At 29.5% G+C, this 72089-nt stretch overlaps 3 protein-coding genes and 2 long non-coding RNA genes across 15 annotated transcripts; 2 read left to right on the top strand and 3 right to left on the bottom strand.

Annotated features, from left to right (window-relative positions):
- The first annotated feature begins 15108 nt into the window (after positions 1 to 15108).
- On the top strand, positions 15109 to 15564 carry LOC140179468 (uncharacterized). The gene is made up of 3 exons (XR_011872940.1): positions 15109 to 15179; positions 15250 to 15343; positions 15429 to 15564. It is a non-coding gene; the product is annotated as an uncharacterized lncRNA (long non-coding RNA).
- A 15944-nt stretch (positions 15565 to 31508) lies between these two features.
- LOC112748902 (cytochrome P450 71D8) lies at positions 31509 to 38571 on the bottom strand. 2 transcript variants are annotated; one of them, XM_025797161.3, is made up of 3 exons: positions 38421 to 38571; positions 35278 to 36047; positions 31509 to 32357 (listed from the first exon to the last, which is right to left on the bottom strand). In XM_025797161.3, the coding sequence occupies exons 2-3, from the start codon at positions 35956 to 35958 to the stop codon at positions 31746 to 31748; spliced, it is 1293 nt and encodes a 430-aa protein (XP_025652946.1). In that variant the 5' UTR covers positions 35959 to 36047; positions 38421 to 38571; the 3' UTR covers positions 31509 to 31745. The 2 variants fall into 2 exon arrangements, with proteins under 2 accessions (XP_025652946.1, XP_025652945.1); XM_025797160.3 differs by lacking the exon at positions 38421 to 38571 and having other exon boundaries at positions 35278 to 36425.
- Positions 38572 to 47005: 8434 nt separating this feature from the next.
- Positions 47006 to 55251, bottom strand: LOC114925321 (cytochrome P450 71D8). The gene is made up of 2 exons (XM_072217622.1): positions 54364 to 55251; positions 47006 to 47690 (listed from the first exon to the last, which is right to left on the bottom strand). The coding sequence occupies exons 1-2, from the start codon at positions 55249 to 55251 to the stop codon at positions 47079 to 47081; spliced, it is 1500 nt and encodes a 499-aa protein (XP_072073723.1). The 3' UTR covers positions 47006 to 47078.
- LOC140179066 (uncharacterized) lies at positions 47194 to 55506 on the top strand. Of its 7 annotated transcripts, none has more exons than XR_011872793.1 (5): positions 47194 to 47341; positions 47429 to 47485; positions 48497 to 48558; positions 50931 to 51021; positions 54375 to 55460. It is a non-coding gene; the product is annotated as an uncharacterized lncRNA (long non-coding RNA). The 7 variants fall into 7 exon arrangements; XR_011872789.1 differs by having other exon boundaries at positions 47201 to 47341; positions 47434 to 47485; positions 54375 to 55506; XR_011872792.1 differs by lacking the exon at positions 48497 to 48558.
- A 947-nt stretch (positions 55507 to 56453) lies between these two features.
- LOC112748899 (uncharacterized) lies at positions 56454 to 60713 on the bottom strand. 4 transcript variants are annotated; one of them, XM_072217620.1, is made up of 11 exons: positions 60177 to 60713; positions 59978 to 60082; positions 59483 to 59635; positions 59114 to 59182; positions 58924 to 59020; positions 58697 to 58832; positions 57822 to 57961; positions 57361 to 57736; positions 57177 to 57241; positions 56996 to 57097; positions 56454 to 56705 (listed from the first exon to the last, which is right to left on the bottom strand). In XM_072217620.1, the coding sequence occupies exons 1-7, from the start codon at positions 60582 to 60584 to the stop codon at positions 57940 to 57942; spliced, it is 990 nt and encodes a 329-aa protein (XP_072073721.1). In that variant the 5' UTR covers positions 60585 to 60713; the 3' UTR covers positions 56454 to 56705; positions 56996 to 57097; positions 57177 to 57241; positions 57361 to 57736; positions 57822 to 57939. The 4 variants fall into 4 exon arrangements, with proteins under 4 accessions (XP_072073721.1, XP_072073720.1, XP_025652936.1 ...); XM_072217619.1 differs by having other exon boundaries at positions 57184 to 57241; XM_025797151.3 differs by lacking the exon at positions 59114 to 59182.
- Positions 60714 to 72089: the final 11376 nt, after the last annotated feature.

Below are 72089 nucleotides of genomic sequence, written 5' to 3'. Positions count from 1 at the left end.
CTACTATGATTGAGGAGTTTCAGAAGGCGGTGGCGATGGGATTTATATATTATGCTTTACTGTTTTTAGTTATGCCTTAGGATTGAATCTTGTGATGGATATGAAGTTTAGGATTGCCTTTGGCGTCCCGGGGTCTTATGTCCTACATCACTGGGCACTGTTACCATATTGAGACCTCCGGTTCTCATACCATATTTCTGTTATGTTTTTTAGATGCAGGTTGCAACCCACCTTGGTGAGTTGTTTGGATGGTGACAGAAGCGGAGGATCATAATACTTTTTGGAGTCTTTTTTATGCATTTTGTTATATATCTCTCACTTTTGTATTTTGTTTTGCCTAGAGGCTTGTATTGAGAGAGAAAAACTTGTATAAGCTGATTTTACTGTCTGGTTTCTTTATAGTCTGTATATAGCTAGCCGGCTTAAACTCCGCGAGTCGTGGCTAGATTATTATGATATTATGCTACTATCTTTTGTTATATTATATCTATATCTTGTGCTTTAAGTTAGAAGCTTCGTTAGTACGTTTTGCGCTTTTCAAATCCTGTTTTTGAGCTATATCCTTTATCGGGCTTCTAGATTATATTAATCCTTTCTATATATTATATGTATGAGCTTAGAACTGTCGTAACCTTTGCTTAACCTTTGCTTTACGACGCGAGGTAAAGCTTAGGCTAATTAGGGTGTTACAGTGGTTGCCCTTTGTGGCGAGGCTTGATGACATGGGCAGTTATAGCTGGGGGTCGGCAGCGTTGGCCTAGCTATATCGATGCATGTGTCGGGTGGCCAACAGAAACGTGACGAACCTAGCAGGCCCCCTGCAACTACTGCAGTCATGGATTTTCTGGAGGTTTCCTATCCTCAGGCCACGAGGCTTTGACACATACTCTTTCCTATTGGCATCTAGGTATACATATTTGTACAGTTATGCTTGAGACTATGACTTTTTTTGTTACGGTACTACATGTTAACTTTGTATAACGTCTTTTACGTTTAGGTGGGCCACCTACTTGCCTTTATCCGACCACAAGGAGGAGAGAGTCATCCAGTGTCGCCTAGCGTTGGACCGATTAGGCGATCGAGATGTAAGTTTATTCAAATTGATTCAATTTTTATGTAGTACTTAACTATATATTTGTTAGTTAATGGACTAATTAATATATTCTGTCAACATCTATAGATTGTTTGGGAGCCTTATGCTTCGCTCGACGTGATGGCTGTTGTTCATCCATATATTCTCACAGAGGAGAACAGTCGGTTATGGCGTGCATGTACTTGCTTGATATACTTCGTCGTCATTGAGTGGCACCAGGTGGATAGGGTGATGCCACAGCTGGGTGGCGTTCAGCACGAGCCTGAGCCGGCCTTGAATATTAATTGGCCCCATGCCAAGGATGGGAGGGGTGGGGACAGATGGTTCCCGAGCTACTACCAGGTATGGCATCCTAGTTGGCAGAACAGGTTCGATGCTGTCCTAAGTATCCCCCAGGTGCCTGATCCCGGGCCGTTCGTAGACTTTCTGCAATGGTGGTACAGCGTGGCTTTTAGGTTTCTGTCATCAGATTCCTTGATTGCCGATCCTAGGGCAGAGGAGATCTCACAGGATGTTATTCAGAGAGGGTCGTCACATGCTCCTTCTAGGGTACCCATGCCAGACGTGCTAGACAACAGGCGCGTCGAGCGGCGACGATGCGTGGGTACCAGGGCTACAGACCGGGAGTGGCGATGGCTGGATGACATGATTTAGGATGACAGATCCGGTGGCGATGGAGTCGGACATGCCGATCACCGTGTCCAGCTTGGCCGTCCTCAGTGTCGGGGTGGTTCAATAAGGGGCACATCTGCTTGTCCTGGTGATAGACTCGTTGAGCATGTAGGGGCGGAGACACAGGAGGTTCCTCTTACACATGTTTCGAGCTCCCAGATATACCATGACATCCATGGCCCGATGTATGATGACCTGGCGGTTCCGACTTTCACGATGGATATAGACCACATGGTTGGGAGTTCACAGTTCTATTCTGACTTTGCAGCAGGATCAGGTGCCTGAGACCCAGCCCCAGATGGATGTAGCGCAGGGGTACCGCCCAGATATAGATGATATGCAGCGGTACCAGCTGCAGATGTCTGACGCTCATGGATTCCAGCCCCAGCTATATGTAGACCTGAATGAGCCTGCTGGCAATCCGTATGATAGTTGGTTGGGCATGGGAGGGACGTCTACATCTGCATATGGCGTAGGCATGCTGGTCGATCCTCCAACACAGCAGCGCCAGAGGCCCGCCAGAGTGAGACGAGCCGCCCGATGTGGTACAAGGTCGCATCTACTGGCCACATTTGGACATGACTCTGACGACGAGGATGAAGACAGGCAGGAGCCGTAGCTTACTATTTTATGGTTTCATTGATGATACCTATGTATGTCAGATTTACCATGTACTTTTGTATTATATGTGTTTATACTTAGTTTATTTCCATTGAATTAGGTGTATGTAACGTATGTTTTTTTGTTAACCACACACTTTGTTTTATGTTTATATAAATTGTTTAGTAATGCATAAACCGCTACACCCCTCTCGCGATTTATGCACATTCTACGCCAACACGTAAACCGCGACACCTCTGTCGCGGTTTTTGTCGCGGTTTATGCTCATTTTTAGTTGCACGTAATCTGCGACACCCCTATAGCGGATTACGTGTATTTGTAAACCGCGGGACCCCTGTCGCGGTTTACATAGATTAGGAAAAAAATGCATTTTGGTATCCATTTTTCATTTTGTGCATTCTGGTAAAATTGGTTTCCATATTATTTAATATGGTAAATTGCCCTTAATCTATACAAGGTTGAATTTTCAAATTTGTTTGTTCCTTGTGAAGTAAGTTTGATGTTGTTGATCATGGGGATAGAAATAGATTTGCAATTCTGCATTCCAGTTCCAGCTCTAAATAAGAGGTGTCTAAGGCTGTGTTTGTTTTTTAGAATAGAACAAAATAAGACACTAAGAACAAGACACAAAGGATAGAGACACAAAATTTTGTATTCTTATATTCTTTTTTGTGATAAACTAGAACAAACTATAAAAAACTAATTTATTCTTTTTTTTTCATCCAAAAAATTTAAGGAAAAAAATATAATTATAAAAAATTAACAAGAATAATAAAAAAATGAAAATTAAATTATGTATTATTGTCTCTATGTCCGTCCTATTAGGATGGATACAAAATACAATAATTCAATATTTTTAGACATAATATCTTTATCTATGTCTCATCTGTCAAATACGGTTTTATATCTTTATATCTCTATCTCAGTATCTCATTTCTCTAAACAAATGCAGCCTAACATATTTTGATTAATATACAAATTATGAGAAGTTCTATGAAATTCAAGCCCTAAAAAGTAATTCACACTTCCAAGGTCCTTTAAAGCAAAAAGAGAGTTAAAATGAGTTATCAAATCACTAATAGCATAATCATTATCTCAGTTATTAAGATATCATCCACATAAGATAAAATATAAATAGTAAATTATGAATTAAATCTAGTAAAGAGAGATGGATCTGATTTGGTACTTATAAACCCGAATCTAGAGAGAGTAGAGGAAAGCTTATTATACCAAGTTTTGAGAACATGTTTGATTATATTTCATAAATGATTCTATTTAACTTACACACTAATGTAAAATCCGATGAAGAGAAACCAAAATATTGTTGCATAAAAAACGTTTCATCCAAGTCTCCATTTAGAAAAGTATGGTTGAAATCAAACTGCTTTAAAGTCAACCTTTCACCAATGCTATACATCTATAAAGCACAGATATTTCACTGAGTTGTTGTGTCTGTGTGTCAAATACATTTCGGACATAATACTCGTTCGACATGCGTGTCTATCGTGTTCAACTATGTCTTAATAAAAAAAAAATTTCGAACACATTTGAACACACCTAAATATCATCACGTGTCCAGCCTTATTCTTAACATGTATTTTTGAAATAAATTTATAAATATATTATTATTTATTAAAATAAAAAATATTTTAAATATTTTATATAATTAAAATAAAATATTAAAAATAATTAAAAAATTAATTTATATTTTAATATCAATAAAATATTAAAATATCATTACAGTTTATTTAAAAAAAATTTATAAATTATATATGTGTACCTATGTTTTATAAAATTCTAAAATTTACGTGTCAGCATATTTTCTATCGTATCGTATCGATATCCGTATCATCTGTCATATCGTATCCATATCCGCATCAGTAACCGTGCATCATAATTATAGACAAAGCAGTAGTTCTAATTATTGCTAGCTTAGTTAAAACAAGACTAAAGATTTATGCATAATCAACACCGACCCTCTTATTGATAACAACAGTTAACCACTTTATTTTTTATGATAACAACAGTTAACCTCTTATTTTTAATTTGGGATTTGTTCGGATTATATAATTTTGATTTTTAAATTTAATTTTAAACAAATTAATTTTTAAGACTTTTGAATTTTTATTTTATGTATTAAAAAGAGAATGTTCAAAATATTTTTCAATTTATGTAAAAAAAACAGAAAAAAAAATATTAATTTCAATAGATATCTAATTGAATTGAAAACTGAAAAGGCAATTAAAAATAAATATACTTTTATTATTATTAATTATTCATTAATGTAAATGAATTTATAAGAATTTTTTAAAATAATTTTATTTTTTGAACATTTATACTCTCAAATTATGCGCTAATATATATTAATTTCATACGAAGATATATATATATATTCACCTATCTTTTTTGTGTAAATATCAAAGTGCCGAAATGGTGCAACGCATGTTCATATATGTAAGAACTATATGTCAACGAGTAATTAATAATTTAACATACATCATTTTATGGAAGGATTTGAATTTTTAAAATTTTAAATTTTGTTTTAATTTTTAAAGTATAATCTTTTACTATTTATTTTATAGATAAAATAAAAAAAATTTATAAAAAACAAAATATTTAAAAATAAAAGATTATACTTTATTTTTTCAAATAAAAATCTAACATTTAGAGAATCCAAATTTTTTATCAAATGAGTTATACATTTGTCTTCATAGTTATGCTCATCAATTAGAACATCGTCGCTGACTCGCTGCGGTCTATTCCATTCTGATAAACAAATGAAAGAAAATATTGACTTTTGTGGCCGTTGATAAGTAAACACCGTCGGTCGAGTTCGAGAGTGGTTTCATATATTTTCGGAGAGTAGATTTTCAAATGAAATAGAGGAAAAATAAATACTTGATAATGAAATAGCATAATTTGTCCAACGAAAATGTCATACTTTTGTGACTTTTGTTAATACTTAAATTGAATTTGATTAATTTTAAGAATATTTTATTTATTTTTTTTATTAATTTATAACTATGATTCTGATAGTTTTTTGTTTTTTAACCTTGAAAAGAGAGTTGAATTATGATTGTTTTAGATTTTTACTTTTTTTTTATGGAAGTGCAATGAAAGTGATTTATGCAAAGATTTTTTCTTTTTGTCATAAGAGAGAGAAGAGAATTCACATAATCATATATCATGAGGTTTATTTTCGGTCTTCATCGTAATCTATAGTAAAATTTTTACTATAACTGAATTAATAATAGTTATCAATTCTAAGCATTAAATTCTAATTCATATAGAACTCAAAAGCTCAAATTAAGTTCAATATTTTTTTTTAACAAGAGATTTCAATATAATAAAGTGAAGTAATAGAAACTAAATAAAATTTATCATAAATTATTTTTAATATTGCCATCAATAATTAAAAAGATTCACATGACTTTATTCCTTGTAGTTAAGAAAGAATTTGCAGGCCAATGAGTAATAGCTCAAATGGCATAGTCTCCCCATACTCAATTAAGAGGTTGCCGGTTCGAGTCTTCTATTTTTTGTATAAAAAAAAAAAGAATTTGCAGATTATCACCTCCAAACATATTTTTTTGTTTTGAAATATTCTTCTATTTTTTTTTATCCAAATACGATAAATAATCACAAAAAAACACATCAACTATTTCTTATACTCTTCCTTCTTATTATTATGAACTCTTATCTAACTCTCAAAGTATTCTTTTAACGTGTCTGAAACGGACTATAACCTACCAAAATCAGATAACTATACATATCACACCTGTCAAATAAAATCGCAACTAAAAAATAAATGGTGAATATATTCAATCCTTCTTACATAATACGTAGATTTTCCTAATTTATAATTTCTATATTCTATTCCGTTTTTCTTTTATATTCATTCTACCTATCAATACAATAAACTAAACAAACAATTCCATATATTATTGGTGGAACTAAATTCTCCAAATAGTTTTAGTAAAACTGTAAATTGTAACGTCTTTGAAAAGTATTTTCGCTTGCAATACCTGCACAAATGAATTAGAAAAAATACACATTTTCTATCAAACTTTTACCGGACTGTATCTTCTTTGTCATATGCGAGTTTAATTGGCTTTAACGTATTATGCAACTAATTCACTAGTTTCAACTCCTATTGGTATAACTCTCGCATCCATTGATTGGAAATTTCAAATCACTCTAACCTATCCCAAAACCTACAATTTCTTATGATAGAGTTTCTTTGGCTCGAAACTGAAAAGAATATCAAAAACCGATTTTTAAAAGAACCATTTTATAGCCACACATCCTTCCAAAAATAAGTTATTCTTCTATCACCTATCTTTATAGACAACTAAATAATCATTTTGTTTTTCACATATTGCTTCTTAATCTATAATTGATAGATATTTTTTTATAAATCTCTTTCTAATATGAATTGTCTGATAATATCTCATTGAATTTTAAATTGTTACAAAAACAAATAATTTTTATTCATAGCAAATACTCTTCCTTTAAAAAATTTTACCACCACTTAAACAAAAATATTGTGTTATGAATTATCATATTTTTCACTCTTAAACCACCTAATTTTTTAGAATCTGCACTACTTCCTACCTAACTAAACTTAATAAACTTCTAATTATTTATTTAATTTAGGAAAGAGAAATTGCATAAACTATACATAAATTTATATCTTAGAATCATCACTAAATTTAAACAAAGTTTAGAATCTAAATATTAATCCAGCTTAAAAAAAACAACGTGAACTCAAGTTTATTCCTTCAAAAAATACCATTAAAAAAATAAAGCTATGATTTTTTTCTATAATCTATCTTTTTTACATTTTTTTATTCTTAATTTTTTTTATGATTTCTCATATAAGTATAATATATATCAGTTTATTACATTACAAATAGAGATAGAGTAAAATATATATATATATATATATATATATATATATATACTATGTGATCATAATAAAAAAAAGAAACTTGTATGTTGTATTTGCTCTTTTTTTTTTTGAAGTTTATCCTTAAAAATTATCAATTATATAATGATGGTCAATATTTAAAATTCAATTTCTTTCCTCTTTAATTTCAGATTCATTGCTGTCATAATCATTCATTCATTTGACCGTTTGTAACAATTGAAAAATCTTCCAAATTGATTTTGCTTAGCTTGGTCCTTTCATATATGACTATTAGGATGGCAAAAGACGCGGAGATTTTTTTGGGGACCGATTCGAATGGAAATTTGACTGTGAAAAAATTTTTTTTTTGGGTGGAGATAAGGATGGGAGATAAAAAAATTTTAAGATAGGAGTGAGGATTCGAGTGGAGATCTCCTTTCTGTTTCTGCTAATTTTTGAAATTCATAAATTTATTAAATTGTCTTTAATAATTTATTTTTTATATTTGTTTTTTAGTCATTTCACACACATACATTATATAACTTTTCTTCAATTCAAAGATCCTTAACGTTGTCTATGCCATCACTTTTACCGCGTCGTGCTCTTTATTTGCAGCGTTTCTTTTCGTAATTCTGCCGTTATGTCTATTCTCCTCTCTGTTGTCGCATTTTTCACCTCGTCCACTGCTCTATCCTCTGGTTCGCCGTTGTATCCCCATTGCGTTATTTCGAAAGAAGTCACCATCTTGTCGCTTATACTTTTTATATAAAATCTTTTTTTTATAGGATGGATACTTGCAGCTCTATTCATATGTAAATTAATAATTAATTAAAACTATCAAATAAATAGAGAATATAATGATAAAATTGTGAAAGAATAGGAAAAGAAAAGATGAAGAACTTTTATTAATTGTTGATTGATTGAATTGAATTGTAAATTTTGAAGGTAAAACTAAATATATATATATATATATAGAGAGAGCATTGGCTTAAGAAAGATAAAAGCAAATAAAGATAAGATAAGAACAACTAAAGATAAGATAAAGAAAAGATAAGATAAGTTAATAAAGACTAAAATTGTAATTGAATTTATGTATTTTGTTGGGCTGAATTTGTGGACCACGAGACTTCTTTATTATTGTCATGGGCTAAGGTGGAAGAGTAGTTTAATACGCCCCGCAAGCTGGTGGCTGGAAGATGTCAATAATCCACAGCTTGGATAAGTTCCGATGAAATTGTTGAGCGTCTGACGTGGTGACGTGAAGGAAGATGCGTGCGACAGAGCTTGAGTTGCCGGCGGCAAAAATATAAAAGGAGATGCTGTGCTTGAGTAGCGATCTTAAAAAAAATGAAAAAAATAAGCGCATAGAACGTAATAAGATTGATCTTTAGAGGGCGCGTATGGCGCAATAAGAGTGGTCTTTAGAGGGCGCATAGAGCGCAATAAAAGAGGGTGCATAGAGCACAATAAGAGTGCAGATGAAACTGCTAAAACAGATGTAGATTGAACTTGCTGAAATAGAATGCAGACATGACTGTTGAAACAGAATACAGACGAAACTCTCGGAAGAAGGTGTAGATGAAACTGCCAGAAGAAGGCGCAGACAGGCCATAGTGACTATTCCATGAATGATAGTTGTTTCCTGTTAGAATAGGTGTAACCAAGACTGATGTTGGATTTTTACTTGGATGGATGTAATAAAGATTGGTTGCTGAGCTAAATTAAAAGATTGATTATTCATCGTGGGAGGAGGTTGAAAAAGAAGTAGGGTGATTTCTCATCAGAAACATGATAGCTTATGTATCCTCTTCAAGGAGGATACCAAGGCTCTGATACCATGATAAAATTGTGAAATAATAAGAAAAGAAGAGAGAAAGAATATTATACTTTGTATTTTTTGATTGATTGAATTGAATTGTAAATTTTGAAGGTGAAACTAAATATATATAGAGCATTGGTTTAAGAAAGATAAAATCAAATAAAGATAATATAAGAACAACTAAAGATAAGATAAAGAAAAGATAAGCTAAGATAATAAAGACTAAAATTATAATTGAATTTATGTATTCTGTTGGGCTGAATTTGTGGGCCACGAGACTTCTTTATTGTTGTCATGGGCTAAGGTGGAAGAGTAGTTTAATACGCCCCCGCAAGCTGGTGGATGGAAGATGTCAATAATCCACAACTTGCATAAGTTCCAATGAAATTGTTGAGCGTCTGACGTGGTGACGCGGAGGAAGATGCGTGCGGCGGAGCTTGAGCTGCCGGCGGAAAAAATATAAAAGGAGATGCTGTGCTTGAGCAACGATCTTAAAAAAATGAAAAAAATAAGCGCGTAGATCGTAATAAGATTGATCTTTAGAGGGCGCGTAAGGCGCAATAAGAGTGATCTTTAGAGGGCGCATAGAACGCAATAAAAGAGGACGCGTAAAGCGCAATAAGAGTGCATATGGAACTGCTAAAACAGATGTAGATTGAACTTGCTGAAATAGAATGCAGACATGACTGCTGAAACAGAATGCAGACGAAATTCTCAGAAGAAGGTGCAGATGAAACTGCCGGAAGAAGTCGCAGACAAGCCATAGTGACTATTCCATGAATGATAGTTGTTTCCTGTTAGAACAGGTGTAACCAAGACTGATGTTGGATTTTTACTTGGATGGATGTAATAGAGATTGATTGCTGAGCTAAATTAAAAGATTGATTATTCATCGTGGGAGGAGTTTGAAAAAGAAGTAGGGTGATTTCTCATCGGAAAGATGATAGCTTATGTATCCTCTTCAAGGAGGATACTAAGGTTCTGATACCATGATAAAATTGTGAAATAATAAGAAAAAAAGAGAGAAAGAATATTATACTTTGTATTTCTTGATTGATTGAATTGAATTGTAAATTTTGAAGGTAAAACTAAATATATATAGAGCATTAGTTTAAGAAAGATAAAAGTAAATAAAGATAAGATAAGAACAACTAAAGATAAGATAAAGAAAAGATAAGATAAGATAATAAAGACTAAAATTGTAATTGAATTTATGTATTCTGTTGGGTTGAATTTGTGGGCCACGAGACTTCTTTATTGTTGTCATGGGCTAAGGTGGAAGAGTAGTTTAATACGTCCCTCCAAGCTGGTGGATGGAAGATGTAGCATATCACCTTTTTCGGCTTTTCCTCTTTCTTTAGCTTAGGGCAATCAGATTTGAAGTACCTAGTCTCCTTGCAGTTGTAGCATATCACCTTGCTGGAATCTTTCCTTGGTTTTCTTGAACCGCTTCCTTTGTTTCTTTCCTAGAGCTTCACCATTTTTCTGAATTTTTTCGCAAACAAAACAAATTTATTTTCAGAAGAATAATCACTGGATTCATCATCCAGGGGGTTAGCAACAGATGTGAGAGCTATTCCTTTTCTTTTAGTATCTTTTTTCAAATATGTATTTTCAAATGTAAGTAAGTTTCCTCTCAAATCATCATATGTCATGGAATCAAGACCACTACTCTCAGATATCACAATAGGTTTAGTTTTCCACTCTTTAGTGAGACTTCTCAAAATTCTCCTCACAAGCACAGATTCAGAATATGTGATTTTCATAGCATCCAAGCCAGTGATGATGACATTGAATCTTTCGAACAACTCATTTATAGATTCTCCTTCCTTTATTGAGAACATTTCATATTCTCTATTTAGTATGTCTATTCTGGTCTTCTTTACTAGGGTTGTGCCTTCATGAGTGACTTGTAATTTGTTCCATATTTTCTTTGCTGTTGTGCATCTTGATACCTGTCGGTATTCCTGATTGCACAATTAAGCAAGTTGACAGCTTTGGCATTGAGCTCCATCTTCTTTCTGTCTTCTTCGGTCCAACTAGCCTCACCCTTGAGAGAGACCACACCATCAGCTCTAGTGGTGGTTGGGAATTAAGGACCTTCTAGGATTATTTTCCAGAGTCTATAGTCAACTGATTGGACAAAAATCTTCATTCTTTCCTTCCAATAAGTGTAGTTCTTCCCATTAAAGAGAGGAGGTCTATTGCTTGACTGCCCTTTTGTCAGAGTGTAGGCCACCAGGTTTGAGCCACTGTTTTCTGCCATCAGGATCTTTTCTTTAAGCTGCAAAGCTTGATCTCTTTGAGACCAAGCTCTGATACCAAATGATGGTTTGTCAGGTGCTAAGAGAAGGGGGGTTGAATCTTAGCCCCCTTTTTGCTGAGTAAATCTTGCTGCCCTTTTAAAACGCTTCAGGAGATACTTCTACTTTTTGTCTCGTCACTAGTCAAGAGACATTTTCTTTTTGTCTCGTAACCAATTAGGAGATATTTTTCAATTTTGTCTCCTACGAACAGAATCAAAAATTGAGTAGATGAGAGAGAGAATCACACCCAGAAGTATCTTGGTTCACCTGCTAAGTGTAATGCAACCTACATCCAGTCTCCATCACAACAATGACGAAATTTTACTATAATCAAACAGATTACAGACACCAATTCTCCCTAGGAACTACCCTTCCTATCTGGGACAAGTCCATAATCTATCCCCAATCCTGAACTTGACTTGGTCACCTACCAAGCTTTCAACTGCTAAGTGCTAACCCAACTTGCAAGGAGATTCCCACAGAATTATGATACACAACACAGATGTACAAAGGACCTCTAGGACATCTATGGCTTTTTCTTTTAATTTTGTATACTCTTCCTTTTTTCGCTCTATGTCTTTTTCATACAAACCTCACTGTTTGCCTTTTTCTATAATACTCAAGACAGACAAAACTAAACAGAAAAATACAACATAAAACACATTGAAGGAGAAGAACTTCTGTTAACTTGGGTAACTATGAGAACTCTGTGCTTTCCACTCTTTTCTCCTTGTCTCAAGCCTTGGCTGTTCACCCTTATTATAGAAGGGGAAGCCTCTAAGGTTGAAACGGTTGAACCAAGCTAAAGTTCTTCTTCTTCAACACAAAATCGGTTCGGCCAGAGAGAGAACCGAATGTAAAATCCAACATGCAATTACCTCTGCTTCATCCCTTCTCACCAAGTTTCATCAATCTGGGCCTTCCATCTTGACTTGCTCCCCAAGAAGGATTTCTGGTCCTTGATGAGTCCTTGATGCTTGACAGCTCCTCCTGCTCCACTTTTTCTTCCTCCTTCACGTAACTTTTCTAGCTACCTTCTATGATGGGTGACCGCAAAGTAGAGACGAGCCATGCTTCAGAGATCTTCTTCTCTGACCGAGTTGGATCTCTTCCATTTTCAGGTATGGAGAGCTTGAGACTTCCTCACCACTTCTTACCATTAGTGGCAAAGATCTCAGCCACTCCAAGCCTTGGATCTTCTTCTAGCTAAGGCCATCATCACCTTAGCCCTTTTCTTGCTTCTAGCTTCTCTGTAAATTTTACTGATAGTTTGCTTCATCCATCTTTTCCTGCTTGACATGACCGAAAGAGAGAGGAGAGAGAACAGAGAAAAGCTTGCAATGTAATTAAAGATGAAAATGAAAATGAGTTATGTTTACATTACCCATGCCTAGTAGGGTGTAAAGCATTGATAGCAATCAAATCAATTTGATCTTTCTCTCTCATGTTACCAAGGCATGCATTAAATTCAAGTTGATCAAAATTTGAATTCCATAACCCAAGTGAATGGGTAACCGAACCAAATCAAGCATTTCCCCTTTCTTTCTTGTTTTCAATTCAGACCAAGCTAGTTGGTCTTGCACCAAGATTTTATTTTTGGGCTTGTTTACTAAAATTTTGGCCCAATTAACAAAATAACTCAGCCACACAATTTTAAACAATTTTATACAAGGCTGAATCTATATATGGACTTTGATTTGCTTTTGAGTCCAATAACCAAAATCTGCATAATAACAAAATTATTAATTAACACATGTGAGTTAAATTTAACTTAATAATTTTGTAATTAAATATTTTAATAATATTTGATCATCATCAAATTAATTTGGAGTTTTCAAACTTATCAAATTCTATAATAGAAATAATTAAACAAAATAATAAAAAAATTATGAAGTAGTAAATTTTATTTTTATATATAATCATTGATTGGTATCTTATTTTTAGTGTATATATAATATGATTAATATAAAAATACAATTTTATAGCAACAACTACTTATTGAACAAACAAACAAAATAAGTATGCACTTCTTGAGAGGCATGCTGAGAGAAAACAAAATAGTTGTATTTCTACTTTTTTAAAGGTAGGTTGACACAAAATATCTAAGATCTACATTTTTGACTTTCTGTAATTGCAATTTAAAATTGTCTAATAATTTTAGTTGTAATTGTAGAAATAATATTTCTAAAAAGGTCAATAAATAGATTCTTATAAATGTGAGACAATCTTAATTTTTTAAGAACAAAAATATTATAATTGTTTTATTTATATGTTTTGTGTTGTTTTATAAATCACATAATAATATCTTTTCTTAGCTTTATCATAAAAATAATTTTTTTTGAGACAGGATCATAAAAGCAAATCTATAATACATAATTATAGATATACATCGTGTTAATTATACATAATTGAAATTCGGGCCTGCTACACATACAAGTATCCAAGCATCCAAGTTGGCCCAGCCCAAATCGAAGACACGCGCATAAGGAAGCATAACATGGCGCGTCAAAATCACGCGCTCAACACAAACGGTTACGTATGGCAGACTCTTCCACTTCCTCCACTTCTTCCACTTCTCAAAACGCTTCGAAACCAAGGAAACGCTCCCATTTTCGAGCAAAAATCAAAGTTCAAAATATACAAATCGTTGTTCGAAACCTCCATCAAAACAACATCAAACTCTCCGTGAAGAATCTGAAGAGAAAACGAAGCAAATACACTCAACGTAAGTTCATCAAGATTACTGTATATTTTAGTTTTCTTCTACGTCGTTCTTCTAGGGTTTACTGTGCTATTATTCTTGCTTCTTTGTCACACTGTTCTAAGTTCTACGTCATTCTTCTAAGTTCTACGTCGTTCTACATTCTTGTTCTAAGTTCTCTTGCTACTGTTGTTGATTTTTGGGGCTTTATTCCGTAGATTGGGGGTTGAATACTGTTTGAACTTGTAATGTGACTTGATATTGATGCATGTTTGAGTGATATCTCACTGATATATATGAATGTATCTGAATAATATCTATCTCACTGTTATCAATGGGTGTATCTGACTCTTACATATGGGTGTATCTTACTCTTATCAATGGGTGTATCTGACTCATATATGCGTGTATCTTACTGATATCTGAATTAATTTGATATTGAAGCATGTTTGAGTGATAACTGACTGATATATATGGATTTATATGAATAATATCAATGGGTGTATCTCCCTGTTAACAATGAGTGTATCGGATTCTTACATATGGGTGTATCTTACTGTTATTAGACCTTGTAATGTTGCTTGATATTGAAACATGTTTGACTGATATCTGACTGATATATATGAATGTATCTGAATAATTTCAATGGGTGTATCTCACTGTTATCAATGGGTGTATCTGATTCTTACATATGGGTGTATCTTACTGTTACTAATGGGAGTATATTTGTGTGTATTTTTTGTTTCAGACAAAATGGCAGCAAGAAACCAAACGAAAGACCTTAAGTGTGCCACACATCTCCTGAGTGATAAGTTCACAAAATGTCTTCTTTACTTTAATAGATAGGTCTATTTCGTTAGTTGTGATGGGTGTATATTGTCCATTCAGTTGGATGTATCTTGTCCATTCATTCGGGTGTATTACTGATTTGTTTTCGTATTTAAGGGATACGTATTTTCAAGATTGATAACATATGCCGGTGGGAAACCTCTTCAGAAAGGGGAGAGGGAGAAGGAAATTAAATCACCATATGTTAAAATATCAGGCCAAAAAACAAGGTATAAATTTGTGAGTCTGATCATTAAACGTTTGTAAATGAGATTTGTAATTTATTTTCTTCGTTTTCAGCTATGACTGCGCTGTGTACGTTATGAAGTGGATGGAGATAATTGAGCCGGAAAACATCAAAAAGGGGAAGTATCAATGGGATAATTGGCCACAGGTAACTGTCTTTAGAACCATATAACTCTGTATTACTTTACTGAATTAATATTGCTGTTTAAACAAAATATACTTTTTTATTGTAGGAGGAGGTGGACCACTATAGAGTGGAGTACGCATCCCGGATACTATTCAGTGAGATGAATACACAGAGAGATCAGGCAATTAGAGAGAGTAGTGCTATAAGGCTGTCGAAGCCATCCTCTATATTATTAAGTCCGTTTTGTCAGATTAATTCTGCTGATATAGAAACTGGGTAATCCAACTGCTTGGTAGTTTGTAAATTGAACAAATGATGTAAATATTTGCCATTTATCTACAACTTCTATTCCATGTATATTTTTTCCCATAGTTAAACTATCTGTGCTGGTAAACTGTCTGTGATGTATTCAAAAGCTGTATTACAGGTGGTAAAATATGAAGGAAAAAAAAACACAAATTATAAACTGCTACACCCAACGCAAGTCTAATAATACACCCAAGGTTGTATTAAATATACACCCAAACTGTCTGCGCTGTATTCAAAATGTATGAATTACATGTACTAAAATATGAAGAAAAATATCAAATCAAATATAAACCCATAACCTGAAAATTTTTACAGCTTTTGTTTTATATATATCTATATATGTGTCTATATCTAAATTGTGAATTAACGAAAATACACCCAAAATAACAGTGCTTTTACACCCATATTCTGTAAAATTATACACCCAACGAGTTATCCCCTGCTGCTGGTACCCTGAACTGATAACTCATAACGTGTCCTTGATATTCGCTGCAATTTGAATGCGCCGTTGATGCAGCATCAAACAGGTTTATCTGAAATATAACACACACACATTACCTAAACTATTAACGAGAAAAATAAACTCAATCGCCACAAATTTAAAGAACATTACTTTCACCTCGCTTAAAACTTTCGTCTTCTTCTTCTTTGTGGCATTTGCGATCTGTTTCTCCAGCTTTGAACCTAGCCTGTTTTTTGGACGTCCTCTTGTTCGAATCCTTGGCGGGCTTTGAAGCTCGTTAACGGATTCCAAGTTGGCGTCTTCGTGGGGTAAAGAAGATGTCCCCTTCCTTTTGGCTTTTAATGCTTCCATCTCGGCCATGACGTTATCGTACGCGCGGTGCAGAATTGCAGTCAGCTCCTCCGATTCGGAGGCAAATTCGCATATATTTTGCGAACGAAAAACCAATTGGTCGAACCTCTTGCTTCTTGGCTCCATTAGTGGCTCGTCGTGGCTGCTCTTGATGTGTGTGTGTCACCTCTTTACCTTCTTGCTCCATCGTTCCAGTATGTATCTCGGTGACACTTGGCTTACTTGTTCGAAGCTTAACACGCTTAGTGCGTGACGGCACAGTATCCCTCTCGACTCGAATAATAAGCAATGGCATTTTACCTCGGCTGCAACCGAGTCATAAGTAACCACGAACTTGTTGAATATTGAGCTGGAAACTTGTTCTCCGACTTCGTATACTGAATAGCCTAGAGCGGAATTCTATAGTCTGGTGATGCAATTCGCCTTTCCTCTGAATTGCGCTTGGACTTCCCTAAACTTTGCGTGAGTGTACGCATCTTGAAACTGAGCTTCAATGCAGGATTTGGTTGCACACGGTATGACCGTATGAAAATCTGCAGCATCTGATTCTCTCTCTGCTTGCTCCCTGCTTCCGAGGCAATTATCGTATTGTTTGACGAACTGAATAAGCGAGCTGTTCCGGGTGATATACTTGTTAAAAAATGAATGCATGCTCTCGCTCCTTTGTGTGCTTCTCATCCCTGCCCAGAAATGGTGATCCAGATAGATAGGAACCCATATGTGACGGTCTTCGTACAGATCTGCATAATACACCCAAAGACAGTCTATAAATACACCCGAAAAAACATGCAATTTACACCTCTGATGCAGAATTTAAAAAGACATTACCTGAAAGCCACTTGTTGTCCCCAAGACCAAAATTCAGCAGAAAATCGTTCCAATTCCTATCGAATGAGTCTTTGCTGTGAGAGTTCCAAACAACTTGGCTCATTTCTTGTTCGATATCGGCATGTCCCTTGTACCCGTTTAATTTGCTTGGAATCTTCTTCATGATGTGCCAAATGCACCAGCGGTGAACTGTTGTTGGCATACAGGCCTCTAAAGCCCTTTTCATGGATGCGCACTGATCGGTGAGAAACCCTTTCGGAGCGTTTCCTCCCATGCAACGAAGCCAGCTTTGAAATAACCATTTGAATGATTCAATTTCTTCGTTCTTCATCAAAGAGCATCCGAGAAGTGTTGATTGACCGTGGTGATTCACCCCGACAAAAGAACCACAGACCAAATTATACCTGAAACAAATTACCATGGTCCAGAATGCAAAATCATTAGCTACACCCTAACAAATGCTTCGCATACACCCAATGAAACAGCCAATATACACCTCTACTGCGGATTCGTAAAAATAAATTAATTTGGCATCATAAACAGGGACAGTTTGTTACCTGTTTGTGTTGTAGGTGGTGTCGAATGAAATGACGTCTCCGAAATACTCAAAGGCGGCTCTGCTTCTTGCATCGGCCCAAAAAGCCAGCTTAATCGATTGATCCTCTTCGAGTTGGAGCTCAAAAAAGAAATTCGGATTCTTCTCTTTCATTCTTAAGAAATATTTTCCGAATTCCTTTGCATCTTCTTGTTCGGAAACATTCCGCACTTCCCTGGTAATGTAATTCCTCACGTCCTTTTCGATAAAATTTAACTCGCGGTGACCCCCGGCAGCCGCAACAAATGATTGGTAGGTTTTGCTTGGTCTGATACCGGCCTCCTCGTTATTCTCTATCGTACGACGAATGGACATGCTTAGTTCCCTGTGCTGTTTGAACATCTCTGCTTTGCTTGGACAGCAGGGGTGTGAATGATCCAGCACAACCTTTGAAATGATCCAAGCACCGACATCCTTCAATGTGTGTATATAAATTCTTGCAGGACAGTTTAGACCGGCTGTCGGATTGGTCTTCTCGGTCGGAGATATTTTAGATTTCCATTTTCCCTCTCTGCTACATGTAATCAGTTAGTTCTTAATCTCGTTTCCCTTCCTATTTGTGCACCGAACTCTTGTAGAGAAACCTGCAGCCTTGGCGTAGTTCCTGTAAAATTTTCCAGCATCTTCAAGGGTGGTAAAGGTCATTCCGACCTTTGGAACAAGCTCGTCATCAACAACTGAGAGAGGCTGCAAAATACACCGTGTCAGAACTGTAAATACACCCATAGATATGATTCAAATACACCCAATCATGTCTAATACGATACACCCTAACCGCAACAACTCAACTACAGAATGACTTTTAAAGCCATAAACTGTAAATACACAGCATGCAGATATAATACAGTTCTAAAAACACACCTAATCATGTCTGTTATAATACAGCTGAACAACAACAAGTAAATTAAAATAACAAAAAACCAGTAAAGTGTAGATACACCCACACTTCTAGCTAAAATACACCCAAACAAGAATTGATCTACACCCGAGCGTCTGCTACAAATTCCAAGTAATTAATCACAACTAATACATTGAATCGATAGATTCAGGTAAACGTGTTACTTTCACAGCCAATGTTCAGCAATTTTTCAACTACACAATGCTATACAAATTACTGAAAGAAATTTCATACTAATCCTATGTAAATCAAACCTCAGGGACTTCGTTAGATTCTGACTCATAATCCACTTCGCCTGCATTCAGATGACAATCTGAGGTTGAATGATCCATTATCTTCAAAACGAGATCAAACTTTGATTTCGAAAAACAACAAATCAAAAATAGAAAACGAAGCTCGAGTTGCAGAGAGAGACAAAGGTAACCTAAACGAAGAAGATGCTAGTGAGAAAAGGAGAAGAAAAGAACAATGGGGAAGAAGGAGGGTAAACGCGGGAGAAGAAGAAGAACGAAATCTCAAAATAACGAAAACGAAAAGGGAAAGAAATATTTTAAATTTGGTAGTTAGATATACGCGCGATGTTATATAGCGCGTGTAATCAACGTACCTGAAGCAGCGCGTATTTTGATCTTATTGTTTAATGAACTTGTAAGGCATACAAGCCTGCAGAGCTTTTCCGATTGAAATTAGGAAGATACATAAATGTATACTAAATAGAATGTAGTTAAAAAAAATCAACATCACTAAATCACATTTTATTAAATTTGGTAATTAAATTTATCGATTTCTTTTAAAAATTGAAGATTAATAAATGAATAGTTTAATTGTACTTTAAATACTAAATTATATATTGAAATAAAGTAGTGTGATGAGATATCAAATAATTTTTAAATTTTATACAATAAATTAATTTGCATAGTGAAATATCTCAATTTGATAATTAAATTGGTAAAACTCTTCATTATGTATAAAAATTAATAATATAATTGTATCAAAAGTTTACATATTAAAGAGAGAAAATTAAAATGAGAGTGAAAATGAAGTTTATACATAAATTAAAGATTCTGTATTATCATACATTTACAAATAACAAACAAAACAGACCATTTCATATACAAAAATCTCTTTTTATTTTTTTACCAAAACAAATATTTTTTTTTTAATTTTTAAATCGTCCTTTCTACAAACCTAAGTTAGTGGATGATTTAAAACGTGAAAAGTGAAAAGACAAATCATTTTTAAAGTTTGTTTGAGTGAGCTTTTAAGAAATTTTTTTTTTATTTATTTTTTTATTAAATCTTATGTATTTAGATATCTCATACAAAAAAATTTTTTATTTATCAATTATGTTTGGATATAATAATATAAAAATATTTATTTATTTATTTATTACATAAAAAATATCTTTTATTTAAAAAAAGATCTTTTAAAAAAAATATAAATTACAGCGTCTCAAAAAAGATTTTTTTTTTATTTTTCTAATACTTTTACTTTTACTATTAGAAATTTGATAAACACACTAAAAAATAAAAAAGATATTTTTTTATCAAAATAATGACATCTAAATAAACACTTAATCTTTTCAATAAACGATGATAAAAGGAGATCTTTAAATTTGTAATAACTAAGTCTTTATAATTAATTAAATATTATAAAATTATTATTTATACATCAAATACCATTGATATTTGTGTAAAAATGTTTGTTATTAATTAATAGTGTATTTATATTATTTTTTAATTAATAAAATAAAAAAAAGACACGTTTAGTTGTTAAAAGAATATTAATATTAAAATATTATTTATAAATATATAGACGTAGCAGAATTAAATCATCATCATCATCATCATTGAAAGTGAGGAATAAGAAAATAAGACGTCTGGATTTAATGTGGATGAGTAACAGTTGGGACATGAAAGAACACGTTCAGATAGATGGTGGGATTCATATTAAAAGGTTGTTAGAGTCAGGTTGTGTCAAATGATCAAAGATTTAATGAATGATTTTTTTTTTTTGGACAGGAATGAAGGATGATTAGTGGCACATATACTTTAGTTTTGGGCCAATGGACTTGGAAGTGTTCTGGTTTTTCTTTTATATAGGGTGGATTTTTTGGGCCGGACAAAATATAAAGTTGCCCCAGCATTTTCTCATTTTTGTACTCATATGTCGGGCGACTGTAAAAGAAGATTGGATTGGTCAAATATCTATTATGCCTTTTATTTTTGGTCCACACACTTGTTCACTAATTATTATTATTTTTAAATAAAGAAAGTGCTACTCACATTTGTTTTCATAAGATATTTAATATTTTGAAATCTATTCTATTATATAAAAATTGGATGTCTGCATTTAATGATAAAGTTGACGTGGCATGTTTTGGAAAGTGTTTCCCAATTTAATTGTTTTAACTTATTTAATATAATTTATTGTACTGACTTAATTATATCAACTAATTAATTTGATTAGATATTTAAATATTTCTTTTCTTAATATAATTTATTATAATTTATATTACTTAATTAATTATACTACATTAATTATAATTTTTTATATTAGTGAATTAGTCTTTTCATTTATAAAGTCTAAAATAAAATAAATAAATTGTTATTTATTATAATTAAATTTGTTTATATACTATATATGAATTAACGTCTATTCTATTATATAAAAATCGGATTTTTACACTTAATGATAGAGTTGACGTGACATGCTTTTGAGGGTGTTTCTCGATTTATTTCTTTTAACTCATTAAATATAATTTATTATGAGATTAATTATATCATAGGTTTAATTACTCTGTTGGTCCCTATACTTTCACCAAATTTTTAATTAGGTCCCTATACTTTTTTTCCTTTCAATTGGGTCCCTACACTGCTTTAATTTTGTAATTAAGTCCTTCCTAGTGTAAAAAATATTAGAGTTAACTGAACATTTTTTCGCAAATTGAAGGTATTTATAATTAAAAACTTAATTAAATCTTTGACCGCATGTATTTTGGTAAAAATATTATGTTAATTTTAACATTTTTAACATGAAAAGGATGTAATTACAAAATTAAAAGTAGTGTAGGGACCTAATTGAAAGGAAAAAAAGTATAGGGACCTAATTAAAAATTTGGTGAAACTATAGGGACCGACAGAGTAATTAAACCTATATCATATAATTGATTTGATTAGATATTTAAATATTACATAATTATTATAATTTATATCAATTTGTTTTAATAGTATTTTCTAATTTATTTCTTTTAATATTCTGGTAGTATTTTTTAATTTATTAAATCAAATTAGGTATAAGTTATATATATTAATTAATTAATTTGATTAAATTATTAATAATTAAAATAATAAATCTATAAATAAAATAAGCAATTGAGATATTTTTAACTAATAATTAAATCAAATTAAATTATATGTATTGACTTCAAATTCAAATTATGTGAATTAAATACTAAACTAAAATATGATCATTTCTTGCTTATTCAAATTAAATGCAATAAATACAAATTAATTTTGTTAGATAATCATGATTTTCTGGTCTTCTATATATAGACGGCCAAACAAAATGATAAGAATCATCATTTTTATCGCTCTTGCTATTTCAACTCTTCTTTTTTTCTTTTTTTTTTATTTATGTGAGATTTCTTTTATAGATAAATGAGAAGGTATAGATGAATAATGTTTCGTTGATTGTTTGTTTATAACTCGAAAATGTCTCAATTTAAGCATTACCGTTGCTCAATGGAGCTGCCGACTACCGCTGAATTTATTGTATAGCTGGAGCAAATTATGATATAGCGAAAAAACGTCTATGCATGCTATTCTTCTTTATATATGTATCCCTCTATTTTTACAATTCACATCTTTATATATTAGATTCTTTTTTATATTATTTAAATTTGATATTTTTTTTCTATTTTTACGCTTCTAATCATTTTTTGTCTTAATATTTTGTTCTCATTAATTTCTATATTTTATTTTAGGTTAACTTTGTAGTTCAAATATAATCATTTATGCCATTATTAAATGTTATGAAATTGACCAGATATTAACAATAAATAATTCAAAAAAGGTATTTTTTGGAACAATTCACTTAAATTTAAATTGTTACGTTAAACAGATGATGATAAATATTTTTGTATTAAATCTCTTATAAAAGAAACTTATAGAAATGTTATGTTATATGATATAATTTGATTATATATCTTTTTTATCTCCAATCTAAATTATTTGAATTGGCATACTATTTATTTTTAAATTTAATTAAATATCTAAATATCTTATAATTTAATATAATTTAATTTATATAAATACATGACTTTTAATATTTGTGTAATAAATTTTAAAAATATTTTTGTAAGTTATAATTTTTTATCTGCATATTTAACTTTTAATAATATTTTTTATTTACTAATATATTATTTCTATTATTTGAGTATCAATAATGCGTTAAGAATTTTTCATTGTATAAGTTACTTCGAGAAAAAAAATGATAAAATTTGATTTATAAAAATTTAAAATTCAGCGTTTACTATGATTAAGCTCAAATTTTAATTTATTTTTTATATTATATAAATATTAAATTCTTTAATTAAACACTTATTTGTTTATGATAGGATATTATATATAACTTTTATATTGGCAATTAAATTTCAATTGTTACACAAAAATAATATATTTTAGGTAATTGTACATTTTTTGTTATTTTAAAAATCATGATATATTTTTAAAATTATTTAATTATGTTTATTCTTTTAAAAGGATTGCTATTATTAGAGAACAACTAATATTTATAAATAGTCTAAAATTGAAAAAATAAAAAATATAAAATATTAATATTCTGAATTTTTGAAGTATAAATCTTAAGATAAATATATATGATTGTGATTAATGGTTATAATTGGAGTTTTATTTTATTCTAATTTTTTTCAGAACATATTTGTCTTATTTAAGTTTTATTTTTTTTATTGATTTCTTTTTTTTTTGGTATACTTAACTATCATTAGTTTATATCAATTAAAATTTATACCTTGAATAAAATAATTATATGTCTAAAAAAAATGAACAAAAAAATATTTTTATTTTTAGTAAAAATTTATGTCGCTTTAGCTTTTTTTCTACATCACAACTTATATTTTTACTATATTTATAAGAGAGTTTTTATTCAAATTAAGAAAATTTTTTAGTTATTTTTCTTTCTTTTAGTTTTAAATATTATTTACTAATATAATAAAAAATAATAATAATAATAATTACTCACATATACATGATCCTATGTATACCAAGAATTATTATATATAATAAATAATTATTTATTTTTTATAATTACTATTTATAAAATTTATTACATAATTTTCTCCTCTTAATATCAATATTTAATGAATATAAGATACAAAATATTATTTATATTATTTAACATACAAAACAAATATCTTAAGTCATCATGTAGAACAAGAAGTATAATAGTGCAAATACTTACTTACTTATTTATTCTATTTATCTATTTTATTATATAAAAATTGTGTTTCTGCACTTAATGATGGAGCTGACGTAGCATGCTCCAGAGAGTGTTTTCCGATTTAATTATTTTAACTCATTCAATACAATTTATTACAATGACTTAATTATATCAACTAATTGATTTGATTGGATATTTAAATATTAATATAATTTATTATAATTTATATTACTTAATTAATTAGACTACGTTAATTGTAATTCATTGTATCAGTGAATTGGTTTTTTCATTTATGAAGTCTAAAATAAAATAAATAATTTATTATTTATTCTAATTAAATTCGTTAAATTGGATGACGCATAGCAACGCATGCAGCGGCGGAGCAGACACGACAACGGTAATGACTGGGCAGGTGGAATAACGGCGACGAGATGGAAGTTGCATGTTCTTCTCTATTGCATTTGAAAGCAAGTCAAGCAATATTCTATTCTTCTGGGTTTTTGGGAGTGAAATCACAGAATTGAGGGCAAAAAAAGTTAGGTGGCTATTTGGTTGTTCAAGGCTTTTTTTTTTCTAGATTTCTAAATACCTAAAAGAGCACCGTGTTAAAGATTGTATATCCTTCATTTCTTTTTTTCTTTTTTTAATGTAGATAAATATAAAATAGATTAGGAATTGTCTACAAAAAAGTTAAATTAAGTTAGACAAATATATTATTATTATTATTATTATTATTATTATTGAATAAATTAAAAAAATTAATTAAAAAACATCGTTATCCTTGAATTTAACTCTATCTATTATACAAAATCTCTATTTATATGATTTATTTCTATCTCATTATATCTAGATTACATCTCATTAATAATTATAGATAAAAATTTTTTATTAATTGCATTTTAAGTTTTCAATTATATGTGAGAACTAATTTTTTTTTATCTAAAGTTAATGTAAAAAATAAAAAGAAATTCACATCAAGTTATTTAGACTCTAGAGTTATTAATGAATTTTTTGACCAATAAGATGTCATTAATAATCTTCTCTAAAAGTTTAAGTTGCATAAATATAATTAGATAATTTTAATAAGAATAATATTACGCATTTAAATTTATCTATTATATTATATAAAAATCAGATTTTTGTACTTAATGATAAAACTGACGTAGCATGCTTTTGAGAATGTTTCTCGATTTATTTCTTTTAACTCATTAACTATAAGTTATTACGATAAATTAACTATATCAATTAATTAATTTGATTAAATATTTAAATATTATATAATTTATTGTAATTTATATCAATTTGATTTGGTAGTATTTTTTAGTTTATTTATTTGAATATTCTGTTAGTATTTTTAATTTTTTTTCTTTTAATTTCTTAATCCAAATTTATTATGTGTACTAATTAATTAATTTGATTAATTTATTAGTCATTAAAATAATAAATCTATGAATAAAATAGGCAACTGAAATATTTTCAACTAATAATTAAATCAAATCAAATCAAATCATATATATTGAGCTAAATTCAAATAATGTGAATTATGGACCAAATTAAAATAAAATAATTTCTTACTTATTAAATACACTTTTTGTATTTATAAATAAATTGTTGTCTACTTCAATATTAGAAATTTTTATGAATTTTTTATTGCGCAATTCACTTTAACACAAATAAATTAATTTATAAAAATTTAAACTTGAACGCTTGCTATGATTAAACTCAAACTTTGATTTATTTTGTCATATTATTATATAAATATTAAATTCTTTGATTGAACACTTATTTGATTACGAAATGATATTATATATTACTTTATATTGACAATTAAATTTCAGTTACTACACAAATAATATATTTTAGGTAATTGTATATTTTTTTGTTATGTTGAAAATTATTATATAATTTTAAGATCATTTAGTTATGTTTATTTTTATAAAAGTATTGTTATTATTGGAGAGTAACTAATGTTTGTGACAGTATAAAATTAAAAAATAAAAATACAAAATATTAATATACTGTATTTTCGAAGTATAAATCGTGAAGTAAATATATGTAATTATAATTAATGATCATAATTAAAAATCTTTATTTTATTTCAATTTGTTTATGACATGTTTATCTTAAATTTTATTTTTTTATTAATTAGTATTTTTTTGTACATTTAATTATCATTAATTTATATAAATCAAAATGTATAACTTAAAAAGATAGATATATGTCTAAAAAATAAAAAAATATTTTTTTGTTAGTAAAAAATTTATGTCGCTTTAGTTTTTTTTTTTTTTTTTTTTGGCATCATATCTTACATTTTTACCATAAGTTTTAGGTAAATTATTAAATATAAATTAGATTTACTACTTATTACCCTAATTCGAATTCATTAAATTTGATTTATATGAAAATATAAATGGAGACAACTAGGTAACGTTATTGGGTTTAGGGGATTCAGGTAATTTTAGGGTGACTTTGGTTTATCAACATAAATTAGCCTAATATGTGATATTAGTTATTGTTGGTAATGTTATTGGGTTTAGGGGATTTAGGTAATTTTAGGGTGATTTTGGTTTATCAACATAAATTAGCCTAATATGTGATATTAGTTATTGTTATATATAATAGAATAGATGACATATTTATGCATTGTTTAGATTAAAAGAATTTGTAGAGAACTAACATGCTGGAGAAGAAAATGGATGGAAAAATCAAATTTTCATTATTTAGTTCAACAAAGAAATTGAATGAAAAACATAAAAGTGTATATGGAGCTCACGTAAATTTTTTCTCTTCAAAGTTGCGAAGAAAACTGATTCAAAAGTGCAAACATGGATAAAAATACAGAGTTACCATTTGAATTATAATTTATATATAACATATAAAAACATTAATATAATTTTTCTCTATTATAATTTTTTCTCTTCTTACTTTTCCTTCCATTCAAGCAAAAAAAATTTTTTTCTCTATTTTCTTTTCATTCATTTTTTTCATCTAAACAGCACACAAAAAATATACTTTTCTTTCTATTTTCTTTCCTCTTATTTTTTATCTTATATCCAAATAATAGTTTAGTGTTTATCCATTTATCTTTTATTAATATTGTTATAATAAGGATACATGTAACTTTATAAAAATGATATAACCTAAACTTTGATTATCTGAGAATTTATTGAGTGGCTAGAATAGCTCTACATCACGAACCAATGAATGCTAGCAATAAGGATGATCACAAAAATAGCCAAAACAGGTATTTGCAGGGATTACTCGCATTTTGGAGCTAGATGGGGACTCCTGAAATTCTCACGACCTGCCACGCGAAAATAGATGGGGACTAGGAGTGACAAACGGGTCGAAACCTGTCGAGCCGGTCGCATAACCCGCCAAAAAATGCGGGTTGGGCTGAAAATTTATGACCACCAAATTTAAAAATCATGCCTACCCTACACTGCCTAATTGACGGGATTTGGCGGGCTTCGGCAGGGCGGGGCAGGCTTTCCCGCTGGGCCAACCTTTTATTTTGGTAGAGCCATTTTTTTACAAATTTCTATGATGTTATTGATCTACAAGAGGATGAAGATGATAATTGAAGAAGTTTTAAGTTATATTTTGGATTGTGTTTTATGTATAAACTTGAAGATGTTTAATTATATATTTTGGATAATATTTTCTTTGCTTTGGACAATGGTGGTTTTATTATTTTGTTTCAAAAAAATTGATTTATAATTATATTTATTACATATTTATAATTATAAAGACGTTAATGCGCGTGAATTTAAAAATTATAAATTTTTATATTTTTAGAAATTATAAATTTATTGAAATTGTTGTGAAATTATATATATTGTTTAATATTTAATGGTTTATAAAAAAAAGGAGATCCCGCCAGCCTACCATTAGGCGGGTGGGGAGAAAATTCAGGACCATCTTACTAGGCGGGGTGGGCTTTTGGCAAGACAGGGCGGACTTTCCTGTTTGCCACTCCTAATAGGGGCACGGACATAAGTACTCACCCTATGAAATTTATTAAATATATGCGAATATAAAATTATTAATTTATCCTAATTTATATATACGTAAATCCATTTCTTGAATTTAGTAACCCTAATTTCGGCCTCCAATTCGAATTTTTCCTTTTTCTTTCAGGCTCATTCTTAGCCTTGATCCTCTCTCTCTCTAACTTACTTTCTCTACCTCTCATCAAGTCCGTCACTATGTCACTCAATATCGTCCTAAAAAATTATGTTATGTTATTATGTTGGATTTTTTTTATGTTTTCTCCTTTTAAAATGTTATTTTTCATAACAAATATATTATAAATTGTGTTGAATTATATTAAATTGATTATTTTATGATTTATTATATTATGTCTTTTTGTGTTAATTTTTTAAAAAATTTTCAAAGAATATTCGTAGATACCCGAAGAGATCTACGTTCTCTGAGAGATAATTAAATAAGAACTTGCAATGACGGAGAAAGAACGCGGACATTTTTTTAAATAGGAATGAGGGATGGAAAGTGGGTTTCTCACGCTTCACTGAATCCTCATTATCATATCTAACTAGCAACAGAGATCCAATCTGAGCTGATTTAAGAGGGGACGCGTGGACTTCATCTGCATTGGGCCTTTAAGGTAATGAACCTAAGTCAGATTTGGGACTCTAACAATAGATTTTAGTTGAGGGTCTTACTAGGCCCAAATATATCTTAAATTAATATTTTGAATTATTGTTATAGCAAATACTATACTATTTAATATTATAACACTTAGTATATGTAAAAGTTAGATATATTTGCAAGACATTTTTTAATTCAAATTTAAAAAATTAATTATCTTTTTTTAGTTTTAAATATTATTTTCTAATGTAACGAAAAAGTGAAAATACTAATAATCACTCACATAATTAAAATAGAGAATCTTAATGTATACATGACACTATATATATCAAGAATTATTATATATGATATATAATTTTTTTTTTGTAATGACTATTTATATAATATATTGAATAATTTTAATTTTTCATCTTAACATACATTTAATAAATTTAACATACAAAATAAATAATTTAAGTTATCATCTAAGACAATAAGTATAATAGTGCAAATATTTATTTATTTATTAGTAGTGAAAAAATATGTAAATAGTATACATCGATATTTTTTAGTATAAAAGCAATAATAAAGATTATTAATTAAGTTAATTACATAATTAAAAAATTATAAAGAATTTTTTAAATAATAATAAAAAATAAGATTACTATTTTCACATATTACAAAGTTTATAAAAAAATTTGGATAATAAATCAATCCTCAATAAATTATACATTAATTCTGTCAAAAAAAATAAATAATTAATACATTGGATATTATTATTTACGTACTAATATATATATATATATATATATATATATTTTGTCGATTATTAAGTTTATAATTAATTTTTAATCCAATTTTTGGTAATTAAAATTTAAATGATTGAAATTATTAAATGATGAATATTTTGTATCTAACCAATTTATTTTTTATTGAAATTAAAAAAATGATGAGTTGTTAATCAATTCTAAATTTAAATTTAAATTTGAGTAAGAAAATAAGAAAAATATTTTAAATTTTAACTCACTAACCAAAATTAATTTTAAGATAAGAAATTACTTTGTACATCATATATGTTGTAAGATAGTATGGTCATTTGCTATTTTTTAATGGTAAATATTGTCAAATAAAATAGTGTAAAAAATTAGAAGAAAATATATTTACAAGTTTAGAAAATATTAATTTATTTTTCAATAGAATAAATTATATATTGAATAACAAAAGTTGTTATCAATTTCTTTTCACACTAACTAATACTTAACGATGGCGTTTCGATACACCATATTACCAAAATATATTAATCGATCTAATAACTTTTGTAATGACATAAGTTTATGAATTTGAAAATTTAAAAATTATTTCATAAAATGTAAAATTTTAACAAGTAACAATGTTGATCATATTATTTTTATTTCAAGAATGAATATGATAGTAATAAATAAAATTGGCCCAAGTAAATTTCAACCAAGACAAAAATTCATAAGTATTTTTATATTAATGAAAAATTAATCTATTTTAAAGATAAATACAATTTTTTTTTATGGATTTCCTAACTTGGCAAGTCGAGAATTAATCTACCACATATTGATGCTCTATTTATTAAGGGTCTGTCGCTAACTAATGGAATGTAATACACACAAGACGAGATTCGAACTCCAAATACCTGCTTAAGCGGACAAATGAGATGACAATTCAATAAATTTAAATTGATTAAAATAAATATTACTTATTTTTAATATTTTTAAGTAGTAAAATATTTATAATAATAATTACTATGTATATTTTTTATTTAAATTTTAATAAAAAATTTTATATAATTTTATGTATTATTCCGTGTAGGACACGGGAACATACACTAGTTATAAATAATAACATATCATTATCATCGTTAATTTCAAAATTGATGAGAAGATATCATCATCATTATTATTATTATTATTATTGTAATATTATCATGGTGAAGGAGAGGAGAAAATTATTATTATTATTATTATTATTATTATTATTATTATTATTATTATTTAAAAAGTTCTGTTGCTATCAATAATTTATTTAAAGTTTTTTATGATTGTTATAATTAGTGTGAAATATGTTAAACGTAATTATGAAATTTACTAGAATAAGATTTAATCTTTCTTATTAATGTTAGTATGTTTTGGATATTATTATTACTATTTTTTACAGAATATGATATATTTTTATTGTAGTTATTTTTTATTAAAGGAAACAATAATTTATTTAATTAGACAACCTCTCAAAGTTTCAAAGTTTTAATGTTTCTTGACAGCAATTTGTTTTCTTAGGTATACCACCTTGGACACTCATGACTCATATAACCATTAGGGATAGGGCAACTTCGTAATTTGGCCAGTCCAAAAAATTCAGCCTACATAAAAGAAATAACAGTACCTTCCCAAACTCGTTGGCCAAAATCATTAAAAAAAAAACTCATAATCTAACCATTGGATGTCATGAGTTTGAGGGGACTATTGAGAATAGTAAAGATATATAGTTTTCAAGAAAAGTCTCAAGAAAACAAAGTTCAATCCAATTAGTTAGTTAGATGTTGAGTCTTCTGTATGTTTCTGGTCTTGATTTCTTTTCTTGGCTGTTCTGGTTTTTTGGGTAACAAGTGTTGAGGCTTTTCTGTTATTAATAGATCCCCTCTCTGGTGTAAAGGAGAACACTTGAATGCAATAATATCACACATTTGAATTTATAAATTCTTGTTCAATCCTTCTTAGTGCAGTTTACATTTTCTCTGCATAATTTCTGTTGAAGAGTATTGTTCATACAAGACTCTTCACAGATACATATTAGCTGAGTTCTTATTATTATAATTACATATTTAACTAGAATACCATGGTATTAAATTATGAATGTGGGTAACTGGAACAAAAAACAAGATGAGAATATGACGATGAAGAAGTTATGGTTGATAAGGAGTGGCAATGACGCACAAGGGATGTTTTCTTGCAATTGCCAAGCCAGGGACTTCAGTCATGTCGAGATCCTCAGGCTTCATTCCATCGGGGAGTTGCCAATTGAAATGGTAAAGTAAGAGAGCCAAAGGAAGTGTAATGCTGGCCACACCGAAATTCATACCAGGACAGATTCTCCTTCCTCCCCCAAATGGTAAATACTCAAAGTTATTCCCTTTGTAATCCAACGAACTATCTTCAAACCTCTCAGGTATGAAACTCTCAGCATCATGCCAGTATTGGGGATCTCTTCCAATTGCCCACACGTTCACCATCACCCTCGTCTTCACTGGTATATCATACCCATGGATGTTGGTTGCTTCGGTGCATTCTCTAGGGATCAACAATGGAGTTGGACAGTGTAACCTTAGTGTCTCCTTCACCACTAGCTTCAAGTAACTTAGTTCTTCAATATCACTTTCTTGAATTGTTTTCTTTCCTTTAAGTGCTTCCCTTAATTCGGCTTGTAACTTTGCCATCACTCTTGGGTTCTTCATCATTTCTGACATGCCCCATTCTAATGTTGCTGCCGAGGTATCCATTCCAGCAGCGAATATGTCCTATAAACAGTTGATTTTCTTTTCTTTAGTTTTTTATTTTGGAAAATGAAAACACGATGAAATACTAAAAATCAATGAAAGAGAGAAGCAATTACTAAAACAAATATGTATTTGTACACTAAAATCAGTGATTAAAATCAACAATCAATGTATTTATATATAAATATATATGTGATTTAATTTATTTTCAATATATATTTATATTCTAATTTTTTAACATATATTTTATATTAATAATCGATTTTAGTGATTAATTTTAATATACACGTAGTATAATTAATAATAAAATACTACGAATGCAAAACGTTAATAATATATACCTTAAAATCAGTTATTAATACAAAATATATATTAAAATTAAATTAAATAATATATATTTATACACAAATATTTAATAATTAATTTTAATATATACTTAATGTTTTTGCAAAAGATTTATATACATCAAGGCCAGGGCGGTGTCTCATTCATGACAAGCCGATAAATACTAGGTGATAATTAAAATTTTTTTTTTAACAAATTTTTGTTTTATATTTAAATTAATATTAATTATTTTTTATTTTTATATTAAAAGGATTGACCTTCTTCTTCTAACATTTCTTATAAACTTCCCGTAGTTCAGTTTCTTTCTATAAATTACATATAAATTTCAGGTTAGCACTTTTTAAAATTTTTATTTAGTCTCTTTTAATTTTTACGAAATTAGTTTTTAGCCATTTTCTAATAGTGCTCTTATAGTTATATATCAAATCGGCGTTGTGTATGTCTTTTCATATATATATTTTTTATTTTTTAATATTAAAACCAATTCATAAAAAATGAATAGATAAAAGTTTTTATTTTATATTATAAAAATATAAAATACTACAAATATTGTTTTTCTAGTTAAATACATAACGATAATTAAAAAACATGCTGTCTTAACAATAGTTTTTTGATAATTGAATATATAGGGATATTAAAAGGAGACTCCAAAGTGGAACCCCTATTTTTTTTTGGGTGAAGACTGATGAATCTCTAATGTTATAGAAAATATTAGAGAACCGATCTTTTATATTTATTTTATATTTAAATTAATAATAATTAACTTTTTATTTTCTAACACTAAAAAAATTGACTCTTGAAAATTTTCATTGTTAGAACATAGTAACGTACACACACGAAACAAAACAAGTCAACAATAGAGACGGATTCTATCTAGCTAGGACTCAGCCAGGCAGGTGGGGGCATGCATTAGAGACGCTTGGCCCCAGCCCCCAACTTATCCAAAATTTATTATATGTGGGACTTTGAGTTCAAAGCTTCAGCTAGAATGAGTAGTGCAATCACATTTTCAATCATTTTCCGTTGAAAACTCCAAAATTATTATTATAGATTAGATGTATCTATCTTGTTGTGCTCTAAGATTACATGTTAAAATTATTAGTAAAAACTTTTTTTATTAAAATATAAAAAATTTAAATTTTAATATATTTATTAAAAAAATAAATTTTTTATTAATAATAAATTTATCATATGTCCTAATTAAAAACATATATTAATTAACCTCATATAAATTATAATAAGGTTTAACTACTTTGTGCTTTTTTTTTTGTGACTAACTACTTTGTGCTTTAAATACGCATACTAAAATTATAAATTAGAAAAGTTTTTTTAAAAAATATAAAAAAATTTAAATTTTTAATATATTTATTAAAAAAAATTAAAACCTTCATCTTCTAATAATAATCTTATCATATATTATTCTAAAAATACATATTATAGTTGAATCTATTATAATATTATTCTTTGGACTTTTTCTATTTCTATTTTTTTAAACTATTTTAGTTATCTTTAAACACACATATTAAATTTATTAATTAAAAAAATTATAATGAAAGATATAAAATTTAAGTTTTTAATATTTTTATACTAAATTTATCAAAATAATATTTTTAAAGTTCATATTAGCTAAATCATTTTAAATAGCTCTTGGTCTAAATTAATAGAGATTATATATGTATGTTATGGCTTACAATTTTTTATTCTATATCATTTGACAATAATATATTTATCTATTTTTTATTACTATATATATTTTCTCTTTTTTAATTATTTTACAATAATAAATTAATATGAATAAAAAATCATTGTTTCTCCATGTTGTTTATATATTAATATTAAATTTGTATTTTTCACACGATAACCTGTATGTTGTTTTGTGTCATGTCATATGATTCAAAAAATGACAAAAAAAAAAAAGATAAAAATGGTAATGAATATATATGTGTATACATGCGCCGCCAAACAAATAATCACTCAAAGAAAACTTTTAAGAGGAATGCTAGGGGTAATAATTTTTGTGATTTGTAGTCATCAAATAGTTATTAATGATGGTTTTAATAGTGTAAGATTAGTGTAAAATTTTATCCAATAATTAACTTTTCTTTACTAATTATATGCTAGCCAGATTTAACAAAGTTGCTGGCCCCTAAACTTTTCCAACTTTTAATAAACAAATTTTGAATAGTCTTTTTTTATGGATAAATTCTTACTAGAGATCATCATATTCATCATCAGTGATAGTATGTACGAAGGAAAAGTATAAGTAATTAACAATATTTTTAAACAATGTGAATTATTAAAAAAATAAATTAATTTTAAATTTAATTAATAACATTAAATTAAAATGTAATGTATTTTTATTTGATTGGTAGTTGTTCATATTGTTCAAAATGATCATTGTTTATCTAGCACTTCCCATATATTAATTGTGTGTGTATATTGGAAAAGTATGAGTTTTCCTTAAATTACTTTGGTTATGTGGGTGGCAACAATAAAAACCTGAGAAAGAGGAATTTTGATAGACAAAACAATGAAAATAAAAAGAGCAGATCACAGAAAAAAAGGTTAAGAGATGAGTGCATTAAAATGTACTAACCCCAATGACCGCTTTGACGTTTGTGATTGTTAGGTTGGTCTGGAGACTCCCACTTTGCTGAACTCTCAACAGAACATCAACAAGGTCTTCCTCTTCAACGTCGGTCCTACCTTCTGTTTGCTTCTTTTGATGCTCCTTTATGATGTCCTCCATGAACTTATCAAGTCTCTCGTGCAGATTCTCCACCTTTGACTTCAATCCACTCAAATAAAACAGAGGTTTGATTGAAGGAAACAAATCCCCCCAATGAAACCCTCCCAAGATTTGCATTGCTTCTTTGATGAGAAGGATAAACTCACTATGGTCCATGTTGGAGTTACCAAAGGCAGCCCTGTAGACAGTTACACTTATCAAGTGGAAAATCATGTCAGACAGATTGATCCGTGAACCCGCAGATTCACGGATCTTCTGGATGGTTCTTTCCATCTCGGCTTCTCTTATAAAAGCCAGAGACTGAACCTTTTTCTTACTCAAAAGTTCCAGAGTACATATCTTGCGCATGTCTCTCCAGTAATCGCTGGACGGAGAGAATACAATATCTGCAGGGCCATATACTAGAGTTGGAACAGCAGCAAGAAGAGGCCTCCTTTGAAAAGATCCATCGTAGGTTTTGAGTACCTCCTTGGCTAGCTTAGCGGAAGATATAACTACTGTGGAGTTTTCACCCAGTTTGAGGTGCATGAAGGGTCCATACTTTTTTGCTAGTTCTCTGAGAGAACGGTGTGGCAGTGGTCCTGCTTGTGCAACTTGATGGAAGTTACCAATGAGGGGTAATTTCCATGGACCAGGTGGTAGTTTATGAGTGGGCTTGGTTTTTGACTTGTAATATTTCACAAGAAAAGAGAACAGTATCAACAGAAAAAACGTAGGAACAAGCAAGGAGGAGGATTCAGCTTCCATGTTACCAAGAACAAATTATTGTTAGTTTAATCTCAAGAATTTTCTTGGATCTGAGGTTGTTTGTTATAATGATTGTATGGATATTTGATCTTATTTATAGAATCTTGAAACTCGGAGACATGTTAATTATACATATGTTGAGTTGATCAACTCCTCGTATGTAGCATAGGAAAAATTCTTAAATTATTGGGACTACTCTTTAGTCAACAATTTTTATTACAAAAACAATTAGAGTGAATACCCAATTCGGCATATATCGAAGACACAACGAGATCTTTAATAAAAGTCTTTGAACTTTATTTTTTTTATAAAATTGATTAGTCTTTATATCAAAAAAAAAATTAACATAAGAGTTAATCAGTCTTATAAAAGTAAAACTCAGTGATTGAATTAGATATTTTTTTTGTTAAAAATCTCGTTGTCTTTTGAAATAATTGTTAAAGGTCGTTTAGGATTTTTCTCAAATAATTATTACTGTAAAATACATATTAAAATATATTAAATTATTATATATACATCAAAATTAATTATCTGTATTTTTATAAAAATATATATATTTAAATTAAAATATTAATTAAAAGTTGAAAATTTAAAACACAAATAACATTTTTCTATTTTATATTAACATGTATTTTATATATTAGTGATTAATTTTATTGTATACTTATAATATTACTCTATATATTAAAAATAAATTAAACTAAAAAGATATTTATACACAAAAATATTATTATTGATTTATTATTTTATTTTTAGTATGTACATAGTATTTTTATTAAAAATATAATAAATTCATTTTTAATTAATATTAGGCAATTTTTTATTATAAAATTATTTTTTTAAAATTTAAGATTTAAGATAATAATTTTAATAAAAAATTAGGGTTCTCCAACGAACCACGCTATACGATTAATAATTTTTGTGAGAACCTATAGTTGACAAAAAAAAAAATTAAAATCAACTATCCAAGCATATCACATGTCGCTTTTTTTCTAAGGAGGAAGAATGAAAATGATATAATTTATTGATACTACAAAAAATTATTCACAAAAAGGTGTGCATGAAATCATTTACTTTATCAGGTTTAGAATTTAACATTTATATTTCTATTTTTTTATTAATATAACATAATTTTTATATTCTCCTGTATTTTTATTAAAAAATAAATTATTTTATTAAATAAATTAATTTTAAGTTGAATTATATATAATAAAATATGGAAATAACATAAAAAAATACAAAAGTTTTAGTTAAAAAACACATAAATTATTTTAATCTATATAGATTTTTTAGTTAATAATATAAATGAATAATATAAAAATTTTAATTTAATACCATAGAAACATAAGTTAAATAACACAGAAATTATTAGTGTTTATCGCCATACAATTTATATGTTTATTGTAAGAAAAATTTATGTAACTATTTCCTATGTTTCTCTTAAAACATTTGTGTATTTACTTTAAAAAACTTTCTATATTTATCGTAAAAATATTTCTATATTTTTTATGGTTTTTTTTTTTTTAAACTTATGTATTGTATCACAAAATTTATCTGTTTGCTTCTTATATTTTTTATTTCTTTTGTGTTTATCGTCAAAAAATTCATTTATTTATCGTAAAAAAGTTATGTGTTTATCATTTCAAGATTTTTGTGTTTGCTCTTTATATTTTTATTCAAAAAACTATGTGATAATAATTGCAGAAAATATCTATATCTGTTTCCTATGTTTCTCTTAAAAAACTTGTATATTATTTACCTTAAAAAAAATTTGTGTTTATTGTCGTTAAGTTTTTGTATTTATTGTCAAAAGATTTTTATGATTGCTTCCAATATTTCTCTTAAAAAACAAGTGTGTTATCTCAAAATATTTATATTTTTATTATAAAATTTATATATTTATCATTATTAAATTTTTATAATTATTTTTTCTTCAAAAATTGTATATTTATTTTAAAAGAAAATTGTACTTATCGTCACAAAATTTATGTAATTTAAGTAACATTAAAAGTTTTTGTTTTTTTTTACTTTTTATATATTTTTTGGTCATAAAATCACTTCTCTAAAAAATTTAAAATGAAAGGAGAAGTAATAAATAGTTATATCTATACATTTCTTTTTTATTAATCTTCTTATTTTTTCTTAAAAAATTAAATAAAAATAAAAAAAGAAAACACATAAGACAGAAGAGGAGAAGACAATCCAGTCCAAAAAAAAGAAAAGGCGCAGAAGAACCGTAGAATAAGAAATTGGACATGGAGAAGATGTACGATTTACTAGAAGTTGAACGCGTAAGAAAAGTAAAAAGGAAAACACGTTTAGAAATATATTTTGTTAGATTTGATTACAAAATTAATTTGGTCATTCAATATTTTTTTTATAAGTAATTACTTTTTGAGAAAAATTTTAAACGTTTCTGACAATTATTTTAAAAGACATGACAATTATTTCAAAAGACAACGAGATCTTTAAAAAAAATATTTAATCTAACTCTTGAATTTTATTTTTATAAGACTGATTAACTCGTGTGTTAATGTTTTTTTTTATAGAGAGACTAATCAATCTTATAAAAATAAAGATCAAAAATTGAATTGGGTATTCACTCTCATTTATCTTTATAAAATACTCCTAGATCAACCTCTCAGCGTATCAACTTGCATTGTTTGATATATTGACAGATAACCATAAATAAATATCTAACAATCTTTTAGTCAACATGTAATTAATTCAGAAATATCGTATTTCTCAAGCCAGGACAAATTAAACTGATTATCGCATAATTAAAACACAAATTATTGTATCTTATTTAATACAATCTAATTGACCCGGTGCATCTACCACTTGCCTGAACATTATCTGATCCTTTGTTTAATAAACATTCAAATTCAAATGGGGTAATAATTTGCTATTAATTGTTTCCATTCTCTACTATCAACGCAATAACGAATAAATAAATATAAAGTCAAGGCTATGGTGTAATGGTGGAAAACTTCAAGTTTTGAACATGCATTTATATATATATATACAACTTGATTTTGAGCTGTTGATTAAGTTACCCAAATGCACTTGCTAGTTCTGCATGCTCTAAGTTCCGAGATGGAATAATCTTATATTCTAGAGAGAGACTTGTATCCTGCAGGGGGAATATAATCATTAAAAAAACAAACAGAGCATTCACTCTAATTAAATTATATAGTCAAAAGTTGACATATGCTTATAAAATTGTTAATATGCGTGCTTCCATCAGCTGGGTTTGAACTTTGAACTTTGAATCGATCGGATAAACGCCGTAAGAAAAACCACGTACGTACACAGTTACGTAGAATTCTGGAAAACCCAACTTTTCGAAAACCGGCAGCCATGGAGCAGAAGAGAGGTAGGAAAGGAGATTGGCAGGTGAAGATTCCGGCACAGCGTTTGGAAATAAGCTGACCGTCCAATGCAATGCGTCATCCATTTGAACATTTTATTGTATTTTTCTGATATAAAACCTTTGATCTTTAATTTGTTGATGTATCAAAAAAAAAAAAAAAAGTATGAGATCAATTAAGAGAAAAATAAACTTATTTAAAATTATTAATATGTTAAGTATATATATTAAAGATATAATTATTTATGTTATTAATTTTAAATTTTTTAAAGAAGTAATACTATGATATCAAAATTTTATATCTGAATTAGAGTTTTGATTATTGGTGAATTTAAAAAAAAATATTATAAGATAAATAAAAAAATAAAAAAAATTATACAAAAAATTAAATAAATTTAAAAAATATTCTTACGTGAGAAAAATTATTAGAGATATAATTATTTATATTTTTTTATTAGTTTAAATTTTTGAAAAAAGTGATATTATGATCGTCTATATATACCACAATTAATTACCAAAATCAATTAATAACCGTAGAATATATATAAAATACATATTAAAAATAAGTTAAACTACAAATGTATTTATACACAAATATATAATAGTTAATTTTTTATGTACAAATAATAATTTTGTTCAAAATTCGCATAAATCCAGCTTGAAAAAAAAGTTGAGACATGTTAAAAATATAATTATTCATATATATATAATTTATACTTTTGAAATAAATTATGATATTTTTGTTTTAGGTGGATATTTTCATGATGTCATCTCTTCATATGAAGATGACATTATAAAAAGTTAGACTTTGATTAGTAAATAATTTATATGTTACTAATTTATCTGTTAAAATTTGATTAGTATTAAATTAATTTTGTAGTTAATTAATGTGTTAGACTTTTATCTGTAAAGTATTTAATTTATAAATAGTTTAAATTTTAGTGATTTATTTATTAAAATTTGATTAGTACTAGCTTAATTTTTTTATTAATTTAGGTATTAGTAATTTAGTTGTTAAAATTTGATTAGTATTAAATTAATCTTTTAGTTAATTAATGTGGGTTAGACTTTTATCTGTAAAGTATGTAATTTATAAATAATTTAAGTCTTAGTGATTTATCTGTTAAAATTTGATTAGTATCAGTTTAATATTTTTTGTTAATCTTATGTGTTAGTGTTTTATCTTTGAATTATTTATTTTATAAATAATTTATGTGTTAGTGATTTATCTGTTAAAATTTGATTATTACTGAATTAATTTTTTAGTTAATTGATATGTTAGACTTTTATCTGTGAAGTATTTAATTTATAACTAGTTTAGGTCTTAGTAATCTATCTGTTAAAATTTGATTAGCACGAATTTAATTTTTTCGTAATTCATGTGGTACTCTTTTATTTGTGAATTATTTAATTTACAAATAATTTACGTGTTAGTCTTTTTTCTATTAAAATTTGATAAGTGCCAAATTAATTTTTTTTGCATGATGCAGCCGACTAGGTGTATTTATAGTGTTAGGACTTATGATGTAATAGAATATGCCTCTACATGACCGGATCATACCTTATTTGGAAACTGCAAGTTTGTATCACTTGGCGAGACTGAATAGTCATTGATTCTGAGTGGATATGAGTTTGGTGAGGACATTCATTAAGAGGTGGTGTCCTAAGACGCACACGTTCCACATGCCATTCAGAGAGTGCAGTATCACACTGCAAGACATGGCTTATCAGTTGAGATTGCTCATTGATGGGGAGACTGTTAGTGGGTGCCTCACTAACTTTTGAACCGCACATTTCTGACGGGAAACCAACGTGGGAGTGGTTTCAAGAGTTATTCGACGAGTTACCACCACTGAATAGGGTCAAGAGATGACGATCCACTTCACATGGTTTTACAAGAGATTTGGATGCTCCATGCCGATACGAGTGAGGAGACAGTGCGTAGGTACGCTCGTGCTTACGTCATGATGTTACTATCGACTCAGCTATTCGATGACAAGAATGGAAAGCGGGTTCACCTTCATGGCTGCTGTTTATGGCGAGACTTGACGAGTTGGGCAAGTATAGCTGGGCCTCAGCTACACTGACCTGGTTGTATAGATGCATGTGTTGGGTCGCAAACAGAAATGTGGTTAACTAGGCCGGACCACTTCAGCTATTACAGTCCTAGATTTTCTGGCAGTTCCCGACACTGAAGCTGAGTGGTTTTGACACATTTAGATTTTCGCTAGCATCCAAGCATCATTTAATATTTTGTGCATTAGACATGCTTATTTTAATTTATTATCCTTTTTTATGCACTACTAACAACAAACATTGTAGGTGGGCAACATATCTACTAACCTCCAATGTCAGGGAGCAAAGAGTGGTTCAGATGCATCTTGCTTTGGACAAATTGCGTGATCGACACATAAGTTGTTTAGATTTGGCTAATGTAGCATACACAATTGACATTATATATCTTTTTATTGTGTTTTCTAAGTCCTAGCCTGTCCTTTACAGTTTTTGTAGGAGCCTTATTCTGCTGCTGGGGTGGTAGCTGTTGTTCATCTAGAGATACTGGCCGAGGAGCATTGTAGGTTATGACGACAGGTAGTCACGAGATTGATATATTTTGTTATGATAGAGTGGCACCAAGTTGAAAGAGTTGTGTCGTAGCTCGACGGTATACAGCATCTCCTTCAACCAGCTCTTAATATAGACTGGCTCCATGCGAAGGATGGTAGAGGTGGAGATTGATGGTTCCCCACTTATTATCAGACGTGGCATCTGCATTAGAATAACAGAGTTTATTTTGTCCTGATGATGGAGAGAGTTGCTGATCCAAGTCCATCTGCAGAGTACCTTGACTGGTGGCATCAGGTGGCCCACAAAATTCTCTTCCCGGATGCCGCATTTGATGACCCTAGGCCGATAGATATATCAGAGGAAGCTTGTCGTAGAGGGGCATCTCAGGCACCTGCCAGGGTGCAAGTACCGGATGTGCCTGATAACGGGCGTGTTGAAGGTTGACAACGTGTTAGTACACATGCCTCCGATCTGGAGTGGTGTTGGCTAGACGATATGATGGATGAGGATGATGGCGATGATCACAGGAGAGGAAATGGCGATCATCGTGTTTGTCGAGGTAAACCGAGCAGTCGAGGTGGCAGAGGTGGAGATGGATTAGTTGCCCAGGTGAGAGTTCCGCTGGTGCGGACGAGGGAGGTCATGATGAAGGTGCGGCTGTTGGAGATGTTGAGACTAGGCTCGGCGGCGGCAATTTCACCGTTTGTTCCAACTCTCAGGTATTCGAGGATGTCGGCACCCAAATGTTCACTGATTTTGCTACCACTACCATGGGTATAGACATTGAGGATCAAATATCTAAGTGAAACTCGGTAGTTGCCAAGTGAAAAGTTACTAGAAGGAATCGTCTCAGGCTCTCAGCCACAGTATACTCAAAATGATGCTTATCAAACAAAGTGATGGTGAAGCACCTCGAGTCTCTCAGGTTGCGCTCTATTACTTTCACCAAAGCCTGCAAAATTGATGTCCAGTCCCCAATTGTGCTTTGGCCGTTTGTCCTCCTATAACAAACATTTCGACAAGCCCTCTATAAGTGGACTTCACCAGCGATGTGACTGGGAGATTCCTTGTACCCTTAAGTACATAATTAACACATTCAGAGATGGTGGTGGTCATGTGGCCAAACTGTCCCGTTATCCTGATGTTTGGTCCACTTATCATAGTCCATTCAGTTGGCCCAATCGCACATAGCCAGATTCTTAGTCTGCATAATCTCGAACCAAAACCAATAATCAAACTTTGCCTCGATCTTCGCATATACAGCATTCACAAGTAGCCTTTTTGTGTCCTGACCTTTGAAACTTAGGAAAAAGTTCGTCGTCACATGACAAATGTAAAATGCCCGATAAACACGCGGGGGTAGCCAACCACTATCAACTGCTGCTACGGCAGCCTTGATACTGTTGTGCCTGTCAGCCTTGATGAACAAATGACATGGTAATCAAGTTGTCAGTGTTCGCTTGAAATAAATGTAGCTGAGCAAGTGTGCGGACCATTATACCTTCTAACCTCCTAGGTACCTTTTTGTTGGTGTAGTGTGATGCGAATCAACCAAGTGCAACCTTTGTCGAATTCCTTACATTACTCATGATACTTAAGATGATCTAATTCTAACATCCTGTACTCAACTCCTCTACAGATGCTATAATCATTCACATTCAACACAACTTCCTCTTTATTTTGGAATGATTGCCCAATCTGAAATTTTGTGGGAGCGGTTCCATGATGCAATCTTTGACCACCAAAGGCAACATCTATGTTCGGTTGTTGCCCCATAGCATCCAAGTTCATGGTTGAAAAGTGTGGAGGATATTGTTGTGTTTTGAAATTTGATGGGCCTTGCTGTGTACGTGCATTGCTCCTTGTATCCTCACCACTGTCCCAACTATATCGAGAGGCTCTTCGTCTGAATCATCCTTTCTTATTGTATTTTCAACTCGATTAGGTTCACTGTCACCTACACAATCAAGAATCATGACAGGAGAACTAGCCATCTCAATTGCCAGCTGCCAAAATGAACAGTTCTCCAATGCTACACAACCATCTTCATCCGCACGGTTCAAATCAACCGCAACGGATGGAGATGCAACGATTGAACAAGTCGGTGCAACCACAGGCATCAAATTGGAAGCACCCCAAGCCAGTCGACTGAGAATTTGGAGCTGATGCCCCAGAACTGTTGACACCATCCTCCAACTTCGCATACAACTTGTGTATTCTGACCTCCGAAAAACTTCTCTGATAATGAAACAGAACCTGCAAATCTTCATCAGACCGTATCACAAATGTATCATACTTCACACCGGTTAATACAACTGCAATAGATATTTTATAAAATAACTTCTTCACCCACTTGGTCCCAAACACCCCAAACTTTTGCAATATGCTGGTTTTTAGATCTGACAAGATTTTCGATGAACGAATAAATATACTCAAAGGTTCTTTGTCGGTAAACTTCACACCCTCTCTTTTACTTTTATAATTTTTTTTCAGAGCAATACACTAGTGCTAAAAAATTATCCTCTCATTAGACATTATAAAAATGACTCTCTCCTTGATAATTACCTTCAATTTGTATATATAAAGCTTATAGACTTCATAAATGTGATAAGAGTTTTGTAATTTATGTATAAATACTTTTTTTCATAAACTGCAATAGAAGTCTCGTAATTTTATGTCCAAACGCTGCTTTTCATAAATTACAATAGAAGTCTCACGGTTTATTTATAATCAAATGATAAATTATGGTTAATAGCTGCGATTTATATAGAAATAAAATAGGACTGATATATAATGAGTTATATAGATTGTTGTATGTGCATAAATATAAATTTCAATTGATTTATTTAGATAAATTTTTTCATGTTAATATTAGATTAAAAAAATGATATATAACAATCAACATCTCTGACTTAAATATACTCTTAAAAAATTTAAAGAGTCGTGTATAAAGTCTTTTTATATATAGTAATAATGTACAACAATTAATATATAACAATCAACATCTGACTTTAGTATACTCTTTAAAAATTTAAAGAGTCGTGTAAAAACTAAAAAGTCCTTTTCATTTATAGTTAATACTAATAAGGAAAAGTTTTGGGAGTAATACTAATAAGAAAATGTTTAGGGGTGAGTATTTTTATTAAAATTTAATTATTAGTTAATTAGTAAAATAAAAGTGAATAATTTTATATTATTAGATATAATTTTATACTATTAAAAATATTAATAATAATTAATTAATGACTATAAATTATTAAATTTGTTGGTCTTTTAACATTTTTTCACTAATATAGTGTATAAAAATTAATTTCTAAAACGAATAAAGAAACTTAAGGTTTTTTATTTAATAAATAAAAAAAATAAAGTATTATTTTGGTCTCTAATATTTAAATTAATTTTTAATTTGATCTTTAATTTTTCAAACATCCTATTTCAATCAAAAAATTTTTTTAAACGAATTTAATATTATTCTACCATTAAATTTGACACGAACATTAACATATTAAAGAATAATAATATTTGATTTCAGTATTTAAGTAAAATCGACTCACTTAACAATCCTTAATATAAAATCAATTTCTTTGACTTTGGAACGTTGACGGTTGATTTTATGATTTGAAATTTTATAAAAGAAGAAGAAGAACGAAAAGGAAAAGTGTTTCAAGTGGAGTGACAAACGGGTTAACCCGCCCCGTCAAGTAAGGCGGTCCCAAATTTCTCTTTCGCTCCACCTAACGGCGGGTTGGCGGGCTAAACCCTCCAATTCTCTTTTTTTTATTATTAATTTTTAAAATTTTTTATTAATAAACTCTTAAATATTAAACAATATATATAATTTCACAACTATTTCAGTAAATTTATAATGTCTAAAGACATAAAAAAATTATAATTTTTAAATTTACAAATATTAAAGTCTTTATAATTCTAAATATATAATAAACATAATTATCAACCAAGTTTTTTAAAACAAAATAATAAAATTAACATGGTAAAAAATAAACAAATATTGTCCAAAACATATAATTAAACATCTTCAAATCTCTAATTAATCAAACATAAAACATAATCCAAATTATAACTTAGAACATTTTCAATTACAAAAAAAACGACGGGCCCGCCAAGAAAGCCCACCCTACCCCGCCAAAACCCGCAGATTAGGTGGCCTTTTTAATTATAGAAATTTTTTAAATTTTTAACCTAATCCTCTTTTTTAGCGAGTTACGCAGGTTGATCTGGCGAGTTTCGATCCATTTGCCACCCCTAATTTCAAGCATGTTTTTTGTTTTTGTAACGCTAAAAATGTTAATTAACCTCTATGTCACTCACTTCATTAATTATTCGTGTCAAATTTAATGATGGGATAATATTAAATTCATTTAAAATTTTTTAAAACAAAAATAAAATCTCTAAAATATTAAAAATTAAATTAAAATTTCTCAAATATTAGAACCAAAATTAAAGGTTAATTACCCTAAAAAATTCATTACTTTCATATATACACAAAGTTGGAGAAGTTGTGTAAATATACCATTTCGTAATACTATTACATAAATAAAGAAAAGGTAAGGATCAGCATTTTTTTAATTAATTTTAGCCAAGATTTGATCAATATAATTTTTTTTATACCAATACGATAGATAGCATATTTAAACTTTATTTTACATATATATAAAAATGTTATTACTGGCTAATTGCTAGACGAAAATAATTAAATTTACTAGTTCTATATATAACATTATTTTTATATAAAAATTTTGTTAAGTAACTAATACTCAATCAATCAACTATCAATCAATTTATTATTAATTGATAATTCTAATTTTTTAAATTATTATTAATTAATAATTATTCAAATTTTATTTTTTTTAAAATATGTATTAGGAGTTATTTACCTATACGTTTCCTTTATATAAATGTTGGTAACTTGAACAGAAAACTTGATTAGAACATTATGATAAAGTTATGGATCATAAACAGTGGGAATCAAACACAAGGCATGTTTTCTTCCAATTGCCAAGCCAGCGAGTTCAGTCATGTCTACATCTTCAGACTTCATCCCACTGGGGAGTTCCCAATTGAAATGGTAAAGTAAGAGAGCCAAAGGAAGTGTAACGCTGGCAACACCAAAAGTCATGCCAGGGCATATTCTTCTTCCTGCCCCAAATGGTAAATACTCAAAATTATTCCCTTTGAAGTCCAAAGAACCATCTTCAAACCTCTCAGGTATAAAACTCTCAGAATCATGCCAGTATTGGGGATCTCTTGCAATTGCCCACACATTAACCATCACTCTTGTTTTGATTGGTATAGCATAGCCATGAATGTTGGTTGCTTCGGTGCATTCTCTGGGTATTAACAATGGAGATGGTGAGTGTAACCTTAGTGTCTCTTTGACCACTAACTTTAAGTAACTTAGATCTTCAATATCAGTTTCATGAATTGTTTTCTTTCCTCTAAGTGCTTCTCTTAATTCAGTTTGTGCCTTTGCCATCACTCTTGGGTTCTTTATCATTTCTGCCATGGCCCATTCTATTGTTGATGCTGTGGTTTCCGTTCCAGCAACAAACACGTCCTGTAAATAGTTGAAGTTTTCTTTATCTTTTTATTTTCCTATTTAACTAATTTGTATTTTAAAAATATATTCTAAGAGTATAATAATAAAAAATTTTTATTTTTTAATAAATTAATAATTTTAAAAAATTAATAATTTTAAAAAATTAATAATTTTTAGTAAAATATATTTTTATAATGTTTTAAAATATGTCTTCAAAATACATTTTAATACAAAATTTTAATGAAAAATAAAACATGATAAAATACTAAAACATGTATGAAAGAAAGAATCAATTAATAAAACACGACAGGTCATATATTGAAATGAGAAAAACTATATATACTTTTTAAATACTAAAATGACAATTTCCTCCCTTCTATTTGTAAAATGTACACTTTAATCTATTTGGTTAAAAATGTTAACAGAATATTTCATTTAAAAAAAATTAAATATTTTATTCAATAAAATTAATATTCTAATTTACCATATTATCCCTTTATATTTATTTACTAACTAAACTCAATTTTTGAATTAGGATTCCAATTCCCTCACGGAAAAGTATAGATAACCAACAATATTTTTGAACAATATGTGAACAATGTGAATTAATAGGAATAAAAAAGTAAATTAATTTTAAATTTAATTAGTAGCATTAAATTAGAATGTAGTGTATTTTTATTTTCAACATGGTCATTGTTTACCTAGCACTCCCCTTCCCTCATAGTCGCTCAAATATCTATTTATCTATATTATCGTTCCTACGCTATTTCTCTTTCAATCTCTCCAATTTCCTTTGTTTGTCTCTGCCATGCATCGCTACCTAGGTGCTTTCATTGCTGCATAGCTTTGTGTAATCATCACTGTTATTATCAATTCAAGTAATAAGGTTTGGCATCTTTTTCTCAAACTCAATTAATTTACAAAAAAAATTCATATCATTGGCAATCTTGGATATATCCCTAAACCCTTCATTTTGAATTTCTTGTTTTTGCATAGCTTTTTTTTGTCGTTTCTTTGCTTCTGTTATAGTTATTCATTATTAATTATGCCAATTTTTTTTCATTTTAGCAAAATGTCTACCAATATTGAAGCTATATCTAATGTCAATGAGTATAATAGAACTGAATCTTCTATTGAACAATTATTTACCGATAGTGATGAAGAATATGATATTAATAAGGATTAATGCGTAGAGAGTTATTTGGATGATGAGGAGTGGAACGAGGATGACTACATTTTAGAAGAAAAAAGTGAAGTAGAAATTAATATAGAGAATGAAGGTGAGATAATGGAAAGATTTTGTAAAAGTAAAAAAACTAAAATGCACTATTTATTTGATGTTGCAGGATATATATTAAAAAAGATAAACTTTCTAAAAATCATTCTTTAAATTTGACAATTCAATGACAGATTTAGAAGTTTCAAGAGTTGAGTATCGAAAATTGCAGCTTGCAGAAGGGACAATACATCAACATAAAAACATATTTTATTATGCACAATGCTCTTTATTTAGGTTAAAGAACTTACTTGGTAGGGATGTGAAGGAATGAGATATTGATTTTTTAAATTTGGAATTTATTCATCTCGACTTGTTTTTAAATTTTGATAAAGTTGTTAATAAATTTCAATAGTTTTATGAAACAAATTATTTATCAATATTAATTATACATATTAACAGTGGTAAGATTTTTTTATTTAATGTTAAAATAATATATATTGATATCGAAAAATTAATAGTAAAATATAAAAATAATTTTTAACAAAAATTTTGGTAAAATCATAATTTAATAATTAAAAAATTATTGAAGAGTATCTTAGAAAAAAATAATTTAATTATTAATTTTTTTAAAAATATTTTAATAAAAATATAATTTAATCAATAAAAATTAATTTATTGAAGGGTATTTTAGTAAACAAAATTTAATGATAAAAAAATAAAAAAATTTTTAAAGGATATTTTTGTAAAAATATTTTTTTTTAAAATGAATAAAGTTAACATTAGTTAACACAAATTTAAAATAGATTAAAGAAGAAATTTTTTAAAAATTATAAGGAATGAGAATGTATATTTTATAGAGAAAATTACACTCCCTTCCCCTGTGAGATGCTAAAATAATATTCTCTTCCCTTCTATTTATAAAATATACATTCCCCTCCCTTATAACTTTTAAAAAACCTCCTCTTTAATCCATTTTAATTTTTTTGTGTTAACTAATGTTAACTTTATCTATTTTTCAAAAAAAAAAAATTTTTTACAAAAATATTCTTTAACAAAAAATTTATTTTTTTATCATTAAACTTTACTTACTAAAATATCATTTAATAAATTATTTTTTATTGATTAAATTATATTTTATCAAAATAATTTAAAAAAAATTAATAATTAAATTATTTTTTTCTAAAATATCCTTCAATATTTTTTTAATTATTAAATTATAATTTTACTAAAATTTTTATTAATAATTTTTTTATATTTTACTATTAATTTTTTTATATTAATGTATATTATTTTAACATTAAATAAAAAAATATTACCATTATTAATATGTATAACAATTAATATATATTGATATATCTTACTAAGAGTTTTTTTAATATTAAAATAATATATATTGATATCGAAAAATTAATAGTAAAATATAAAAAAATTATTAAGAAAAATTTTAGTAAAATTATAATTTAATAATTAAAAAATTATTGAAGAAAATCTTAAAAAAATAATTTAATTATTAAAATTTTTTAAAAATATTTTGATAAAAATACAATTTAATTAATAAAAAATAATTTATTAAAATGTATTTTGATAAGTAAAATTTAATGACAAAAAATAAAATTTTTATTAAAGAATATTTTTATAAAAAATAATATATATTTTTTTAAATGGATAAAATTAATATTAGTTAATACAAAATTTAAAATAGATTAAAGAGGAGGTTTTTTAAAAATTAGAATGAAGGAGAATGTACATTTATAAAATAGAGGAAAAGGAAGTGTTATTTTAGTATCTCGCAAAAAGAAAAATGAAATTTTTTTTATTTTATAAATAAAGAGAAATAGAGTATCATTTTAGTATCTCTCAGTGACATTTTCTCAAAAGAAATAATACAATCATATGAAATATGTAAAGACCGTGTTGTGTTTATAATAGTTGTTTGATAATTAAATTGGGATATTGTAAAAGGAGACCCTAGTATGAGAGAATCTGAGCCGCTTTTTTTTATTTGGTCAAGACTGATGAACTTCTGTCCTAGTACACAGTAAAAAGTCAACAAATTGTTCGCTAGGCGACAGGTGGAGGGCATGCACGAGAGAGGCTTGGTCCCAACTCCCAACTTATCTAAAAGTTATGGTATGTTTGACTTTCAATTTAAAACTTCAGAATCAGTCAATCACATTTTCAATAATTTTCCCTTTGAAAACTTCCAAATCATTATTATTCTCTCGAGTTTTTTTTTTTTTTTAAATAATTCTTGGTCTAAAACAATATAGATTTTATCTTTTACAAAGTTACTCTGTAACCACATTATTATTATTATTGACTATGTTATGCTAATAAATTAATATAAATTAAAAATCATTCTAATGTTTATAAGAGCATTTTTAATATTTAGTTTTAGTTTTATTTTATTTTAGATCTTACAAAGTGTCATATAAATATTTGTGTGATTATATATTATAAAATTTAATTTAAAATTTAATGTAAAATTTATCATTCAAATACTTAGTTTTATTTTAATTTAATTTTAAATTTAAATTATTTTTTAATTATTTCATTTTTAATTATTTCAAATAATTTTAATTGAATTGTAAAAAATTAAATAAAATAAAAATATAAAATTATAAAATTAATAATTATAACCATATTTAAAAAATATTACACACTAATAAAAATAAATTTTAAAATATTGTTTAATTAAGCATAGCAACAATAAAAAAATAGAATAATAAAATAAAACAAAAAAAAAAAAACAAAGAAGATGAGAAAAGAACCTACATTAAATTGATTTAAATTTATTTTTTTACCAAATTGATAAGAAGATAACAAAAAAATAGAATAATAAAATATAGAAGTACAACTAAATACATCTAATTTATTTAAATATATTTTAATTGAATTTTTGTTGTAACGTTACCATAACAATATTACAATAACAACGTTTTAATATTTATTTAAGATTAATGCTATATGCCCATTAAATATTATTAGAATATAACTCAATTATTAGAATATAACTTTTATCTTTATATTTATTTGTTTTATCTAAATTCATTTTTTTATATTTTCAGATTTAATTTCATAAATATATGTTAATGTTAGGATATTTAAAAAATAATTATAAATTAATAAATTTATTTTAAAAAAAATACATTTATTCAAGAACGATAATGAGAAACAAGCAAGAGAGGTGAGGAAAGAGGTTATAGTTTGATTTTTATTTTTAGGAGAAGAGAAAAAACGATTTTGCTAAAATAAGGAGTATAAACTTCAAATTAAAAAGTATTATGTGACAAAATGTTAAATTTTAATCACTGTGACAATGTTTCGTGCTAAATACAAGACATGCTTATTTATTTTTATCATGATTCAGCATTCGTAGTTAAAATTTAATAGCTAAATTCTATTTTTGTGGTAGTGCTAAATAATGACAAAAAATACTAAAAATTATTCACCTTAAAATTTTTTATTTTATTTAATGAACTTTAATAAAGTATACAAGTGGCATCATTTTATTGATCTATTTTTAAAATAATGTAGTCTCTTTTTACTTATGTCATCAATATCATTTTAAAAATAATATATCATACAAATTTTAATTTTATATCATTTCAATTATTATAAAAATAAAAAATAATACCCAAAATAGATTTCATTGAAATTGCTCTAAAAATTATACATCACTAAGTCAATTAGACAACTCTAACAAATAGTTTGTACGTGGTAGCTGGAGCTGGAAAATTCATTAATCCAGAATCAGCTCATTCACCACTAGGACTATTCAATTCAAACTTAAATCTTTTATAAAAAGAAATACAGTTTTGATATATTTTAGAAAGATATTAGGTCTTATCATTTTTTATTTGAATTAATATTAGCCAATTCTCTTTTTTTTTATACGAAAAATATTAGTTTCCCTAATATTTCCGATCAAATAAGAATATCGATTAGTATATTTGATTTAAAAACGACTTTTTTTTATATCATCCATTTCTTTCCTTTAAAATTATTTAATCGGGTTAGAATATTTATATAAACATTATTTTTTATATTTTTTTATAAAATAAATAACTATTATGATAATTAAATTTGACATAAATAATTATTGAATTTTATTATATATCTAAATATTTTTATTAACTAATTTTAATTAAATTAGCTAAAACTCAACAAAAACTATTTAAAGACATGCGTGTAAAATCACACACTTCTTTTTATATCCGTAAAAAATAGCACCGAAATTTTTTAACCGTGACACAAAAATTTTTTAATTTTGACACAAAATTTTTTAATTTTGACATCGAAATTTTTTAAAATTTTGAATTTCATGTTGCAATTTTTTTACTTCTTATTTTTTTTTCTTCTTTTTTCATGCAGAATTTTTGTATTTTTTTTATAAATTTATGTGTTTCTTCAAAAAATTTTGTGTTTATTATTGTTAGAAAGAATAAACAAAAAATGAAACAAAAATTTGCATAATTGTTTCTATTCTTTTTTTGGTTTTTTTTTTTTAATTTCTTTTTAGAGGATGAAACAATAAGAATTATGAGAGTGTGAAACAAGAAAAACTATGAAAACAAGAAGAAGAAGGAGGAGGAGGAAGAGTTGTTGTTACATGTGACACATAAAATAAAGTGCTGCAGTTCTTTTATTATTTTTGAAAGAAGAAGACGACAATAACGACAATAACGTTGAAGAAGAATTGCGCAGAAAAAATAAGACAAAACAAAATACTATAGATTTTTTGTAATTCTTTTTTAGAAGAAGAAAACGACGTTAAAGAATAATTGTACAAAAGGAGAAGAAAATAATGAAGAGAAAAAGGAAAAAGAAAAGAAGAAGAAGAAGGTGGAAAGAGATAATAATAATGAGGGTGATGATAAGGAAGAACATACAAAAAAATACACTTAAGTAAATTTGACTTGTTGATTTGGTTAAAAAATTATTTAGTTAGTTAGTATTTCTTGTAATAAAATAGTTAAATTTTTTATAATAGAATAATTTAACATTTTTAAAACAGGATAATCAAACTGTTACAGCCGATTAATTATTAATTCAAAAATGACACAAAACAAAGGCCGGTGTAACGAAAGATTCAAAATGTTTAGTTTTCAATTTAGTATATATATATTCTGCCATGTAGAGGAACAAGGTATATATGTGCAAACAAATAGTTTCTTTTTGAATACTTAGGCACGTGAGATCTTATATTCATCACCCTAAGACAATATATTAAATGGACAAAGTGTACAATAAATATTGGTAAATATTAAACTCACAATATGATATTTATAATTTTTTAGTGTATATTTTTATCTATTTAAAACTTTTTTATGTATATTTTTGTTTATTTATTTTAATATATATTTTTTATTTACTTTTATACTGATAAAATAAACATAACGAAAATAAAATAAACACACACAAAAAAGTTACAATGAATGCATTAATTAATGTACTAATTAAGTTACTAACCCCAACGACAGCTTTGATGTTTGAGATTGTTAGCTTGGTGTGGAGACTGTTACTTTGCTGCACTCTCAATAGAACATCAACAAGGTCTTCCTCCTCTACATTAATCCTACCTTCTCTTTGCTTCTTTTGATGTTCCATTACGATATCCTCCAAGATCCTATCAAATTTCTTGTACAGCTTCTCCACCTTGGACTTCAACCCACTCAAATAATACAGAGGTTTGATGGATGGAAACAAATCCGCCCAATGAAACCCTCCAAAAATTTCCATCACTTCTTTGATCAGAAGCACAAACTCGTCAAGATCCTTGTTGTAGTTACCAAATGCCGCCCTGTAAACAGAAGCAATTGTCAAGGAGAAAATCATGTCAGTGAGATTGATCCGTGAACCCGCGGATTCACGGATCTTCTGAACGAGATTTTCAGTCTCGGCTTCTCTTACAGAAGCCAGAGACTGAACCTTTTTCACACTCAAAAGCTCCAGAGTACATATCTTGCGCATGTCTCTCCAGTACTGGCCGATGGGAGAGAATGCAATATCTGCAGGGCCATATACAAGGGTTGGAACAGCAGCAATAAAAGGCCTCTTTTGAAAACAGGCATCATGGTTTTTGAGTACCTCCTGGGCTAGCTTAGCGGATGATACAACCACTGTGGAGTTCTCACCGAGTTTTAGGTGCATGATAGGTCCATATTTCTTTGCAAGTTCTCTGAAAGAACGGTGTGGTAGTGGTCCTGCTAGTGCAACTTGATGGATGTTACCAATGATGGGTAATTTCCATGGACCAGGGGGAAGGTTAATGGATCTTGGTTTGAAATATTTTGCAAGAAAATGCAAGACTGTGAAGACCAAAATTGCAATACCCAGTAAGTAGTTTTGAGGTTCCATGTTATTAATTAATTAATCGACCTCTGAAGGTATGTGCTTGTAATGATTTTTGCTTAGATTTAGCTCCTATTTATACAACTTTATGTAAATGAAAAATCTTAATTATTTAGGATTTAGGAAGATAAACTACAAAATATCGTATATATGCTTTCAAGTTTCAACATCAAAGGTAAAATTTGTCAACCAGGTGATCTTGAAGTTTCATAAAATTCGTGAATGGAAGTATCGTATGCTTATCTTTTTCTAATTGCTCAATTATTGGACTTGATTTTCCACTTAGACACTTTCATCATCAATCAACAGCGGATGGAAATTTGAAATTTGACGTGGTTTGTTTTTTTTTTTTTACTTAAATAACTTAAATAAAAGAAGAAAGAAAAAACAAAAGAACTAATTAAATAGAAGGATAATTCCTTTAAAATTATTCTTAAATTCTTTCCAAAAAAGAAGGAAACTCTATTTGAGGTGGTTTAATTACATTTAGATTTTTATATATTTTAATATTATATTAAAATTAAATAAGTATACTTATAATAGATAATATCTATAATGCACGGATACTGACACGAATACGGGACACGACGAGATACAGGATATATACACCGACACACAAATTTTAAAATCTTATAAGATACGGGGACACATATATATATAAAATATGATATATTTTTTAGAAAAAATCGTAGTAATACTTTGATATTTTATTGATATTAAAATATAAATTAATTTCTTAATTGTTTTTAATATCTTATTTTAATTATATAAAATATTTAAAATATTTTTTTAATAAATAATAATATATATTATTTTTAAATTTATTTCAATAATATATGTTAAGAATAAGGTTGGATACGCTGATACGTGATAGTATTTAGGTGTGTCTAAACGTGTTCGAAATTTTTTTTATTTTTTATTAACACTACAAGGGACATGCCGAATAGCGGCGGTTCTACAAGCGTTGCCTATTAGGGGGTGGAGATTTGATTTTGCGGCGGTTTTGAAAAACCGCTGGCACAACCGCAGCAAATCAGATAATTGATTTTGCTGCGGTTGCAAAACCGCCGCTATTCTGTCAGCGGATTTAAAAAAAAATTTGCGGCGGTTTAAAACCGCCACAAATCTATGTAGAATTTTTTTAAAAAAATGAGACAGTTTTGAACTGTCTCAATTTCATACCTGAGCTTATAAAAAAACTGAATAACGGGAGGAATTAATTATGTACTCTATTTGCATTTGTAACAGCATATTGGTCCACCTATAAGTGAATCTATATACACTTTATTTGCATTTGTAAACAAAAAATAATAATGCAGTGCATTTATGTGTAGTACACAATAGTTACATGAATTCACATGAGAGAGAAAGAGAGAGAGAGAGAGAGAGAAAGAGAGAAAGAGTGAAGAAACTTTTTCATAGCAAGCTTCATCAAGAAGAGCAATGATTCCACCTGGTTTCTGCATCAAAAGGATTGCTTTAGATAATGAGGGCATAACATTTTGAAGGCAAATTCAGAGGAGACATCTTGAAAATTCTTTGTAATAATTGCAAAGATGTCTACATATTGTAAACAAATTAGTATCTAAGTTGCATTTCTGAATATTACAGAGTAAATCAAATACAAACTACATAAGCAGTTTGCAAACATATATATATATATATATATAACATTAGATGTTGCTCTATCAGATTGAAATCTAGCTATAAATATTGCAAAATGAAGCATAGCCATAAAGTATGTATAAACCTTTCCAATTAGATCAAGTACATCTTGATTATCCACAAATTCTAAGTAGCTCCAGTCAATCCCTTCTTTTGTATATCTCTCTTGTTCCATCTTAAACACATGCTGCAGGACATTATCCATGTTGGAATGCATGTTATGAGAAAAAGTGATAGTTGAAGTTGTCAAATATCTAAAAACTAACCTCATACCTGGTTGAAATGTTGCTGCAGCTTTTCATTTGTGAAATTAATACAAAACTGCTCAAAACTGTAAAGAGGGAATTAGATATCAACTCAGATTTATGCTACTCTCAAGAGGAACAATGATATGTGTGTGCGCGCGCGCGCACACGCATGTGTTTGAGTGAATAATATGATTATGTTCACCTGTTATTCTTAAAGCTTTCAAAGCCATATATGTCAAGAACACCAATGAGACATTTTGACTCTGGGTCTTGCCCAATTGAGACATTGATTTTTTGGACTAACCTGCACATAACAATAGAACAGATAAAAAATTATTCAGATTCAAATAACATAAGTGCAATAAACATAGGATAGGACACATTTTTCATATTTTAAATTCATAATTTTACACTTGACATTAACATAGCACCAGTCAAATAAACAAGAATATAGTGTTTTGGCTAAACCATCCCTGCTAACCGTTGCACCAAGAGGATCAAGACTTCTTTTAATAACTTCCTCTGGGGTAATCATCACACGCTTACAAAGTACATCTTCCAAAGCACTAGGATCGCACCTGAAATAAGAAATAATTTAAAAGATATGTAACATTAACAAAAAGAAAGCTATTGCAAATGATAACAATAGAAATTTGGTCACACATGAGAAGTTCTGCGGTTATTTGGAGATGCAACTTGGACTCTTCATTTTCTAGAACTGATGAATCAGTTTCTTCCTCTGATTTTGCAAAGTTAATGTTTCCAAGATGAAGAATAGCAGCTATAACTCTGAAGATTGCTTCCTAAGAGGAAGGAGAAAAGTATTCATTACCATTTTACTTGAAAGATTTGCTACCATGGGCAGATAACAAAAATATTAGCATAACTAAAAAAGTGCAATACCATTTCAACAACCCAGTTGATATAGGAGAATATAAAACAGCAGGTATGTGCACAATAAACAAGCCAATAAACAGCAGTATGATATTACAAGCATAATAATTAGCAAGCTTATGTAGTGCTCACATCATTATTGTCAACCAAAACCATAACAATTCCTCTTCAAATCTCTCATGTTTACTAGAATTCCAAGGTCAAACAAATTGTCATATAATTGCCATATATAGATAGAGGTGAGCAGAAACAACTCTTTAATTTGAAACAATATTAATAACAACCAATAATATATAAAGTTTCTTTTAAAGAGATGGGATTCAAGGCTTCCAGAGGCTTGAACTCATAAAAAAATAGTCTCTTATCACCTGGATACCCTGAGCCAAATCTGAATCAAAATAACCTGAAAGCATAATCTGAACCAAGAAGATATATAATGCATAATGCTGTTAATCTAGCAGCAAGAAAAACTTTTCCAAAAAAATTTCCTTTCCCTTTTGGGTCAGCATAATCCAAGCCTAAAAGACAGAAAAACATAAACAGGAGAAATTAAATTGAAGAGGCCACATCTATGATAAGCTAAGCAAATCCAACGGCATGAAATAAACTACAGAAAGTTTTAGGACTAATGAATCTTCAAACACCTTATGATTGGGAGGTCCAAGAAATTGGGAAGTCCAAGGGCAAGTATGGAAGAATATGCTGGTGACAACTCTGAAGGCTTTAAGACCACTGTGTTTCCAGCTGCTACTGCTCCTATTAGTGGCTCCAAGGATAAACCTGTCATTAATTAAATTGTAACTCCCTCTATTAATTTGCTATACAAATACTTGATCAACATAAGGAAAATGGTTCAAAAAGCATGACTCACCAAAGGGGAAATTCCAAGATGAAATAATGAGGACTAGGCCCAGAGGTTCAAGAACAATTTCTGCACTACTAAGCAGTGCTATTTGTGGCAATTTAGCCTATCAAAAAACAAATTTGAATCCATTAGGCTTGAATGCTTATCTTTGAAATTTAAAAAAAAATGGAATTAGGAAAATTGGCACTGATCTCACCTTTTTGCCTGATATCCAATATTTTAAGTTACTCAATGCAAAATTCAAGGACTTCATCAAAGTTCCTATCTACTTAAAATGGCCAATTCGTTAATTAGCAATTAGAACTGAAAAATAGTTTTCTTTTTTTTTTTAATGTTACTATTATTACTACTCAATGCATGCATAATGCATGAATTTAAAAGAAAGCTTAAATTAGGAAGGAACTATATTGATTAAAGATTAAACTAATAGAAAGGCAATAATAATAATGTCAAATATTTTCATTAAACTTAGAAGTGGTAAATAGTATATATGATGACACACTTTTTTGAACAGAAACAAACCATTTTCAAGTGTAATTATAAGCAAATTAAATAAAGGCATAACCTCATCTCTAAAAGCTTCAACTTGATGCTTTCCTAAGTCGAGCATTAAGGCCTTCAAAATATCTTCTTCTTTTTCAATGAGGAAACGACGCAACCCTTTGAGTTGTGATTCTCTCCATGACACTTTCTTTGTCTCTCCACTCCCATAATACTCCTTCATATCATTCATAAAATATTGCATTAAGCATAATAATGAATAAACCAAGCATAATCAATCTTTTGATAAACTCATAACCACACCATCAATGGTACCCTTCAACATATACTAATTTCAAATAAAATAGAACAATCAAACTAAAATTTCGAAAGAGAAAGAATCACGCAACTGCTTATTAAATCCATGAAAATAAAAGGTTGAGCTCCTCCGCTTTTCACTGAGGAAAACTATCAAACAGTTTGTGTGCATATTCCATAAAAACAACAAAATGCACAAGATAACAAGTTTATGCTATATCTAAGATTCTGGGAACAGAAAACAGAGTCAAGGATATGGTACCGTGAGCAGGTGGGAACTGCGCGGAGGATGATGGCAGCTACAAACTGCGTAGACGGCGATTGCGACTGTGACTGCGGGGAAGACCATGACTACGCGAAGTGAGATCTGCAACACACAAGACAACAATGGATCAATGTCGTCAAGAAAGGGCAAGAGAGAGGAAAGGAGGGCAGAGGGTACAGGGGGATGAAGAGCTCACCTGGGTGCAGAGCAGGACGGTGCGAGAACAGACCTCCTCCTTCTCCCCTGGGTTCATCGTCTTCTGCTTCTCCTTCCCTTTTCGTCGTTCTTCTCCTTCGTGAGCGCGCGCTCTCCCTCTCTTCGCGAACACACTCTCTCTCTCTTCGGCTTCAATGGCGACGACGGCAAGCTTAGTGGTGGCGGCGGTGGCAAGACGCGACGGTGTAGACCCGCGATGAGGACGACGACGGCGCTGGCTTCGTGGTGAGCTGATGCGGTCTCCCTCTCTCTTCGCAGTTCTTTCTCTTGCAGTTCTGGCTTTCCGACGGCACGGCAACGCGACGGCGGCGGCGAACTCAGCAGCGCCGGCCCGGCTCCTTCCTCCCTTTCCTCTCCTTCTCCGTTTCTCCCTCTCTTCTCTTAACATTTCTTTCTTTCTTTTTTTATTTGTTGAAGCTGCTGAGTGCTGAGTGTTGTGTTTTTAGGAAAGGGGAATTAAAATATCACCCAAAAAAATTAGGTTAGCAGCGTTTTTTTTAAAATTTGTGGCAAAATCAAATCAAATAGCTGCTCTTTCCCTGTTTACTATTAAAACTGCTGGAAATCCATCAGATAGCGACTATTATCAAAACAGCTGCTAATTGTGTGCCGCTATCTTCCGCTTTTGTGGTAGTGTAAAACACGGTTGGACACGACAGATACGCGTATCAGACGATTGTCAAAATATTCTAAAAATTATATCATTGGTAAAGGTACGATTTGTTATAAAATATCTGACATGTGTGTCATATAGTTTTATTACTGGTTTGAAACATTTTAACCTATAAATAATTGCTCAAAATTTCATAAAACTTAAAATATAATAATTTTAAAATACAAATACATGTCTATTATTGCTAAGTTATCTACTTATTAACGTTCAAACTTTTTGAAATTTGATATGCTGCTGCACATTGATCACTTGCGTATCACACTAGTAATGGTGTAGTTTCTTCGGGAAAGTTATGCATTATCTATAAGTTGTAACACTAATTTTGTTGGTTTTGTCTTAAAAATATGCCTAAATTTCAATTGTATTGGAAATTTGGAATAAACAAATAATTAAAGCCATAGTATACTAATAAATTTGTACCTAATAAATATTATCATCAGTTTTGCTAGAAGAACAAAAATAAATAATTAATCAGACAATGAAAATTTTATGCATTTAAACGGTTGCAAAAATAAATAATTGTGGATCAAAGCTAGTACCGGAATTTTCGAACTCGCTCGTGGCAAATTCAAACAGTTGCAAACTTGCAATAGCCTTACTCATCAAATTGTTGAAAATACATAATTACTAGTATTTTTACCTGTAATAATATTACGAAAATATAAATCTTGTAAAAATACGTTAGTTTTATTCTGACATTATATATTATAATACAAAAGATTTATAAAATTAAACTACTTTTATAAAAAAGGGTTATAAAGACTAAAAAAACTAAGGTTTTCGTAGATAAAAAAATCAAATAATAAAATTTTATTTTTTTCATGTAAAAGAGTTTAATCTTTTTGCTAATAATTAATTTTGACATTTGTTATCTAAAATTTGAAGAATTTAACGTGTATATTTTTACATTTGATTAGATGTTAAATTTGTTGCATAAATAAAAATAATTAATTTTTATGCTTACTATTTAAAAAATTATTTTTTTTCTCTATGTATATAAAAATATAATTAGATATTAGCATAAAAAATTTATGTTGATAGTTATAAAATTATCTCAAAATTATTTTTTAAAAAAATAATTGAATTTTGATTCTAACTTTTAATCACAACATTAGTATTCTCTATAAATTATATATAATAAATATTTGAAGAAAGAAGAAAAAATATAAATATAAATTAAAAAGATAAACAGTAAAATTTTAAAACTAAATAAAAAGATATGCATATAATAATAATAATATCTTTTATTTGAATTATATTATGTTGTTAATTTTATTTTTTGTAGAACAGAAAGGTAGAGAAAAATAGAGAATAAAAAAAAGAGAGAAAAACATAAAGAAGAAGAATGAGAGAGGGAGTTTGTTAATTTTGGAAGAAAAAAATATTTTAATTGTAATACAAAATATCTAGTAACACATACATTTTGATTTGTCAAATTACTAATATACAGAAATAGAAAAGGGAGAAAGGTAGATAAGAAAATGCACGAAGAGAATTTATTAATTTTAGAAGGAAATGTTTCCTCTCAATTTTAATAAGAGAATGTCATGTGACACATTTTGGCTATTAAATTAGTTAGTAATATATATATTATATAATATAGCTATATTTTAACTTTAATATTTTAATTTAATTTTAATACAATTAGAGAATATCATATTGCACATTTAATTGTCAAATTTGTAATTAGTCATTGATAATGATATATAGAAGAGATAAAGTGGTGAAGAAATCAAAGAGATAAAGAAAGGTAGAGGAAGGAGGGAATAACTCTTTAATTTTGGTAGAAAAGATTTAATTTTAATTGCAATGAGAGAGTGACATGTGACACATTTTGATTATAAAATTAATAATATATGAAGGTTTCAGAAGGCTTAGAGAAGGGAGTTGAATCTATGTCTTTCTTTAACTTTTAAGTATTAAGCCTTAAAGATAGAACTTTAAAACTGATTTCTGATGATCTACGCAACGGATAAATCATGAGACAATTTCGTTTTGTCTCATAAAAACCAGAAAATAGAACTAAAATAGACAACATTGGTGGAATTTTCATTATGATCCAAGTATTACATACACCAATTTTCTAGGACTCAATTCAATCCTATTTAGGCACACAAGTTTCAACATAAACTTGACTTGGCTATGCTAATACTTAGACTCACCACACTTAGGTAGCGTTTGGTAGAAAGATAGAGACGGAAAGATTGAGACTGAGAGACATACAGAGACTAAGAGACAGAGATTGAAATAAATATCAGTATTCTGTTTGGTATAAAGTGGAAAACAGAAATTGAAACAAGAATGAAATTCTAATTTAATTTGTACAAAGGGTAAAATTGGAATTAATTAATTGAAATAAAGGTATTTTAGGTATAAAATGTTATCAAAGTTTCAGTCTCCATCTCTAAAAATTTTAGTCTCCTGTGTCCCTATTTTTTGGAGGTACTGAAATATTGAAATTTTAATACCAGTCTCTAAACCAACAAACATGATACTGAGTCTCAGTCTTCTAGTCTCTATCTCAGTGCCTCAAAACAAATGCTACCTAAGTGCTTATCCAACTTAGCAAGGGATACTTCTCAGGTACATGATACAAGACAGAAAATACAATTAAAAGAAATTTGAAATTACTCTTGACTTTTCACTCAAACTCAGTCTTTTTCACTTTTGACTTTTTCTCAATGTCTCTCTTTCTTACTTTTTACCTCTCAAAGAAAATATAAAAAAATATACATTGAAACTGAAATATAATATAGTAAAACATGAAAGAGATTGATGATTCACAGCTTTAACTCTATGCACTGAACCCAACATCTGAATTTATAACGTTGTTCTTCATCTTGGCGGAGTGCTCCCTTTAGTGTATGTGCAATACTTCTAATACTTCAAACTCAGTAGTAAGGATTCACTATTTTCTCTCTCACTCTTGGATTCTCTCTCCTTGCTTTTCCAACAAGTTCTATTTTCTTTTTTGTACCTTGATTTGAGCCATGGTTGGGGTTTCTCTTTGAATCAACTTCTTGGATTTTGAACTTTGATCAATCACCCCTTCCTTTTTCTTCAATCAACTCCTAAATTAGGGATTTCACATCTAATTCATTTACTTGACCGAGGAGCAACAAAGCAGCAGAGATGATACTCATCAGAAATAATCCCAAATCCGAGCCTTTGAAAATGTGCTTTGTTTCCAAGTAATAACTTGAGCCTTTGATTTACAGCAGAGATTCTTAACCACTATTTTCTTCAACTTTTTCAAAAACGGTGTTGCAGAGAGTAGGAAAAGAAGTAAAGAAATCAACTTGCATACAAATGGAAATTATTTACCTTTAACCTCTGACTTAATGTAACATGCTTTTGATTTGTTTGATTAGGCTCTTACTTTCTTGATTAACATTTCTCTTTCTTTCTTCTCTTGTGTATGAACTTGAGGATGAAGCTCTCTTTCTCTCTCTCGTGTTTGACCAAAAGAAAACAATGCGGAAACTCAGCTTTGGGGTTTACCTCTCATCTTGGGATTCATCTGGGCTTGGTTAGTGAATCACATTCCATTCAATCCACTTAATTTCTTTGTTTTCTTCCTATGGACTTTGTTTGCAGATCCACTAATCTTCAACAGCCTTTATTTCTTTGTTTCAATTTATTTTGGGATGCTATACCATCATATGGGCCTGCATCACTTAAATAAAACATTTAAACCCAATTGGGTGTTTAACCCAATAAAACAATATTTATTATCATTATTAAATTAATTGAATTCTCAACTCAACAATATATAATAGATTTGACGAGTTAATACCAATACAAATTAAAAGACCAATTTTCCTGCTAAATACAAAAGAGAAAGTATAGTTTAAATCCTTATTTATATCTGTTATACGATGGGATAAATTTTGGTAATCGATAAGTTGAAGTCAATTTTTTTATTACAAGAGACTGAAAGAAGGTTTGATGAAATAAGAAGTTGAAAAGAATTTAAGTTTAACATAGTTGCTTATAAATTGGCAATTTATAAAAAAATTGAGGTAGTACCAACATTCGACAGCGTAGTGTTTCAAAGAGATTTGATTCTTAATTTTTTTGACGAAGCAGATAGGTCAATTTTTAAAGTTGGTGAATGTGGAATAAGAGACGGTTATTAAGTGTGTATTTAGTGGGAATAATTATTTTTTAGTTCATTCGTAAGATTGACATATAACAGCACAGGATTGGTGGAAGATTCTTATAAATAAAGTGGCGAGCGATGAACAAAAAATTAGAAATACTCTTCAAAAATACACTTTCACAAACTCTCACACCCCAATAACTTTCTGAGATATTGTCTTGAGTTACTTTTCTTTAAGTTTCTTTCCATCTTCTTTGTATTTTCTATACAAATTCCATATTTTACAATTATACAATTTACCTTCATTTTAAAGTTAATTTCTTTTTTTTTTTGTATTTATTAATTTTATCATTCTCGTTTGAAACTTTGAGACTCTATGAAGTTCTTTTATTTTATGTTTATAGCACTTTAATTTTCTGTAACACAACTTTAAGTAAAGTCAATTTATTTTTGTGTCATTTATCAATTATCAATTCTGCAAATTTCTTCCTTTGGCATTGCAAAAGTAAAAGACTTTGATGCACACAAAATTAGTATCCACAAAGAAGAGTATGTTTCATTTTCAGATATTAAATTTCGAACAACTTGGATTGAATGCAATTGATCATTATTTCTAATTGCTAAAAATTTACATAACAAATTGGCATGCCTAATGGGACAGTTTTTTGTTGACTGTGTTAAGATTACTTGTTGTTTTCATAGTGCCATGCAAGAAATTTTTTATCATTAGTGCATGATGTTGTGCAATGATAAAATTATTAACATGGTTGAAGAGATTTCTGGTAGTAACTGATGAGCGGATATTTTATACGCTTTTTGGCATCATTTTTATATAGTTTTTAGCATGTTTTGTTTAATTTTTATGAAATTTTCATATGTTTTAGTGTAAAATTCATATTTTTGGATTCTACTATGAGTTTTTGTATTTTTGTGCAATTTCAGATAATTTTTGGCTGAAATTTAGGAGCTGGAGCAAAAGTCTGATTCAGAGACAGAGAAAGCACTGCAGATGCTATCCGGATTTGAACTCCTTACACTCGAAAAAAATTTTCTAGAGCTACAGAAGTCCAAATGAAGCGTTCTCAACGTATATGGAAAGCTGACTTCCAGAGCTTTCCAACAATGATAATAGTCCATACTTTACTTCAGAATGGAAGGCCCAAAACTGACGTCCAACGCCAGCCTCCTGCCCCATTGCAGGCGTCCAGCGCCCAAAGAAGGAGACCAGCGTCCAAACGCCCAAAGAGGACCCCCTAGCTAGTGTTCAATGCCCTAAAGGCCTCCTAGCACGTGGATCTCATCAAAGCTCAGCCCAAACACTCACCAAGTGGGCACCGGAAGTAGATTTTAGCACTAAAAGACTATTTTACCCTTTCTTATGTAACCCTTAGTTATTAGTTTAGTATTTAAAGAACTTTTACACCTCTCATTAATGGGGGGAGGGGGACGCATACTTTTATGCCATATTTTCGTGTATCATTGTGTTTCATATCAGTATGAGTTTCTAAACCTCCTAGGTTGAGGGAAGGAGCCTTGCTGAGTTTTATGGATTAATAAAAGTATTACTGTTTCTCTTCAATCCGTGTTTGATTTAATTCTAAGATGTATTTTCGTTATTCAACATGATGAACGGGATGACCCATGACAATCATCTTCGTTCTTCATACTAAGACCGCGTGCCTGACAACCACCCGTGTTCTTCTTGGGTTCGTGTGAATACTTAAGTGGAAAGCATTGAACCGCCAGCTTGACTATACATCTCTTAGACGGCTAGTCCACAACTTCATTGGGAACTTCTCGAGACACTAGTTCAGTCGAGGTATGGGGAGATTAGGGTCTCTATGGTAGAGGCTAGAACCAAGGCGCAGCATCCTCTGATCCGGAAGATTCGACCTTGTTTGTGACGTTTTGAGTAGGATCACCAAAGAGAATAAACTGCAGGAACCTCACCCTCAATCAAAATGGATCCGCACTAACCTTGGGGTTCAGATTTGGAGGAGCATTGGCGGTTGCTCAAATCAGCGTTAATCCCATACAGCCTGCCATAGAAGAAATCATTCACAATTGAAGAAGACAGTAAAACCAGAGTTAATCCAGAAGGATAAAGCAACTCCAAGCCTTAAGCATCTTCTTATTCTTATAATCAAACCTTGTAATTCTATCTTCCAAATCCAACAAATTCTTACTCACCTGACTAAGATTTGCAAGATAACCATAGCTTGCTTCAAGCCACAATCCTCGTGGGATCGACCCTGACTCGCTCAGGTATTACTTGGACAAACCAGTACACTTGCTGGTTTAGTTGTACGAAGCGTGGGGATTCGTGCACCAGTAACATAGAGTCAAATGCATTAATGGTTGTTGCACATATTCTATAAATTTAGTTTCACACGCAGAGGTAAGTACCCATAATTCAAAGAATAATTATGGGGGAAAATATCCTATTTTAATGCAAATTTTGGGTATAATAGGCACAATTCACGCCTAAAAATTATGCCAGTACAAAATCAACCACAAATAATTACTGGATGACCCCAATTTGGCCTTCTTTCTGGTTATGCACCACCTGTGGCTACAATGCCATTAGTGGGAGGAAATGATGTGCCTCCAAGTCAATTTGGAAGTGTGCTAGTTACAATAAATAATCAACCATCATTTTCTTTTCCTTATATAAGTCGGGATTATCATGTTGGTTCGTCATCGAATAGTGCAAGATTGATGGCTAATTTTTTACAACACATGGATGAGAGCCATCATAATTTAGTAAATTTACTAACTCAGCAAATGACTACTATTTTAAATTCTATTATGGCCGATAACAATACTAAATATGATCAATTGGCTAGGCAGGTCAAGTGGATTGCTAGGATTATAAATTATGATGAGGGGTATGATAATCCCCAAAATGTAGTAGGATTTGAAAATGACGATATCCTACATGATAATCCTAGTAAGGAAGTCCCTTTTCACATTGTTTGATAGGGTCAACATGCTGATGATGTATTGATAGAATTCGAGCTAATCAATGTGGCGATCAATATCAAATGACAAGGATTGTGGAGGATGTCCTCAATCGAATAGAAATAAATGTGGACTTTATGAATCGAACTTATTTTATTTTGACCTTTTCGAATATAATTCAAATGACTGAAGTGTCAAGGGATGTAAAGAATCTCAAAATTGTGACAAAAATTTTATGAGAAAGCAGGTGAGTCTATTATCGAGCACATTATTTAATATTTAGTCGAATTGGAGAACTTAGCGAATAACGAAGATTTGAAAATAAAATTTTTCCCTTTTTTTTGACAAAAAATGCTTTTACCTGATTTTTAAATCTAAGATCCAATTTGGTTTTAACATGGACACAATTAAAAAATATTTTTCATAGTCAATTTTATAGAGAAAAACTAAAGATAACTTTAACTGATTTGTTTGCCTTAAAGCAAAATGATGATGAGTCAATTGATAACTATATGATTCGATTTTAAAATGCTCGTGGTCAATTTAAAAGTCCTATTTATACAACATGATGTAAATGTTAAAACTTAATATAGAAACTCAAAACATATTGCTTGAGAGAAGTAAGAAAGAAGAACGGAGAACAAAGAACGAAAAGTTGTAACGTGTACAAAGAGGAAGAACTCTTCTTGACTAGAAAAACTAACTAACTATTACTTTTGAGTGCACTCAATACTTTGATAATAAAGTCAATTACAAATCTCAACTAACCCACCAAGATAGGAGGTAAGGCTACTATTTATACCAAACAGGTTTAATAGAATTTAACAAGAATTTGTTATTCACAACAGTAAATCCTAACTATCTTTATATTGCAGACTTTGTGTTTTTACTGCTTAGGAAGACTGATTCTCAATACCCTCCTCAAGCTCAAGGTGTGCTTTGGTACAACTCTGAGCTTGTTTCTGAGCCATTTGAAACTAGTAGCAGATAACGGCTTTGTCAAAATGTCAGCAACTTATTCTACTCTTGGTATGTGAACCACTTGAAGAGCCTTATTGTTCACTTTCTCTCTAACAACTTGAATGTCAAGCTGAAAGTGCTTAGTCTTGTCATGTAGTATAGGATTTGTTGTGAGCATAACAATGCTCATATTGTCACAAAAAATCATTGAAACAGTTGCCAAAGGAATCTTCAACTCATCAAGTAAATTTCTGACCCAAGTCACTTCAGCTTCACACGATGCTAGGCTTTGAAATTCTGCCTCAGTAGACAACCTGCTTATAGTTGGTTGCTTCCTACAAGACCAATTAACTAGATTAGTTCCCAAGTAAATGCAATAACCTAAAACAGACTTCCTGTCTTCTAAATCTGTTGCCCAATCTGAATCAGAAAAATCATACAACTTGTAATCCCTACACTTATGTAAAAGTAAACCATGATTTTTTGTCCCTTTTTGGTACCTAAGTATCCTCTTCACAACCTTCCAGTGGGCCAAAAGAGGATTGTGCATGAACTGAGAGACCTTTTGAATAGCAAAGCTCAGATCTGGTCAGGTTATAGTAACATATTGTAGAGTTCCTACAGCTGACCTAAAGAGCTTGGGATCCTCAAAACGTTCTGATCTAGTAGACAGTAGTAAGGATGAGATAATAGGAGTTGGCATGGAAGAAGTCTCAATACAAAGGTGTAGCTACCCAGTTTTACTTCGCTGAATCTCAATACAAAGGAAGTATGACAATTCACCAAGGTCTTTTAAAGTAAAGACTTTGTTTAGGTTCTGAATCATAGCATTTATTTCAATGGAATCATTACCCGTTATTATAATATCATCAACATAACAACGAATATACCTAACATAATGAGAACCATGTTTAATGAACAATGATGTATCTTATTTTGTACTATAAAAACCAAACAAATTTAGAGTTTTTCTAAACTTTAAGAACCACTCACGAGGGCCTGTTGTAGACTATACAAGGACTTGTCTAACTTGCGTACAATATTTTCTGAATAATGAGAAAATCCTACTTATTGATGCATGTAAATAGTTTTTTTAGATCTCCATTAAGAAAAGTATTATTAAAATCAAATTTTCTAATAATCCAGTCTTTTGATAAAGCAATACTCAACACTAATCTGATTGTAATTGGTCTAATAACAGGGCTGAAAACTTGTTCAAAATTAAAGCTTTCAGATTGGTGGAAATCTTGTGCCATCAATCTAGCTTTATACTTTTGAATGGAACCATCAAGGAGTCTTTTGATGGTGTAGATCTATTTGCAGCCGATGATCTTAGCATTATCAAGTTTGGGGACAAGGGACCATATTTTATTTTTAATCAACGCATTATATTCTTCTTGCATAGTATTCTTCCAATGTGAAATGGCTAATGCAGTAGAGGGATTCTTAGGTGGGTGTTCTACAAAGGTATCAGAAGGTGTCATAGTGATATATACTTTTGGTTTAGAATTTTCAATTTTAGACCTTGTAAGCATGGGATGACGATTATCAGTTAGAGGTGGAGAGGTATTGGCATGATGAGATTTATAAAGTTGATTTGGATTACCATTAGAATCAATTGGGGGAGGCTTATCTGGTGTCCTGAGATAAAAGTAGTATTTGGTATATTAGATTGAAAATTACTAGGATTTAGTATTAGAGACAGCACTAGTGGAAGAATTGGATAAAGAATTATTGGTGTGAGGTTGATTACTGCTGCTAACATGTATCGTATTGAACTTGTTAAGGTTAAGATCAGTAGAGGGGAAAGTAGCATTGGTATTGTGAGTATAATAGTGACTAGAAATAGTGGAGGGTATAACAGAACCTATACTAGGTATAGAAGTATCCGGTGTTGAAGAAGAATGAAATGAATGTGTAAAAAATAAGTCTTTGTAAATGAAGAATGTTTCATCAAATTGAACATATCTTGTGATGTAAATTTTGTCACAAGAAGAAAGGCACTTATAGCCTTTTGAATTTAGAGCATATCCAATGAAAATACATCTATGAGATCAAAAATCAAGTTTTGTTTTGCTATAAGGTCTAAGAAGAGGATAGCAAGTACTACCAAATACTCTAAATTGATCATAGTCATGTGTAGATTTAGATAGTGTTTCATATGGAGATTTATTATCCAAAATCAGGGTGGAAATGCGATTAATGATATGGGTGGCTATTAGCACAGCTTCATCCCAATATGTTAATGGCATAGAGGCTGTAGATAACATAGCAATGCTCATCTCAATGAGATGCTTATATTTTCTTTCATTCCTGCCATTTTATTCAAGGGTGTATGGATAGCTAAATCTTTGAATAATACCTTCTTCAGCCAGAAATTGAGTGAACTGGTTTGAGGTGTACTCACCTCCATTACCAGACTGAAAAATCTTGATTTTATGTCCTGTGAGATTTTTTATTTGTTGTTTAACGAGTTTAAAAGCCTGAAATACTTGAGATTTAGTGACAAGAAGAAACAAATATGTAATATCTAGAGAAAGCATCAATAAACGTCACATAGTATCTAAAATCCAAGTGAAAAATCGCGGGTATTGGGCCCCAAACATCATAATAAACAACTTGTATATCTGTAGTATAAACAGCAAGGGATAAATTAAATGACAATGTATGCATCTTGGCATTCATGCAATTCTCACACACTTCTAAATTCAACTTTTCTTTATTCTAAACCAAGTCAGGACAATTTGAAACAACAAAAATTACAGTTTTCATGGCCATGTGGCCCATTTTTTTATGCCACAAGTATAAAGAAATCCTAGAAGTAGAAAGACACATGATTTTGGTAAAATAGAAGATGTGTTAGGGGCAGCAACATTATAGAATTTGTAGATTGTTCCTTTTCTATACCCTTGTAATAGCACTTTATCAATCCACTGACATTTAACAAAACACACATGAGCATAAAATTAAAAATACACATTATTATCTTCAATGAATTTAGAAATGCTAATTCGATTTTTAGTGATTTCAGGTGAGTATATTAATGTTTGCAATTGAAAAAATCTATTTGAGTAATAAGCATATAGATAAGAACTTCCAACTTTAGATATATGTAAACCTGCACCATTACCAATTTGTATTTTGTCAGGGCCAGTTTAATCTGAAGAAGAAATAAAATTTGATGAGTCTTGTGTAAT

The sequence above is a fragment of the Arachis hypogaea genome, chromosome 15 (assembly GCF_003086295.3).
Source record: "Arachis hypogaea cultivar Tifrunner chromosome 15, arahy.Tifrunner.gnm2.J5K5, whole genome shotgun sequence".
Taxonomy (NCBI): Eukaryota; Viridiplantae; Streptophyta; class Magnoliopsida; order Fabales; family Fabaceae; genus Arachis; species Arachis hypogaea.
Note: the sequence above shows the minus strand (reverse complement) of the source record. Positions and strands in the feature narration are given on the sequence as shown.

Coding starts and splice junctions, on each gene's coding strand:
- LOC112748899 (XM_072217620.1), bottom strand. CDS start 60,584: ATGTTAAGAGAAGAGAGGGAGAAACGGAGAAGGAGAGGAAAGGGAGGA. Junction 60,083..60,176: donor CCGTCCTGCTCTGCACCCAG/GTGAGCTCTTCA, acceptor TGTGTGTTGCAG/ATCTCACTTCGCGTAGTCAT. Junction 58,833..58,923: donor ATCTTGGAATTTCCCCTTTG/GTGAGTCATGCT, acceptor AATTAATGACAG/GTTTATCCTTGGAGCCACTA.
- LOC114925321 (XM_072217622.1), bottom strand. CDS start 55,251: ATGGAACCTCAAAACTACTTACTGGGTATTGCAATTTTGGTCTTCACA. Junction 47,691..54,363: donor ACATCAAAGCTGTCGTTGGG/GTTAGTAACTTA, acceptor AACTATTTACAG/GACGTGTTTGTTGCTGGAAC.
- LOC112748902 (XM_025797160.3), bottom strand. CDS start 36,177: ATGGAAGCTGAATCCTCCTCCTTGCTTGTTCCTACGTTTTTTCTGTTG. Junction 32,358..35,277: donor ACGTCAAAGCGGTCATTGGG/GTTAGTACATTT, acceptor AACTGTTTATAG/GACATATTCGCTGCTGGAAT.